The sequence below is a fragment of the Populus alba genome, chromosome 13 (assembly GCF_005239225.2).
Source record: "Populus alba chromosome 13, ASM523922v2, whole genome shotgun sequence".
Classification (NCBI taxonomy): Eukaryota; Viridiplantae; Streptophyta; class Magnoliopsida; order Malpighiales; family Salicaceae; genus Populus; species Populus alba.
Window position 1 is genome coordinate 813,795 of NC_133296.1, and position 68,456 is coordinate 882,250.

At 34.1% G+C, this 68,456-nt stretch overlaps 10 protein-coding genes, 1 long non-coding RNA gene and 1 other non-coding gene across 18 annotated transcripts in view; 6 read left to right on the forward strand and 6 right to left on the reverse strand.

The window, feature by feature from the left end:
• Positions 1-2,381: 2,381 nt before the first annotated feature.
• Positions 2,382-6,795, forward strand: LOC118060971 (uncharacterized). Of its 4 annotated transcripts, XM_035074306.2 has the most exons (8): positions 2,384-2,652; positions 2,736-2,850; positions 2,981-3,379; positions 3,618-3,890; positions 4,799-5,322; positions 5,426-5,550; positions 5,691-5,851; positions 5,951-6,795. In XM_035074306.2, exons 1-8 carry the CDS (start codon positions 2,453-2,455, stop codon positions 6,488-6,490), a joined length of 2,337 nt encoding a protein of 778 aa, XP_034930197.1. In that variant the 5' UTR covers positions 2,384-2,452; the 3' UTR covers positions 6,491-6,795. The 4 variants fall into 4 exon arrangements, with proteins under 4 accessions (XP_073260168.1, XP_034930197.1, XP_034930199.1 ...); XM_073404067.1 differs by lacking the exon at positions 5,951-6,795 and having other exon boundaries at positions 2,382-2,652; positions 5,686-5,833; XM_035074308.2 differs by lacking the exon at positions 3,618-3,890.
• Positions 6,796-16,780: 9,985 nt separating this feature from the next.
• Positions 16,781-20,763, forward strand: LOC118060972 (F-box/LRR-repeat protein 3). Of its 2 annotated transcripts, none has more exons than XM_035074310.2 (7): positions 16,781-18,063; positions 18,413-18,538; positions 18,643-18,747; positions 18,839-19,238; positions 19,396-19,525; positions 19,608-19,902; positions 20,308-20,479. In XM_035074310.2, the coding sequence occupies exons 1-7, from the start codon at positions 17,425-17,427 to the stop codon at positions 20,326-20,328; spliced, it is 1,716 nt and encodes a 571-aa protein (XP_034930201.1). In that variant the 5' UTR covers positions 16,781-17,424; the 3' UTR covers positions 20,329-20,479. The 2 variants fall into 2 exon arrangements, with proteins under 2 accessions (XP_034930201.1, XP_034930200.1); XM_035074309.2 differs by having other exon boundaries at positions 16,783-18,063; positions 20,280-20,763.
• Positions 20,764-22,426: 1,663 nt separating this feature from the next.
• On the forward strand, positions 22,427-24,378 carry LOC118060973 (putative pectinesterase/pectinesterase inhibitor 22). Its single transcript, XM_035074311.2, has 2 exons — positions 22,427-23,410; positions 23,510-24,378. The coding sequence occupies exons 1-2, from the start codon at positions 22,453-22,455 to the stop codon at positions 24,178-24,180; spliced, it is 1,629 nt and encodes a 542-aa protein (XP_034930202.1). The 5' UTR covers positions 22,427-22,452; the 3' UTR covers positions 24,181-24,378.
• An 882-nt stretch (positions 24,379-25,260) lies between these two features.
• On the reverse strand, positions 25,261-25,809 carry LOC118060833 (cell wall / vacuolar inhibitor of fructosidase 2). The gene has a single exon (XM_035074121.1). It carries the CDS (start codon positions 25,807-25,809, stop codon positions 25,261-25,263), a length of 549 nt encoding a protein of 182 aa, XP_034930012.1.
• Positions 25,810-27,566: 1,757 nt separating this feature from the next.
• LOC118060974 (uncharacterized) lies at positions 27,567-31,174 on the reverse strand. Its single transcript, XR_004689512.2, has 3 exons — positions 31,048-31,174; positions 29,069-29,960; positions 27,567-28,982 (listed from the first exon to the last, which is right to left on the reverse strand). It is a non-coding gene; the product is annotated as an uncharacterized lncRNA (long non-coding RNA).
• A 6,266-nt stretch (positions 31,175-37,440) lies between these two features.
• LOC118060975 (epoxide hydrolase 3) lies at positions 37,441-39,417 on the forward strand. The gene is made up of 3 exons (XM_035074312.2): positions 37,441-37,983; positions 38,429-38,670; positions 38,758-39,417. Exons 1-3 carry the CDS (start codon positions 37,519-37,521, stop codon positions 39,002-39,004), a joined length of 954 nt encoding a protein of 317 aa, XP_034930203.1. The 5' UTR covers positions 37,441-37,518; the 3' UTR covers positions 39,005-39,417.
• Positions 39,418-39,773: 356 nt separating this feature from the next.
• LOC118060976 (large ribosomal subunit protein eL18y) lies at positions 39,774-42,090 on the reverse strand. The gene is made up of 5 exons (XM_035074313.2): positions 41,945-42,090; positions 41,749-41,838; positions 41,339-41,467; positions 41,050-41,232; positions 39,774-40,139 (listed from the first exon to the last, which is right to left on the reverse strand). Exons 1-5 carry the CDS (start codon positions 41,945-41,947, stop codon positions 39,981-39,983), a joined length of 564 nt encoding a protein of 187 aa, XP_034930204.1. The 5' UTR covers positions 41,948-42,090; the 3' UTR covers positions 39,774-39,980.
• LOC118061000 (small nucleolar RNA SNORD25) lies at positions 40,732-40,815 on the reverse strand. Its single transcript, XR_004689518.1, has one exon. It is a non-coding gene; the product is annotated as a small nucleolar RNA SNORD25 (small nucleolar RNA).
• Positions 42,091-43,283: 1,193 nt separating the features above from the next.
• On the reverse strand, positions 43,284-45,914 carry LOC118060978 (uncharacterized). The gene is made up of 8 exons (XM_035074314.2): positions 45,761-45,914; positions 45,595-45,676; positions 45,440-45,507; positions 45,265-45,362; positions 44,477-44,613; positions 44,235-44,302; positions 43,906-43,969; positions 43,284-43,526 (listed from the first exon to the last, which is right to left on the reverse strand). Exons 1-8 carry the CDS (start codon positions 45,769-45,771, stop codon positions 43,509-43,511), a joined length of 546 nt encoding a protein of 181 aa, XP_034930205.1. The 5' UTR covers positions 45,772-45,914; the 3' UTR covers positions 43,284-43,508.
• A 2,983-nt stretch (positions 45,915-48,897) lies between these two features.
• On the forward strand, positions 48,898-51,687 carry LOC118060979 (bidirectional sugar transporter SWEET16-like). Its single transcript, XM_035074315.2, has 6 exons — positions 48,898-49,100; positions 49,190-49,226; positions 50,104-50,311; positions 50,748-50,909; positions 51,016-51,135; positions 51,231-51,687. Exons 1-6 carry the CDS (start codon positions 49,067-49,069, stop codon positions 51,555-51,557), a joined length of 888 nt encoding a protein of 295 aa, XP_034930206.1. The 5' UTR covers positions 48,898-49,066; the 3' UTR covers positions 51,558-51,687.
• A 6,440-nt stretch (positions 51,688-58,127) lies between these two features.
• LOC118060980 (bidirectional sugar transporter SWEET16-like) lies at positions 58,128-60,827 on the forward strand. Of its 2 annotated transcripts, none has more exons than XM_073403930.1 (6): positions 58,128-58,415; positions 58,503-58,539; positions 59,056-59,263; positions 59,578-59,739; positions 59,873-60,040; positions 60,161-60,827. In XM_073403930.1, the coding sequence occupies exons 1-6, from the start codon at positions 58,382-58,384 to the stop codon at positions 60,500-60,502; spliced, it is 951 nt and encodes a 316-aa protein (XP_073260031.1). In that variant the 5' UTR covers positions 58,128-58,381; the 3' UTR covers positions 60,503-60,827. The 2 variants fall into 2 exon arrangements, with proteins under 2 accessions (XP_073260031.1, XP_034930207.1); XM_035074316.2 differs by having other exon boundaries at positions 58,131-58,415; positions 59,921-60,040.
• Positions 60,828-64,911: 4,084 nt separating this feature from the next.
• Positions 64,912-68,456, reverse strand: part of LOC118060981 (uncharacterized) — a 3,981-nt gene continuing 436 nt past the window's right edge. The window contains exons 2-5 of one of the 2 annotated variants that reach the window (XM_035074319.2): positions 66,591-68,393; positions 66,198-66,499; positions 66,051-66,113; positions 64,912-65,675 (exon numbers count right to left, since the gene is read on the reverse strand). In XM_035074319.2, the coding sequence (XP_034930210.1) occupies positions 65,046-65,675; positions 66,051-66,113; positions 66,198-66,499; positions 66,591-68,247 (2,652 nt within the window). In that variant the 5' untranslated portion in view covers positions 68,248-68,393 and the 3' untranslated portion in view covers positions 64,912-65,045. Of the gene's footprint in view, positions 65,676-66,050; positions 66,114-66,197; positions 66,500-66,590 lie in introns of both variants that reach the window. The other variant, XM_035074318.2, reaches the window with a different exon arrangement.

Consider the following 68,456-nt stretch of genomic DNA (forward strand, 5'->3'; position numbering starts at 1 on the left):
AATTTTTAAAAAATAAAAAATATTATTTTGATATATTTTTTAATAAAACATTTTAAAAAATAATCACAACCATACTTCCAAACAATCAAATTAAAACCATTCATGATTTTTGATAGAGTCCTCCAACATTCTGACAAACCTCATATTAGTCCCTTTATTATATGTGGCTTTTTAATCGAGTCGTGAAACTATTGAATTTTATCAACTAGGTCTCACTTCCATCCACCTCACCTCAATAAATTCCTAAAACCATTCTTGCACACGATGAATGAGAAGGAAAACTGGGTGTTTTCATGCTTATGGTTATTTTAACATAACCATCCAATACGGATGAGGGACCCGATTGATAAAATCAATATTCAAGAGACTCGGTTGAGAAACTATTTAAGAGTGCAGTAAGATTTTTTTTTTTAAATACTTTTTACTTGAAAATACATTAAAAAAATATTAAAACAAAACAATTTATTTTTAACATCAGCATGTTAGTACAATAAAAAAAACACAAAAAAAATATTGATTTGAAGCATTTTTAAAAAATAAATTCTAAAATTCTAAAAACCCTGTTTGGACCACAACAACTCCAACCAGTGCTTAGTTGGGAGACTAGTATCATAGTTTTAACCACTCGGTTAGGCCTGACGAGTTGATCCGGCGGTTGTAATAGACCGGGTTGAATAAAAAATAAGAGAAGGAAAAACCCGGTGACCTAGTTGACCTAGTCAAAAACCCAGTTATAACTCGTTGATTTATTTTTTTACTAAAAATAACATTATTTTAATTTTTTTTTAAAAAAAATTGACCCCATAATCCAATTAAAACTTAAAATTAAAGTCTAGACTCGTATGCGAGTGAAATAAAATATCAGGCTGGATAATATTATAAATACAGTCAATATCATCATACGATGATTTTATATTTTTAGCATGAGCACTATCTCCTTCTTTCCAAATCATATTGTTATTTTTATGGCGACGCTCAAATCAAGTGTTAAATTAACAAATAAATCGAGCCCACCTCGACCTCCCTGCATTGTCCTCTACATGGCACATGCAATCCCACCAAAGAGAAGAGATTAATCTAAGTGCTTAATTAATCATTTCTTTAATACAAGTAACAATTAAAGTAATCGAATCATCTAAGTTTTTCGATGTCCCGACAAACCCACCAGAAAGCTTGTCTCAACTTGCCACATGGCTTCATAATCTCACGTTAACGATCTGTCTCTCTTGTATACCAAAATATTCTCTTTCACCCTCGGTCTGTTTTTATCCGAGATACTTTTAGTAAGTTTATTAGTTGTTATGTTATGATTTTTTTTTAATTAATAAAAATATTTTTTTATTTTATTTTTTATACCTGCATATAAAAAAAACATAAAAAAATTAATTTTAATAAAAAATTTCAAAAAATCACAAAACATCATTCCCGCAAAATCAAAGGGTCTTTTAGTTTTACAATATATTGTATTTTTTATGTTCTGTTAGTTATATGTAACTAATTACATGATTTATATTTTATCGTAATTATATATTTAAATGAGTTTAACTAATTAATTTACATTATAATTTTATATAAAATTTTTAAAATTTTTTTGGTTAAATAACTATAATTTATATATTTTTTTAAATTTATATTTTTAAAACAGCACATATGATGCTAAATTCTTTCAAATATGGATGGGTTTGAAAATATATTTTTTTCTAGAATGTTCTTGAAGAAAAATCTAGTAAATTGCTAATACTTGAAATTGTGGATTTTATGGTGTAAAAGAAATTAAATATAAATACAGACAATTTTTTATCTGGTACATAATTTTCAACAACTTTATATATATATAAAAACGTGATTTGTAAGTCAGTCCAATGTAACAGACAAGATCATAGATCAAGTGAATTGATAGGAGTTAACCTAAGATATTTTTTATAAAAAAAATAACTATGAAATAATATTATTTTTTTAATCTCAAAATAATGAAAACAATTAAATTTTTTTTTAAATATAAAAAAACCTAGTTTTATAACTACAATATATTCTATATAAATTATATATTTTATGTGTTTGAAAATACGGTTGTGGTTATTTTCTAAAATAATTTTTATATTAAAATATATTAAAATAATATTTTTTTATTTTTAAAAATTATTTTTGATATCAACGTATTAAAATAATTTAAAAATATTAATTTTTAAAAAAATATATTTTTTAATTTTTTTCAAAAACATTTTAAAAACTAAAAAAACAAACAGTAACTAAAACTCATCGCATCCCAAAATGAAATGAAATTAATTTTGATAGACAAAAGTTTTGACAAAAAGAATTACCCTCGAAATTGGGGGGCAATAAAAGCATCTCCTTATAAATTAGACGGCACCCATCATTAATAGCGAGCACACCATGTTTTGTTGTCTTGACTAGCTTCATTAAAAAACAACAACGTTGTCTAGTTCTCACCATGTCTGCGACTCGAAACGGAACTCACGATAGCTCAGATGTATTGTCAACGAGATCACTCAGTGAAATATCAGAGGTTGAAACAGTTCGTTTAAGTGTTGATCTTGTGTCAGCTTCAAGAAAAAATCTTGGGTTGTTGAGAACTGTTAGCGAGTCTCCCTGGCTTCATGAGAGAGCTACTATTCTTGAAGCTATAAGAAGGTGGTCAAACTTCATTACTGTACGAGGTTATACCAGTAATCTGACCGGATGGTGGATGTTTAAAGTTTGTTGGTTTTTTTCAGGTATGATGAGCTTTGGATGCCTTTGATTTCTGATATGATGGAGGGGTCTTCACCTCCTATGGTTCTTCCTCCTCTCGATGTTGAATGGGTTTGGTTTTGTCACACCTTGAATCCGGTATGATAGTTTAATTTCACTTGATTCTTTTACTTGAAGTTTCTCTGTTTGGTTGCTGAGAAAATGCATGAAAAAACACAAAATTTCTCCTAAAATGGTGACCGACAGTAGTTACTGATAATCGCTACAGGTGAGTTACAGGAAATACTGTGAGGAAAGGTTCTCAAAACTGATTGGAAAACCAGCAATTTTTTATAAAGAGAACGAAGAGTATTCATTGATGAGATGTGAAGAGCTTTGGATGAAAAGATATCCAAATGAGTCTTTTGAGAATGAAGTTGATATTAATTCATCAAATTTGCAAGACCTTCATGTTGCTCAAGATCACGAGGATCTACTGAATGAAGTTGAGAAGCAAAGACATGTTTATAGCAAATTTTCATGGCCATACATGAGTGAGATTGTTTACTTGATAGCAGCAAGGCAAAGATACAACGGATTCTTGTATGTGTTGCAGAGATTTGCAGATGGTTGTTCATCAAGATTATTGCCTAGCTTGGATATTTTGCTCATGTGGGTGACACATCAGGTGGGAATTCTTTCCCATTTTCCGTTTGTTCTTTTGTGTTGATTAGGTTCTTCCTTTAACGTTTATCTTTTAGGTCTATTTTGTCTGTAGGTGAGGCGAGAATTTCACTTTTCTTTTAGGTTATTGGCCATATTCTTTCACCTAGTTGCTTATTTGAAAAAAAAAAATTCTGCAGTGCAATCCATCTCATTTTATATATGTATATATATACACATTTTTGTGATGTGAAACATACCAGAGTTATCCAACAGTATATGCAGAGGATTTGAAAGAGATGGAGGGTGATATGGGGAAGATAGTGGGCTTATGGGAGACTGTAAAAAGTAAAGAGGTTTTGGAAGAGACAAAGAAGCTATGGGAAAGAACCTTTGACCAGCCTTATGTGAAAGCTGGTGGAACCATAGAATTTGGCGGGGTTGCTTCAATAGTCAAGCCACCAGTGTATTGGGAGGTCTCGGATACAGATGTCAACACCAAATACAAGTCCCTGCTGCCTAGGTTCCTACTGGAGGTACCTTTAGTACTCTCTCCTCTCACTTGTGATAATTTTTTCTCTTTTCTTTTCCTTTCTGAATACTCTTAATATAAAAGAATGCAGAGAGAGATTGTTTTCCCTCTATGCTGTGTTTCAGTCATGTCATGGAAAATGACATCTTACCGTGCATTGGAATATAGTATTAGTAAAGTAACTATCTATAGGTGGATTAGTGGTGAATCACACCATTTTATACTTTATTTGCTAATCAATCAACTAAGTGCATTTAAACATCTATTTTATTTGATGTTTTCTTCAAGGTTGAACAAACTTTATCAGGTTGCTAGATGCTATTTCAATGTTGTCATATGCTTGAATCATATGACATGGGGAAGTGGAGGTTCAACTTTTGAGCAAATTATCATGAGTTTAGTTTTGTTTCCTCAGTGGTCCAATGGCATGGCCTAGAGTTTCAAAGTGGCTGGTTGAGAGCATAAAGTGAAAAAAGGGAAGACCTTTAACGTGATGGCTTGTTTAATTCTGATGAGAAGTTTCTATTATCATCTTTGTTGCTGAATATATGCCTTTTCTTACAAGAAGCTAGCACAATGGAAGTCTCCTGAAACATGCCTGGATGATTTAGTCAAAGTGGTTTTCGGCTCATAGGATGCTTGAAGCTCAGAAACGATATGAAAGTATTAAAGGTTTCCTAGACCTCTGTAATAGAATCCTATAGAATGGATTTTTCAAGATTTTGTTTATTATAACGACAATTAGCTCATCCTCTTTTCAGCACATCCTGATGTTAGAAATATAGTTCTTGAGACCAGAAAGCCAGCCAATTTCTCATAAATTATCCAATATTCTGCATGTTCTAGCTAATGCACGTCATATGGAATTCTTTTCAGTGTTTTGCATGTTCAACCTGTGATTTTACAATGCAGGTATGTGTTTTCGTGAGGCTCAATTCTAGGATGAAGCCAGTGCAACAGGAAAGACAACATAATTTTCTTCGTCTGCAAATAGTAAGATGTCACAGGGAGCTGAAGATTGATAAACCAATTTCCAGCTTCTCCTCAGATACATGGAAAAAAGTTACACATCTCTACTGTGAGTTTGGAACCAAAGGACTAATGCTTGAGGTTCGGAAACATGGAGGTGGCTGTTTTAAAACAAGTAAATTGGAAGATTCTAAAACATTTCTTTGGAATGATTTATTAAGAGCACCCTCTCTTGCGTTGGAAACACATTTAGATGATAAACAAGCGAGGGCTGTTGCTTCAATAACCCCACCAGCCCAAGCACCATACTTGCTGAAATGTGTACCAGACAAAGTCACAGATGATTCAGGGGCCATGGTCTCGGATGTGATTCTGAGAATGAACAATTATAAGCCTCAAGAAGGTCGGTGGTTGTCTCGCACCATCCTTGATCATGCAGGGAGGGAGTGTTTCGTTGTCCGAATGAGGTAAATTCGAACAAATTTACCTTTTTCTTGATGTTTTAAATTATTAGGCTAGGCTAAGATATGTTGAGGTAAGTTTGAAGGAATTTCTTGGATTGCCATGTAGAGTGGCAGGAGGGTTTTGGAGGAGAGGAGGTGAAACCCCATCAGCAGTCAAATGGGAGGATAGGATTATAGAGATACGCGAAGGTTCTTGGTCTTATGTTGCTGGTTCGATTGGTAGAGCACCTGGTATGTGGTTCAAAGATGCCTTTGTTTTAGTTAATTTCCCATTTCTGAGAAATACTTTCAGTAATTTTAGAACTTCCTCTGATAATCTACGTGGGATCAAAGTTTAAACATTTTGATGTTCTTGTTGCCATCTAGTACAGAGAAAATAGTAGGAACCGCAACACCAAGAGAACCTCCAGAACATTGGCAAGCAGCATGGTGTTTTTCAACAGGGGAGGAATTGCTGATAAGTTGGGAACCATCAACATCAATGTCTGACCTGAATTTTTGTTTGAGAAACCAAAAATCTTCTGACTCATTGGTATGCTGGATATCTCATTCTTATTTTCATAACTTTTAAAAAATCGTACATTTTCAGATTAAAATGCATTTCAAAAACAAAACGTTCTTGACCTTGCAGGTGAAGTTGTTGAAGGGTAAGAAAATGCAATATCGAGCAAGGAAAATTAGTTCAAAGAGCAAAGAGCATGAAAAGCGAGAAAATACAGAAGAAATTGACGAGGAAGACGAAGACGAGGAAGGGTTTCTGACTCTTGTTCGGTTCACAGAAGATAATCCAATAGGAAGGCCAACAGCTCTTCTAAATTGGAAGTTATTGATAGTTGAACTATTGCCTGAAGAAGATGCAGTTTTTGTACTACTTCTCTGCATTTCAATACTTCGAAGTATATCAGAAATGAGAAAGGAAGATGTTGGCAGCTTGCTTATTAGGAGAAGATTAAAAGAAGCAAAACTTGGAGCTAGAGATTGGGGTTCTGTTATCCTTCATCCTTCCTCATTTTCATCTTCCATTTCTTCACCTTACCTTCAACCTTGGTACTGGAATGCAAAATCAGTGATCGCACCTGATGGAGGAGATAATGTAACTAAGCAACCGGCTATGAGTCATTCACCAGTTGAAGGTGGTGATAAGCTGTACAAAAAAGGGATTCTGGCATGAAGGGAGTTCGATGACCAATAACATTTCTGATCAGTCATTTTGTTTACAGAAATGAAGAGAGCACACAAGACCTGCTAAGATTCCCCATCTGTTCTGCAGACTTGTAAAGTTTTTTTAATTATCAATCCCATCTGCTAGCAAGGACGGACTCCATTTGGAGTCCTCCATGTCCACAAGGCCTAGGGGAAGGCTTCTTGCGCACAACCTCGTATTTCTGGTCATATGGCTTTCAGCTGAACACGATGTTTCTAACATCTGAACTTCCCTTGTGATTTTTGTGAGCAATATTTCAATTTTCGAAACAATCTCAAGTCATTTTGTTTTCCCTTCCCATAGAAGTATTTCAAGGCCAATGTCTTTGGATATATCCGAAGGTGCTTGAGAGAGTGATTGCAATTCCTTTAATTAGGATAATAATCTAGGCCTAGCAGAAAGAAGACACAGTGGAGAGATATTTGGGAGCTCTCAGAAGTGGAACCATGATCGGGATCACAAGCATCAGCATCCAATATGTCTCGCTCAAGGATGAGGTTGCGAGTCGGGAAAAGTTAATTTGGATGAATCTAGATTTTATTTTTTTAAAATAATCTTGAAATGATATTATTTGATAAAATACTAGATTTTTTTTTAAAAGATGGTCCAGACCATGTTCTTGGTTGTGAAATTACTGGGTTAGACCTAATCTTACAACTAGAATGTGTGCATTTTTTTTTTGTTTTGCGATGAAAATGTTTTTATATATTAATAGATTAAATTTTATATTCAGAGAATAAAGGAGGAAAAGGCTCTTTTGAGTTCATCCTCTCATATCTCATAGAAAGCAAAAAATTAAGTTATTATGGTGATATGTGTGTTTGATATCTTGATGTAAGACAATTAAAATATATTAAAATGATATATTTTTATTTTTATTATATTAAAATATTTTAAAAACACTTATAAATTAACATTTAGATTTGACTCACAACTAAAAGAAAACACTACCACAATTCATTATGCCTTTTCTTTTAGTAGTATCTAAAAAGATCTAAGAAAATTATTAATTTAATATTTTTTTAAATAAAAAATAATTTGAAAAACAAAAACACTCGTGAATCAACATCTATATTTGACTCATAAGATAATTAAAATGATAATTTTTTTATATCATTATATTAAAATCTTTCAAAAACACTCACAAATTAACATTAATGTTTGACTCACGAAAACACCACCATCCTCCGTTATGCCTCTTCTTTTTATAGTATTCAAAAAGATATAAGAAAATTATTAATTTAATATTTTTTAAATAAAAAAACAATTTAAAAAATACAAACACTCGTGAATTAATATATATATTTGATGACTTATAACTGAATAGGAAAAACACTATCATACTCAAAAGTATTAATTTGATATTTTTCAAATAAAAAATAATTTAAAAAACAAAAACACTCATGAATCAACATACGACTCACATGTGAATAGGAAAAACACCACCACCTTTCATTACGGCTCTCCTTTTTATAATAATAATAAAAAAGGTATTTGGTTTTGAAACCTGCCATGGATATTCTTCCACCTAGAAAATGCATTATATTATGATGATGTAGTATTCAAAAACCAATTTAAAAAACAAAAACAATCGTAAATCAATATCTATATTTGATGACTCACAACTGAATAAAAAAAACACTATCATCCTCAAAAATATTAATTTAATATTTTTTAAATAAAAAATAATTTAAAAAATAAAAAACACTCACAAGTCAACATATAACTCACAACTAAATAGGAAAAACTGTTGCAGATAGTAAGAGACTGACAAAGAAGATAATTTTATTAAGCTGTAGCCTTGGCTATTAATAGCCTTACACCGTGATAAAGAATGAATAACAAAACCCACGATTTTACAGGAAACCAAACGTGGTCAAACAAAGCAAATTACGTGTCCCTCAAACAGAGGAGGAATTATTCAACATGACTAAAAACAATCCTAAGACTTAGGAACAAGCTGGAATATTTCAACATTTTATCATCCTCCCTTAAACTGAATTCTATCAGTTTATACTTGGAGATTCGCACACACCCAGTAACTTTTGCATCTTCAGAAAAACATCAAGCTTCAATGGCTTTGTTAAGATATCAGCGACTTGTTCTGTTGTAGAACATGTAATTAGTTCTACTGAACCATCCTTAACCAGTTCGCGAAGAAAATGAAACCTGATATCTATATGTTTGCTGCGGCCATGCATTACAGGATTCTTTGAAAGTTTGATTGCTGAAATATTGTCACAATAAACTTTTGTTGGAGTGTGTTGTGTCTGATTTAGGCTCTTCAAAATTCTGTTTATCCATACGACTTGACATGCACTTGAGGCTGCTGCTATGAATTCTGCTTCGGTGGTGGATAAGGAGACAACTGGTTGTTTCTTTGATGACCAAGAAATAGCTCCTGAGCCCATAAAGAAAACATAACCCGAAGTGCTTCTTCTATCATCTTGGTCACCGGCATAGTCGCTGTCCGTGTATCCAAAAAACTCTGTATTTCCTCCCTTTTTGTAAAATATCCCAAAATTGGTTGTACCTTTGATATATCTCAAGATCCGTTTGGCTGCTAACAAGTGGCTTTCAGTAGGACTTTCCATATATCGACTGATCAAGCTAACAATAAACATCAAATCTGGACGCGTAGCAGTTAAATACATGAGGCTCCCCACTATTTGTTTATAGAGAGTACTGTCAACTTTAACGCCACCCTCATCTTTTGTAAGCTTAAAACCAGGAACTGCAGGATTGTGTACGGAGTTGCACTGATCCATTTTAAATCTCTCCAGAATTTCTTGTGCATATTTACGTTGACTAATAAATATGCCATCCGTTCGCTGTAGTACTTCAATACCAAGAAAAAATCTCATTCTACAACAAGAATCAGTTCATGTCGAAAGTAGTCATCATAGAATTCTTAAATTGTGCAAACAACATGTGATCGTTACCGGGTAAAAATGAGATCGTCAACGTAAAGGCACACAATAAGAATTTTACCTCCACCAGCAGTCTTAATAAACAAGGTGTGCTCGTATGGGCACTTTGTGAACCCTTCTTCCATGAAATAAGTCTCAATCCGACTGTACCAGGCTCGCGGTGCTTGTTTGAGTCCATATAACGCTTTCTTGAGTCGATAGACTTTGGATTCGTGTCCCTTTTGTTCATAGCCAGGGGGCTGATTAACAAAAACTTCCTCATTAATTTCCCCATGCAAGAAGGCGGACTTGACGTCAAGTTGGTAGATCACCCAATTATTCTGCGCGGCAAGTGCAATTACAATTCGGATAGTATCCATACGGGCAACCGGTGCAAAAACTTCAGCATAATCAATCCCATATTGCTGACAGTAACCTTTGGCAACTAGCCTTGCCTTTGTATTTGTCCACTTCCCCACTCTCATTGACTTTAGTCTTAAAAGATCCATTTGACGCCTATACTCTTTCCTCCGATTGGTAATTTCCGTGAGCTCCCATGTGTGTCATTTCCTTTCTATGGCCTGCATTTTCTTGATCCATGGCACTCCTCCATTTTTCTGACTTCACTGCTTCCTCATAGGTCATAGGGATCACTTCACCAAAGCATGGCCCAAAACATTGTGTTCCAGGCTTCCTCGTCAGAAAATTCTTGTCCCGTAGAGTAATCTTGTAACCAAGTCTGGTGGTTTTCTGATTCGTCCCTGTTTCTCCAAATTAATGCTGCCAGAAATATGTTGCTCGTTCATCATTTTGCAAAGCACACAAGTCCATCTCCCCTGCTTTTTGAAAAATCCAGCCCCTGCCCGTCTACAATTTCTCCCAGTACTGCACCTGTTCGCATGAGATGAGCTCGTGTCATTTGAAAAAATGCAGCCTTTTGCATCTGGGCTGATTGACGCGGAGCTGCGTCCAATTGGCAACTCCAAATTTCCTCTTCAGCGTCAATTTTCAAATTCAATGTCCCCACTGTCAGCAATTTCCACATTATCATCAACAACAATGTCCCCATCAGCGTGACCCTTTGCATGTAAAGCGGGCTGAGCAGCTGCAAGTTCCACACATTACCCAGTAACAAGTGGCTTCTCGTGTGTGTCCCATTCCAGAGGCAGTTCCCAAATCAGTGTTGGAACTGTTATCCCCAGCACCATTGTTGATCTTCCTCAAACACCACATCGCGACTAACAATGATTGTTTAGTGGCAGGATAAACAATCTATAAGCTTTAGATTCTTCACTTACCCCAAGCAAAATGCATTTTGAAACTTTTTGCATCAAGGCTTCACACGTCTGCTGTCTGGCACATGCACATGGGAAATGCAGCCAAAAATTCAAAAGTGATCAAACGAAGGTTTAAGCCCACTCCATGCTTCTTCGGGTGTTCCTAAGCATTTTTTTTACAGCAAGAGTTGGACACCGGATTTAACACATGCATGTGTACACACCAATTTGCAGGCCTCAGCCCAGAAATTGCTAGGAATTGATTTTGCGAACAACATGCTTCGCACCAATATCATAATTGTTGCGATTTTTCCTTTCCGCCAACTCCGTTTTTTGTGGGGAGTATGCAGGCAGTTAATTGTCTATGAAATCCCATGAATTTCACAAAAATGTGGTGAATTCTTGGGATGTAAAGATTCCCCCCACGGTCTGTCCTGACAGAACAGATATAAGCACCTGATTCACTTCTCAACCCTTGCTTTATAACACTTAAAAATTTCGAAAGCCTCTGATTTTTCAGCCAAAAAATAAATCCACACTTTTCTGCTAAAATCATCAATGAACGTAAGTAGATACCGTCTTCTTACTATTGGAGCATGGATTGATTGGGCCGCATATGTCTGAATGGATTAGTTGTAGGAGTTTAGAAGCTCTCCAGCTGCATTCCGTGGGGAAATGGGTCGCGATGCTGTCTTCCTTTCAAGCAGTCTTCACATACTGTTTGAGAGCAAACAAATTTTGGTAACCCCTTCACCATTCCCTTTTGTTGAAGAAGTTGCAGCCCATTCCAGCTAAGATGCCCATAAACGGCAGTGCCAAAGTTTTGATTGATCAATGGTGGCTGATTGAAGGCATTTCCTGTGAAGATGTCATGTATGCTCCAAGTCGTTGTTGTCCTTCTGATGTGCACCGAGCATGGACACAAAACATCCTGTTTTGTTTGTTAATCTTGCTTTCGATGATTAAGCCTTTGGAAGCATGAAAGATTTTTACATTTGCCATGCTTAATCAAACACTGTCATTGCCCTTTTTCTTGTTCAATTGACCAAGACTCAGCAAAATTGTTCTTTAAATCTGGCACATAAAAGACTTCTGGAATCACAAAAACAATGCCTCTTACCTCAACCGAATCCTTTCCCTTGCCCTGTACTCCAAGCTTGGAGTTGTTTCCCAGTTTTACTGATTCTATGAAGCTATTGTCTAGCTTAGAAAACAATGTTTTGTCTCCACACATATGATTGCTACACCCACTGTCAAGATACCAAGTGTGCTCAGTGTTGATCTCTTCATGATCTACAAGTGCCATCAATAACATCTCTTCCTTTGTTTCTGCATATTTAGCCATGTGATCGTGAGTTCTCTTAGGACACTCCCACTGAAAATGACCAAGGTCATGACAGTGGTAGCATTCTATGGCAGATTTGTCAAATCTGCCTTCAATTCCTCCTTCCTCCTTCAAATCGTCCCTCTGCCTCTTCCTCTCCCACAGTATACTGTTTCGTCCACCATTTCTTCCTCCTTGATGTAGCCCGTGACTCACTTGCAAGGCTTGTTCCTCCACAATGCTTCGACTGATCCTCTGTTCGTGCACTTAGAAGAGAGCTTTGGAAGTTCATCAATTGACAAAGCATCTAGATCATTAGACTCCTCAATGGAGCATACCACATAATCATACTTAGGAGTCATAGATCGTAGAATTTTTTCAATGATAATTACATCTTCCATTTTTTTTCCCCATGAATTCTCATTTTGTTGGCTATAATGAGAGTTCGGGAGAAATAATCATCCACTGATTCTCCAATTTTCATGTGCAGCACTTCAAATTCTTTGCGAAGTGCCTGCAATTGAGCTCTTTTTCACCCGAGATGTGCCTTGATTACTTTCTCTTTCAAAGAATCCCATATGTCCTTTGCAGTATCCTTCTTCAAAATAGTCTCCAGTATTGATCGATCAATAGCCTTGGAAGAGGTAGTTTTTTTGCTTTGAGGGTCCTTCAATGTGAGCTCATCAATGGTCTTCTCCCGTAGGTCTTTGGTCTTCTGCTGTGCAGCAGTAATTCCCGTTTCTATCAAAGCTCCAATATTCTTTGGAGCGGAGAGAAAATTCTCCATGAGCATACTCCAATGGTCGTAATAATGACCATCAAATCGCAGGAATAGCAGGTTGCACAAAGCTATTCTCGGGTATGTCATAATTGTTGTTTCTTCTTGCTGAAAAAATCTGGGAATGATGGGTTCCTCACAGTGTTTCCTACTCTCTGTGTTCACTCGATCCTCACTCCTTACAGTGTTTCTCTCCTCTCTATTTTTCCTTAACTGATTGCGTGTTTCCTCACTCTCTCAGTTTTCACTCCTCTCAGTGTTTAGTCTTCTTCTCTAGCCCTCACGTGTGCTCTGATACCATATGTTGCAGATAGTAAGAGACTGACAAAGAAGATGATTTTATTAAGCTGTAGCCTTGGCTATTAATAGCCTTACACCGTGATAAAGAATGAATAACAAAACCCACGATTTTACAGGAAACCAAACGTGGTCAAACAAAGCAAATTACGTGTCCCTCAAACAGAGGAGAAATTATTCAACATGACTAAAAACAATCCTAAGACTTAGGAACAAGCTGGAATATTTCAACATTTTATCAAAAACACCATCACCCTTCATTACGGCTCTTCTTTTTTTAGTAATAAAAAAGGTATCTGGTTTAAAAACCTGCCATGGATATTCTTCCACCTAGGAAATGCATTATATTATGATGATGGATTCCGATTCACATGCCTTGGCAATCAGCACAATATCAAGAGATTTCACAAGTCTTCAAAAAACATCGAATGTGGCCTTGGGTTCCTATCATGCCTTCTAATTGCCCACTATTGTGTACCCAGATTCTAATTGGCCAACAATATTAGGATTGCAATATTTTTGTATTCTACTTGTTTCCTTCCTCTTGGATATGAGACAAAAACACTCTACTATCATAGAAAAATGAATATACATGTTTTTTTTAAAATGCTTTTTACAAAAAAAAAAAATAATAATCACTTATTATAAATCAAAATATATATGCATATATTTAATTAAATAAATCAGAAACCATTTATGCTAATAAATACAAATAAAAAAGAAAAATATTTTTTTTTCCTAAAAAATCATAGATTTACCACTAGTAAAAATTTTGAAAAATTTATTATTATACTATTTCTATAAAGAAAAATATCATTTTTTTTTTTACATTTACTAACTATTTGACCCACACTTTCAAAATAAGGAGTTTCTTGAAAAGAAAAGGGAACATTTGGCTTTTATAATTTTTTTAAAATTACAATTGTTTTTCTACTATAGTAAAATTTTTTTGAAAAAAATCATAAATTTCCAATGCGTTATAGCATTTTATATTGTATAATAAAGATTTAGTTTAAATGAACAAAATAAAAAATAACAATTACTCCTGCAATTATTTTATAGTGAAGGTTGACTGGAAATATCATAAATTTCAATTAATTATCAATTAATCAAATATATAATAATAAAATAGATGTGATCCTAAGTGTTTTTTTTATAGTTAAGACACGTGGATTGTTTGTGTCAATTTTAATAAATAATATTTTGTCATGTATTATAAAATTCACACATACAATCCTTGCTCCTTATTGCCACGTATACATATAAAAAATAGAATTAAAAAATAATTTTAAAAAGGTTTACAAGTTATAAAGCTTGGAATTAATAGATTTATTTTTTTCTATAATTTTAGATTTGAATCCTATAATTACTAATATAATAATTAATAGAGACTTACATGATCGTTAATTTCAGGGTTCGTGAAATTAGTTGAAGTATGCGCAAATTAGCCCGAACATCCACGTTAATAAAAAAAAAAATTAAAACACCAATACCAATTTTTTTAAATATTTTTAATTAAAATTAAATATTTAAAAAATATAAAATATTTTTATTTTAATAAAGACATTTTAAAAACTAACGTAATTCTAAACAACATTTAACTAAAGAGGTTAAAAGACGTGGGGCCCGCACACGTCGCAACCTTCCAGATAGGTACGGTCTGTTGCACGTTGTCTGATTCCCCATGAATACTTACCGTACATAAATAAAGTAAGTAATCCTACGGCTTTCGTAGAAGCTGATCTAATCTCCTCTTCTTACCCACCTCATTAGGAAAATAACAAGAGACAAACTACATTTTGATCCCTAAAGCTCAACTATGTTTTCACTTCAGATCCTAAAGTTTAAGATTTATAACATCAGAATGTTTAAGCCTTTAGAGAGGAAAAAAAACAGATGGTTTGTTAAATATACGGTTTTGAGGCTGTATTTATATTAAAATAGTTAAGAATATATGTAATTAAATAATAGAAAATTATTTAGTATTTATACATTTTTCATATATTAACTCAAAAATAATATATAATGCATCCAGGAGCATTTTGATTTCAAACTATACAAGCAAGAAAGCTTTCTAGCTGTAGTCTTCTACAATAGTTTAATGTGAATCCTACATAAATCTTTTTTTTAATAGTGAAATCTGGTGTATTAGAATTTTAAACTATTTTTCAAAATGTGGTTTCAAATTATTAATAAAAAATTAATTAATGATATAATTTTTAAACCATTATTTAAAATATTTATATTTTATTACCCGAACTATATCATTATCATGTATATGAAGGTCTCGTATAAAAAAAAAGCTAGAAAAAATTAAAATTTCATTAAGTTGTTCATTGTACATGTTTATAATTATGGCTTAAGTTTATTTATATATATATTTTTTTAATTTTATTGGATTTTCAAATTGATAATCTTGGATGCAAACCTTGGTTCTTAAAAATCAATCCCAAGCACAGCTACTATTGGGATTTCTTGACAATTCCAAACTATAAGAGTTGAAATAGAATATGTTTTTATTTATAGGGGTCAAAGAGTAGTTTACAAAAAAGTCAAGTTTGCTTTTGTGTACTTTTTCCTGAATCAAATCTGCACCCAACAAGTGTCCCTGTAATCACTGATGCTCTCATCATGCGTCAATCGTACGGCACGAAACAGTGGGGACGCCTCTTACGTTAGTGCAGAAAACTTTGCCCACTTTCTGTACCTTTCAGTTACTAAAATACTCTTTTATCTTTCTTGTCTGGCTGAAAACATGTCTAAATACATTCAATTTAGAATTATTTTGCAAAATGACACAGTTTGGTGAAATTTATGTTAACAACATATTTATAATACAATCACCTTTTTTTATTATCAGTTTGTACATAACTTCGTTATTTTCAACAATAATTGTTTTATTGTATTTTAAAATATTTGTTTCTTTGCAATTAATGTTAATAAAAGTCAGTCTATTTTTTTTTATTGAGTATTTAATGGATAAAAAAAATAAAATTCAATAACAAATAACCAAAAGAAAAGAGTGATAAGATGATGTGATGGAAGAAAAAAATAAATAAAAATAATATATGGGTCATTAGGAACACACTATAGATTCCTTTTTGACATGTTTAATATTATTAAAAAATCTTAACGAGATAATTCTATCTATATATTGAAATATTATCCAATAAAATTATAATTAATTCTAAATTAACTCTTAATAAAATTCTTGACCAATTATGATTTTTTTGATAGTTTTATAAGGTGATAAGAATTATATTATCGATATGTTTTTTTAATAATATTAAATAAGTAAAAAAAAAGCTTCGATAACCCTTTTTTTTTTTTCCTCTCTCTTTCTCTTTTATGCCAAATCAACTCATCACTCATGCCATTGAATCACAAATCTAATCGCTAACTAATAATTAAATGTGTATTTGTTGATGCAACCAACTGCGATTGACGTACAAACAAACGTACCGCTAAGTAATATATATAGAAATATAAATTTATATAGATTTAATATGGGGGCATATTTAAATCAAAATCCAAAAGGATTAACTTATCAATTTCTCAAATTACAAGGAGTAAACTATAATTTGCTCAATTAAAAAATCCGATCATGAGGTGAGTCAAATGACTCAAATCTAGAAAATTCTACTTCTAGACCCCCCAAAATTTTCGTATTTGATACCCCAATCAAGGAAATATTTCGCAATTGTGGCCAGCCGTACACTTCTCCATCTCCTCCATCTTCTCCATCTCCTCCACTTCACTACAACACAAAACATTTTCCATTTTCCTCTGCAACTGTTACATCACCACCAACCTCATCAGTTTTCCTTTCCTTCCAGAAGCCCTGATCGGCCAGTCACCGGAAAAAGAAAATGATTTGGATCTTCAAGACTTGTCTCAGCCTTTCTCGAAGCCTCTCTAAACCCACCCATCACCCTCTCCTCCACCTCCGCCTCCTCTTCCTCTTTGTCCCTACCTAAACACCTCCACCACCTCTAAAATCCAAAACACCCCACAAACCTTATTTTCCTCAAAATTCCCAAGAAAACACAAACCTTAATTTCCTCAAATAAGCAAGCTTTCTTTAAAAAGAAAAAACTTGCTCGGAAACTGGATTTTTTCCCATAACTGAAGACAATCTCTTTCTTACGAGTTCTTCAGATCAATGTTATTTCAACCTCAACCTCTGCTCGTCATGGCAAGAATCTAAATTCTTGATCACTTACAATGTTCTGTTTGAAGAAAAAAACTCATTTTTTTTAAAAAGTTTTTTGTTTCGAAGAAATCAAATTCTTGGTTATTGCAAATCGTGCAAATCAATGTCAACTCAATCATCACCAATACTTTCCGTCTTAACAGAAGATTTACTCATTCGGGTCAATGAGAAACTCGTCCAAGATTCAGATCGCAAGATATGGAGGCTCATTTGCAAAGAATTCCATCGAGTTGACTCCATCACACGCAAAACTCTACGCGTCCTTCATGTCGAGTTCTTACCGACTCTCCTCAAGAACTACACCAATCTCCACACGCTAGACCTATCAGTCTGTCCATGTATCGAGGATGGGACCATAACATTGTTACTACATCGTGTTGATCACTCGATGTGGGCAAGGAACTTGAAGTTTTTGAACTTGAGGAGGGCTAATGGGCTGAAGTTTGCGGGATTGGAAATGTTGGTGGGTGCCTGTAAGGGTTTGGAGAGTCTTGATGTGTCTTATTGTTGTGGGTTTGGTGATAGGGAGGCAGCAGCGATATCAGGTTGTGGAGGACTGAAGGAGTTGAGGATGGATAAGTGTTTAGGAGTTAGTGATGTTGGATTGGCTAAGATTGTTGTTGGGTGTGGGAGATTGGTGAGGTTGAGTTTGAAGTGGTGTATGGAGATAAGTGATCTTGGTGTTGAGCTTTTGTGCAAGAAGTGCTTGGAGTTGAAGTTTCTAGATGTTTCTTATCTCAAGGTTTGTTTGATAATCACTTATTTGATGTTGCATTTTCGTTTGATCTACTTTAGCTTGCAAGGTTACTTGGAGATTTAAGATCACAGTTTGTTTCATGAGAAAATGTAAATGCTGGAAAATGTGGGTTTATAAGTAGATGAAAGCAGGGGAAATGCAGGGAAATGTGAATTTTTTTTATATATTGAATCTCTAACATTTTCCTTTCTGTGAGGCAAAATATAGTATACGATACATGTTGAGTGAATATGGACATTTTTTTCTTCTTCTTTTTGTGTTTTTTGCAATGCACTGGATCAATTCTGTGTTGATGCATGTAATTAAATTCGATAGCTGAGTGGGCTGGCTTCAGGTGACAAGCGACTCGCTTCGTTCTATTGCTGCTTTGCCAAAGCTGGAGGATTTGGCTATGGTGGGATGCCCGTTAGTGAATGTTGTTGGATTGCAATTTCTTGAAAATGGATGCCCTTTACTACAGGTACCATACTTTCAATGTGATGGGAATGATTTAGAATTTAAGCTTGTATAATTGAAGTAATGAATTCTTAATTTATCGAGATTCGTATGTTCTACTGGTTGCAGAAAATTGATGTTTCAAGGTGTGATTGTGTTAGTTCATCTGGGTTAAGTGCCTTAATTAGAGGACATAATGGTCTTCTACAGATTGATGCACGTTACACCATTTCAGTAAGTCAATGTTAACAATCTGTTGATTTTTTAGAATTGAATATCTTTTCAGGTAAAATGAACTAAATCTGATCCTTGGTCTTGCCTGCAGGAATTTTCTGCAAACTTTGTTGAGTGCATGCAGGAATTGAAGAATCTGAACGCCATCATAATTGATGGGGCTCGAGTTTCTGACACTGTTTTCCAGACAATCAGCTATAAATGCAGGTCTTTAATCGAAATTGGGTTGAGCAAATGCACAGGGGTCACCAATATGGGAATTATGCAGCTGGTATCTGGCTGTGTCAATTTGAAGACCATCAATTTAACATGTTGCCGTTCCATAACCGATGCTGCAATTTCTGCTATTGCAGACTCTTGTAGGAACCTTCTGTGCCTAAAGTTAGAGTCTTGTAATATGATCACTGAGAAGAGTCTTAAACAGCTTGGATCACATTGCACGCTACTTGAAGAGCTCGATCTCACTGACTGTTTTGGCATAAATGACAGAGGTAAGCTTTCAGGATATGAGTTCTGTCATGTAAATCTTTTGTTACACAGTTGATTTGATGACTTTGTTATTTGTAATTTGATTTGAATCTATTTCTAACAAATGTTCTATTGCTTCTGTAGTTAAATTTGATATTTTAGTGCACTTCTGATCTGCAGGGCTTGAACGCCTTTCTAGATGTTCCAGACTTCTATGTTTGAAATTAGGACTTTGCACCAACATATCAGACACAGGACTTTTTTATATTGCTTCCAATTGTTCACAGCTTCATGAACTTGATCTATACCGGTAATTTAAGCCATATAATTATTGTTATTTTCCTCCCTAATAGAAATGTGAGTTGACTGTTTTATTTATTTTTCGGACACAGCTGTATGGGCATCGGAGATGATGGTTTAGCAGCTTTATCAAGTGGCTGCAAGAAGTTAAGGAAGCTGAACTTGTCATACTGCATTGAGGTCACAGACAAAGGGATGGAGTCTCTTGGCTATCTGGAGGAGCTCTCTGACCTGGAGCTGAGAGGACTTGATAAAATTACGGGCGTGGGTTTGACAGCATTGGTGATCAGGTGTAAGAGACTGGCATATTTGGACCTAAAACATTGCGGGAAAGTTGATGATACTGGGTTTTGGGCACTTGCCTATCACTCACGGAACTTGCGACAGGTATTGAATCGGGACATCGAATCGGGACTGGTATCTATTGAAGTATTATTCTTTCATGTGTGAATAGGAGAAATAAAAATGCATAGAAGCAGTTCATCTAGGAGGTAACAGGACATATAAATGACAGTGGTTTTTATTTTACGGGGGTTTGGGGAATCAGGATATTGAAATGAATGAAAAGTGAAAGAATAACCATTTATCATGGAAACACAAGGTATTTGAACAAAAAATTGAAGAGAGCTGTCTGTTTATTATGCTAAATAATTTATAGTCTGGTTTTGTTTTCTTTTTGCCAATCAGTGGCACAATTTATTAAATTTCGGGTGTTAAGGTTGAGAATTCCATGCTAAAACACTGAAATATATTAATGGTGGCAGATAAATTTGAGCTACTGTTCTATCACAGACATGGCATTATGCATGGTGATGGGAAATTTGACACGCCTGCAAGACGCAGATCTGGTGCACCTCAGGAATGTCACTGTGGAGGGGTTCGACCTTGCACTTAGAGCCTGCTGTGTCCGAATCAAGAAGGTCAAGCTAGTTGCTGCTCTTGGTTTCTTACTCTCCTCTGAAGTACTGGGGATTTTGCACGCCAGAGGTTGCAGAATTAGATGGGATTAGAACAGTATTAGGAGAGCATTATACAGGCTTTATGCAGTCTTAGGGTTTATAACATCACATGATGTTTCTTTTTTCCTGCTGTCATGAAGCATTTCATGGCCTGTAGAACATGTCGGTTCATAATTGAAAGGGTTATGATCAATAATAAGTTGAAGTTGACTGGTGAGATCAACAATGGTAATATAGAAAGCATTTGGAAATGGACAAGTTTTTTCTGACTGAAAGCTCAATTCTGCTGTATAGCGCGTGTTGACACCCTCGACAAGCCATGAGAGTGATGTTTTTCATTTGCATGCTGAATGTTGTTTCCAAAATAGCCAAATGTTATGAATAGTCCTAACTGACCATGATGCCTGAAATTTACCTATCTAATTAAATAAATTAATATTTAATTAAAAAATAACTAAGATTAATATATATTTCATCTCATAAAAAATTAAATATAAAACAAAAAAATACACATGAAAATCAATTCTAGAAAAAAATAAGTATTAAAGGATGAAGTTAAGTTTTAGTTTAAAAAAAAATCTAAGAAAAAAGCTCAAATTAACTTATGTTAATCATCAAAACTCATGACCTTGAGGTCGGGACTCGTTATATAGAAGTAAACCTAAAAAAATAATGAAGTAAAATTCTTAATAAAAAAAATATTGAGTAAGGAAATTGAAAAAAATAAATTAAAAAAAAAAAGAAAAAAAAAGATTCGAAGCTAACTATTTTTTTAAAATAAAATATCGACTCGCGTTAATTTTTAAAACCTGTGACCTAAAAAAAACCATAAAGTCCAATCTAGATTATACAAAAAATATCAAAAATAAAAAAAAGGATAATTAACTAAAACACTAGATTTTGTTTATTGTTATGGAATTAATCAAAAACTAGTGTGAAAAAGATAAAAAAACCCGTGTATTTATGCTTTGTTTTTTCTTGACTTTAAGGAAAAATCATCTTTTAACTGTATTAAAAAAAAAAACAAAAAATTTAAAATACCTTGGAAAAAAATTAATTTTTTTGATTAAATCATTTTAATGTTTATAAAAAAATATGAAAATTATTTATATCCCTGGTCAAATATTTAATGACCAATAAGCAATGCAAAAGGATCAAACTATTCCTCTTGTATCCCTCTCATTTTTTCCTGGAAGAGACAAAAAAAAAAGATTGCGGCGTAACAAAGAATTGTGATTTTAGTCTGTGAGCGCAGTATTTTTAATAGTGTTTTTGCTGTGCCTTTTAGTTTTTGGGTGTTTACAATTATAATAATAATTATTTTTAAAAATTTATTTATTTATAAATATATCACACATCAAAATAATATAAAAACAGTAAAATATATTAATTTAAAATAAAAAAATAAAAACATTTTAATATTTTTTTAAATATTTTAAAACACAAAAACAACTATAAATGATTTGTGCTCCATTCGTGCGAGCGACATTTTGTTTTCTTTCTTTGTAGGGCAGCTCATACACACAGACATTGTTGGGGTTGCAGAGGCAAGATTTTGAAGTCAGAATCTTCTTTCTTTGGAACAAAGAGAAGTCGGAATCTTCATACAAACACGTGTAGCCCTCCTATTCTCATTATGCTTCCAATTCTAATCAGCGAGAGGGATCATCCCTGAGCTTGTTCACACTGCAAATTATGTAAAGTGCAGCAAACAGTCTGGGATTCCCACGAACAGAGAGGCAGTATACTTACCTAACAAGGGAAAAGTACCCATGGAATATCAAAACCGTGACCTCAGAAGTAAGCATAACTTGAACTTTGTCCAAGGAAAAGGCATGCAGGAAGGTATCTTTTGAAACTTAACAGATAAAGCTCTTCTCATGAAAGCAAACAATTCCCACATTCCCGCTGCTATAAAAGTTCTGTTAAAAAAATCACTCAAGCATCTCCTTTCTCCTTCTCATCTTTAATTGCCCGCATGATGGCCTTTGCTAATTTTCTTTTTATTGTGTTCCTTCTACCTTCTCTTGAAGCTTTGTCCAATGTAAACCCATCAGAATATCAACAAGAATTAAATACACAAGCTTTGATCTTGCAAGCTTGTAGTAATGTTGAAAACCTGAGTTCATGCCTGTCGAATTTTCAAGGTGAGCTTCAAAAGAGTGGTCCTCCTACTGCACAGTCAATCATCCATGCTGCCCTTAGGGCTACGCTCGATGAAGCGAGCCGAGCCATTGATACGATTACAAAGTTCAATTCTTTGTCTATCAGCTATCGCGAACAAGTTGCGATCGAGGACTGCAAAGAACTTCTTGATTTCTCTGTATCTGAGTTAGCATGGTCCTTAATGGAGATGAACAGAATCCGAGCAGGCATAAAGAATGTTCATTATGAAGGAAACTTGAAAGCTTGGCTTAGCGCTGCACTAAGTAACCCAGATACATGCCTTGAAGGATTTGAAGGCACAGATAGACATCTCGAGAACTTCATCAGTGGAAGCATAAAACAAGTCACACAACTAATTGGTAATGTCTTAGGTTTGTATACTCAGTTGCATAGCTTACCCTTTAAGCCTACACGACATGATCATAATGCAACTACTACAAAGTCAAGTTCAGATAAGTTCCCAGAATGGATGACAGAAGGTGATCAAGGGCTTCTGAAAGGTAGCTCTCTTGGTATGCACGTAGATGCAATTGTGGCCCTCGATGGTAGCGGTCATTACCGTACCATTACGGAGGCCATTAATGAAGCTCCAAGTTATAGTACTCGAAGATATATCATATATGTGAAGACGGGAGTTTATAGAGAAAACATTGACATGAAGAGGAAGAAATCTTATATCATGCTCGTTGGGGATGGTATAGGGAAGACCGTCGTCACAGGCAATCGCAATTTCATGCAAGGATGGACTACCTTTAGAACTGCTACTGTGGGTGAGTACTTGAATACTTGTGAATGCTGTTTATATTGATTGATTTTGCTCTACATACATACATACTGATGTTTGTTCTGTGGTGGTTTTTTGCTTGCAGCGGTCTCAGGGAAGGGATTCATAGCAAGAGACATGACATTTCGTAACACGGCCGGACCATTAAACCATCAAGCTGTGGCCCTTCGAGTTGATTCGGACCAATCCGCCTTCTACCGGTGCAGCATGGAAGGCTACCAAGACACCCTTTATGCCCACTCCCTCCGCCAGTTTTACCGCGAATGCGAAATTCACGGAACCATAGATTACATCTTTGGCAATGGTGCAGCTGTGTTCCAAGAATGCAAGATCTACACTAGAGTGCCACTACCACTACAGAAGGTTACAATCACCGCTCAGGGAAGGAAAAGCCCTCATCAAAGCACCGGATTCTCGATCCAAAATAGCTACATCTTTGCCTCGCAACCAACATACTTAGGGCGGCCATGGAAGCAATATTCCAGGACAGTTTTTATGAACACATACATGAGTGCTTTGGTCCAGCCTAGAGGGTGGCTTGAGTGGTATGGCAACTTTGCATTAGGCACGTTGTGGTATGGTGAGTATAGGAACCGTGGCCCTGGAGCATTGCTATCTGGCCGTGTCAAATGGCCTGGTTACCACATTATTAAGGATGCCCGCACGGCTAAGTTCTTTACCGTCGCGCAGTTCATCGATGGCATGTCATGGCTGCCATCCACGGGCATCAAGTTCACAGTAGGCTTGGGCAATTAAGCTAGCTTACATAGCACATGGTTTTGAAGCAATGTGTCTGATTTCTATCTATATTTAATTTGTATTTGATTGCAATTTAGGGGTCACACCTGGCCATGTCCAGCTAGTGGGGATCCAATAGGCCCGTATTAGTGTTTATGTTTGACTATGATTTAATTTTAATTTCAAGTAATATTACTTAGTGTTAAATTTGGTGTTTGTTCTTTACCAAAAGAAAAGAAAAAAGTGTTTACTCGACCATGCTTGCATAATTTGTCCAAGCCATGTAAAATAAACGCAAACTCGCTAATTAAGAAGTCTTGAAGAACCTTTGCATGATTTCTTTCCTCATGCTCTTTTCTTCACCCTTTCTTGCAATCTCGTTTTCATCCATCTTTAATACACCAGATACCATTTGCGACAACACACGCTTCCCTTATTTTTGCAAATCTCTTCTTTACCATATAATATGCCTGGAACCATACAGGACTATGCCAAGATTTCCCATCAACAATCTGTCATATGCTAAAAAATTTCTTGGTCTTGTTCAATATCACCCAAGGCTTCCCTCAGCAATGCACAAGTCCACCATTCTTTGCCTTGAAGATTGCCTGTGCTTAGCTCGAGAAAACATAGATTTAAATGTCGGAGATAATAGAAACTCTGACGTCTAGTACTGGTGATGCCCTTTAAGGTTGCCAAGCATTTACAAGCCTTGCTTAGTGCAATTTTGACCAACCAAGAAACTTGCTTGGATGGGCTTCAATTGCTCCACAATCAAGCTTTAAAATCTAAAAAAAAACGTTTATATCTAAAAGAAATGCAAAGAATAGATACTATCAATTGAAAAAACACAAAACAGAACACAGAATGGTGAAATATAAAAAAGTTTGATGAACAAAAAATATCACTACCTCGCAATCCACAGTCCATGGTGAAATATGAGACGTTCTTCACTGCGTGGGTGAACAATGTTTAACCCATGCCTTAAAGTTTATTGTCAACAACAACAACAATAACTAATGGAATTTGATCATATATCTTTATTCTTTGGAATTCGGATTGAACATCATGAATAATCATTTATGATCATACATGATGTTAAGATATTTGTGGCAGATGATTTGTGACAACAAATGCAATCGCACTATAAAGCTTTCCATAGTTGTTTCTGGTTATAATTCCAGGAATTTGAGCCTTGTTCCTCGCCATTTCATCCTCACATGCTTGGACATCATCACCGGCAACCAAGCTATCATAGTTGGCTGAAAGAGGATCTTCACCTAGCTCCGACAGTGCACTTTTGAATGAAGCAGTGGCTGCTACGTAAGAGGACAAACAAGTGTTGAGGGTTTCTTGTGATTCAGGTGTGGCATTCTTAAGTAGTTTCTTTATGTAATTTCGGGTATTAGCTGTATTAGAAATTCCTAACTGGAGACTGATTTTAGCGAGTTTGTTGATATCTGCAGAATCAGCTGTAGGATCCAATTCAAGAGCACTGACACAATCATCATACGAGCCATGGGATTTTGCGGTTTCCTTGCAAATGTCTTGCATTAATATGGAGGGAGCATTTGCTGCCTTTGAACGGGAAACAAAGGCCAAGAGAATGGTCAAGAACATGAACCTATGAGCTGCTAGGGAATACATTGGTCTGTTGCTGTGTGGTAAGGGCAGATTTATTTGCATGGGATTCAGCGATTGGACAAAAAAGTTTTGAATGCCTTCTTCTTATATGTTCTTATAGCTGTAATAAGGTTTCGCTTGTTAACGCAACAAATTAGGGTTAGTTTTACTCAGGTAATCTTTGCAGATTTTAAACTTCCTTATGCAGCTATTCTGATTTGTTAGTTTCCTTCTCTGTTAAAGATCTCATTTAAATCTTGATTAGGGTTCATGAGAAAATATAAAATTATATATAGAAATTATCTAAAAGTCTGAAAACTCGACCAAAACCTTCCTTCAATACCAGAATATCCTTATTTATTATTTAGAAAAACAATTACATAAAAAACTTTAAAAAATAAGAGAAAAGATGTTAAAATCATATTTTATGCATCAATTGGTTATATTCCTATATATACATTAATTGGATAATTGTAATTTATATATCCAACCAATAAGGCAGAACATGTTAAAAGAACTAAATAATAAAGTATTGCTTGCTGTGATATCATGTTAAAATTTAATGGTAGGATATATTAATTACAATTATCCAATTAATGTATATATAGGAATACAACCAAACAATTATAGAAATAAATTACAATAATCAATTATTCAAAATCATATAGTACTTGATAATCTCCCTCATGTATGATCCTACATGCAAGTCTAGTCAACCATCCCCTTCTTGCATTTCTAGTAGTGTTAGAAGCATGGCTTCCAAGCTAATAACCTAGCTATTAAAACTAAGATTTCATACATGCAAGGCGGAGTTGATCCTAACCGAAGCACTGGCACTTGGATACATGATTGTGTCGTTGAGGCAGCTGATGGCTAGGCCTCAGGTAATGGTACTACAAAAACATAACTGGGGAGGCCATGCAAGGAGTTTTCGAACTGTTTACGTGCAGTCGTTCATCTATAAGTTGATGGAACCGGCGGTCGGGCAGAATGGTCTGAAGATTTTGCTCCTCGGAACGCTTTATTATGCAAAATTCAATAACATCGGTCAAGGATCAGATACCACTGATAGAGTTACACGGCCTGGTTATCATGTTGTTAACGAGACCGACGCAGCTAACCTCACCATGCCCAGCCTCATATATACTAGAGGTTTCTGGTTGCCAGCAACAGGAGTGCCTTATGTTTGATGGTTTATCTAGATTTCTTTTTCATTTTTCAGACATAATTATTGATAGAATTGAAGTCCCTCTCTTTAAATTCGATCATTTAGCGCGGCATTATAGCTTCAGGGGAACCTATCAGGTATAAATTGTGTTTGGATGCAGTTTGTTCTGATAAAAAGAAATATTTTTCTGTAGAAATCACCTTTCAATTATTTTGCAAGCATGGGTTGAATTTGTATAATAAACTATTCGAGTTGAATTGAAATTAATTTCAGACATATTGTCCTGCTAAAAAAAGAATATTCTTGTGACAGGTGAAATGAATACCAGTTAATTCAATAACCTTTTTCATTGCTCTTCTGGCTATAAATTCTGCAAGAACATTCGACTGTGCATGTAAGGGTTTTCAATTCTTGTAATAGAAATGTTGAGTTTTCGGCTCATACAATGAAGTTCTTCTGGTACATTTATCCGCAATTCTTTGATCCTTCTGGGTTTACCTAGCGGAGAAATCTCCCTCCACCAAAAAAAAAAAAAAGAAAGAAAACTAAGTTCTGCATCATAACACCAACATATTCTTTCTGTCAGTTGCTACTGAGTTTCCATTTACTATAGAGCAATGCTAAAATACGACCTCAGAATTGACCACTGGAGCATATAGCAAACAGATAAGCTCAATGCGTGCATCCAAGTCTAAAAATAAAACAGACTAATTTTTCTTAAAATATGGATGGTAGAGTACGAGCATTTACCAACCATTTATCCATCATTAGAACAGCTACAGATAATTGGTCAATGGCCTAAAATTAAGACGAAACACCAATAAAAATGTTCCTGAAAACTTCAAGCGGTGAAGCTCCATATTTAGAAAACAACGACAATGTTCTAGCTTGTCTTTGGTTGTCTCTTTTCCTCTGTGCCTCAAATTTTGTAACAGACTTGACTAACTTTGGAAGCCTATATCTTTCTTCAAGTCTCTTATAAATATACATTCCTCTTTCTAAGATCACTTCAACTTGGTCTTTCAGGTTTCAAACTAAGGGGAAAGCTAATTAACTGAGCTTTACCCCTCTTTCTTGAGCCTTTAGCAGCTAAAAGAAAACAGAAGGAAGGAAAAGAGAGTGATCAGATTGAGCATTTTATTTTCCTTTCTTAATATTGAAAGTTATTGATCTATAAATATTACTTTTTTCCCGATAAAAATGTCTTACGGGGATGATTCAAAGAGAAAGAGGAGATTGGCCATTATCGGCGTCTCTTCTATGCTCTTGGTAGCTATGGTTGTAGCTGTGACCGTTGGCGTTGGCCTTAACAAAGACGGTAATGACGACCTCAATGGCAGCAGTCATAAAAGCACCAGTCAGGTTTCTGCCTCGGTGAAAGCCGTCAAAGCCATTTGCCAGCCCACCGATTACAGAAAAACATGTGAAGAAAGCCTCCAAAAAGCTGCTGGAAACACCACCGATCCTAAGGAGTTGATCAAAATAGCATTCAAGATTGCAGAGAAGCAAATTAATGAGGCTTCCGAGAAATCAAAGCTTTTGGAGGAACTCTCAAAGGATCCAAGAACCCGAGGGGCTCTTCAGAGCTGCAAAGAGCTAATGAACATGTCTGTTGGGGAGCTCAAGCAATCTCTTGACAAAGTAACGGATTTTGATCTTAGCGAGTTAGAGAAAATGATGGCAGATGTTAAGACCTGGCTTAGTGCTTCCATCACATATCAAGAGACTTGCTTGGACGGGTTTGAAAACACAACCACTGATGCTGGAAAGAAAACGAAGAAGGGAATGAAGCTGGGCATGGAGCTTAGCGCCAATCTCCTTGACATCGTTTCCGGGATCTCTTCCGCAATCCCTTCATTGGAAAGTTTCACCCACCGCCGCCTTCTTCAAGACGATCTACCTGTTCTTGGCCATGGTGATCAATTCCCCACGTGGACTGACTTTGGAACCCGCAGACTCCTGGCTGCACCCGTTTCGAAGATTAAGGCTGACATTGTTGTGGCCAAGGATGGAAGTGGAGATTTCTCAACTATCAGAGAAGCATTGAAAAAAGTTCCCATCAAGAGCAAAAAGGCCTTTGTGTTATACATTAAGGCAGGAGTTTATCAAGAGTACCTTGAGATCAGCAAGGGCATGATTAATTTGGTGGTGATTGGAGATGGCAGGGAGAATACTCGCATCATCGGAAACAAGAACTTTGTTGATGGAATCAACACTTTCCACACCGCAACAGTCGGTATGTAAGCCTGATCTATTTTGAGAACTCTCTATGTTCTTCCCAAATCTAACACATTTCCACTGTTATATATGTCCTGGAATTTCATGAATTGCCTGCAGCTGTCCTCGGAGATAACTTTGTGGCCAAGAATATTGGTTTCGAGAACAATGCTGGTGCCATCAAACATCAGGCTGTGGCGTTGAGAGTTTCGGCTGATTACGCTATCTTCTACAACTGCTCAATGGACGGACACCAGGATACATTGTACACACATGCCAAACGCCAGTTCTACCGTGACTGCAGCATCTCCGGCACCATTGACTTCGTCTTCGGTGATGCTTCTGCAGTCTTCCAAAACTGCAAATTCTTGGTCCGCAAGCCATTGGAAAACCAGCAGTGCATTGTGACTGCTCAAGGCAGGAAAATGAGGAGGCAGCCATCAGCTCTTGTCATCCAAAACAGCACTATCACAGCTCACCCTGACCTGTTCCCTGAAAGGAAACAATTCAAGTCATACCTCGGCCGTCCATGGAAGGAATACTCAAGAACAATCATCATGGAGTCATTTATCGACGATCTCATCCAGCCCGAAGGATGGTTGCCTTGGCTCGGAACTTTCGGACTCAAGACTTGTTGGTACACAGAGTTCAACAACTATGGTCCTGGTTCTAGCAAGAATCTTCGTGTGAAGTGGAATGGAATCAAGACCATCAACCGTCAACATGCCATGGATTTCACACCAGGAAGGTTCCTAAAGGGTGATTCCTGGATCAAGGCCACCGGGATCCCCTACACACCTTTCTTGGTCAGAAAATAAGCTTGAAAAAGGGATTGATTTGAGAGAGTTTTTCTTTTTCTTCTTCTTCTTCTTTCAAATTTTAACAATCTGTTTGTGTTTAATGCCAATTAATACTCCCCGTGAATAGACGTAAACCAAATTCTACCATTGATCATTATTGACAAAAATCATTGATTTAGATTAATTAATCCTCTCCCTCTCCATTGATCTTTTATCAAGTATTGTAGATGAAAAAAAAAAACATCAATTTCACTGTTCTTTTCAGATTTACAGAGATTTATTTATTTTGTGTCATATTAAAACTATCACATTGTACCAAGCAAGCTTATATAATAATCATCCGACAAGGTAATCCATTGACTCGTAACTTTAGGCGGAGTTAGGATTCAGCAACTTTTATTACTCTGATGAATGCAGCAAAAATCAAAATGGAGAATCCTAGCATATTGAAAAATCCCATTATTTTTTCTTCTTCTCATTTACATGCAAGTGATGCTTTAGCTAAAACATTGATTAAACTGATTAAGTACCGTTAATTAATTATCATTTAATTGCTTAAGAAGAAAAATCGTGCCATTAATGCATTTTGTCAAGTGATTATTGGTTTATTTCCTGCATTATTATTTCATGTTCAAATTAAGGAGAAGCTGCGAAGATCACATTGAAAAAAAAAAAAAAAAAACCCTAGTCCTAAGGAGAGGAAATTGGTTTGAAAATACCAAAACATTAAACTGTATAACTTAATTTTTTTTTTTATTGAAAAATATAATTGGTGACTTCAAGAAATATAAATGTATGTATGTATATATGATTTCTATATTTTTAAAGATATTTATAATTTAATTCTTTAGTTAATTTCATGATTCCAAATGAGAATTAGGTGAGACATGGAGATTTGATAAATAAAGAAATCATATTCTAAATAGAAAATTATTTTTTATTATAACAAGGAGTATTTTTAAATCAATTTATATTAATAAGAATTAGACTTTATTTTTAAATAATATGATACATTTATAATATTATTAAATAATTATTTCTGAATACTATAATTAACTCAAAATAGAAAAATCTCACCACTTATCAGTTTTCACAGGGAAGCACACGACGACGTCAATAACTGACTTCCCCTTTTCAAATCTCCCAATCACCAAACTATAATCAATCCATCAATCAATGGCAGCCTTGTCATCTTCTCTGCCCTCCGATTCCTGCTCTCCTTCCTCTCCTAACCGTCGCCGTTGCCGCAATCGCTGGGACAGAGAAGCTCTCAAGGTCCGGAAAAAGAGTAGTAACAACATTAAGTCTCACTCGTAACGCCGCCGTAAACACCATCACTCATCTTCCTCAGATTCTTACTCTTCCAAGTTCTTTACAGCAAACCCATATGTCAAGTTTCTTTCTTTTTTCGATTATGTGTCTTCGTCATTCAGGGGAGTCTTGAGATTATTATTGTAGTCAATTGGATTATTTTGTTTGGATCGATTTCTCTGTTTGGTCATGTAAATTATGAATCTTTTGGGGGGTTCTGTGATGATTTAGATTCTTGTTGGTTTAAATTTGCTTTACTTTATATAATTTTTTAAAAGAAAATGGTTGGATTTTGTGTTTGTAATCCGTAGGATTTAGAGCTTCGGGTAGTGATTTTTGCTAAAGTTTGGTCCTTTTTTTATTGTTATGATTGATTAATGTTAATGATGTTGATTAAGGGTGTGTTGGGGAAGGAAATGCGATCCAACTCATCCTTTATTTTTTTTTAATATTATTTCAAATTTTTAGTTTTGTAGAATTTATTGAGTATTTCTATTTTTTTAATATATCTTATTTGTTTCACAAGGTTTTCATTTTAATTTTTTATTTGATGTCTCATCCGTTTCACTTCCCTATTACACTATTTTAATTAAATTCAGATCGTAATTCTAGAAAAATAAATTTAGTTTTTTAATGGAAAATCTAAAAAAAAAAGAAGCATTTGAATGGGTGAATTTGGTTTATCAAGATTTTGGATTAAATAACAGAGATAGTTATTTTACTAATTAATTACAGTGAGAATCCTTCTTATAAAATAATAATAAAATAAGATAAATATATAAATAAACACAAAATAAAGGAAGGGTAGTATAGTCATTCTGCTATCCTGCCTACTCTCTCTCTATATAACCTCTTCTAGGAGAAGGCCTAAGTAGGGTTTTACCATTAAAAAGCAGTTCCTCCTGCCCCCCCCCTCTCTCTCTCCCAATCCCTCCGTCCCTCTCTAAAATAACTAGTAAAAGCAGTCTAGATCTTCATCTGATTTCTCTGCCCTTTCTCTCCAAACAAAAAGATTTCGTTTTCTAATGTATTATGATAAGCTTTGATGTTTTCTCATCCTTTTCTGTTTAATGACTCGCACATAGTTCTTCTTGGGAATCCATTTTGCAGTTTCCAGGATTTTATTTGTGCGTAAAGCAAACTGAGTACTATCCTCTCTGCTTGAGCCTTCTCCTTAATATTTTTGATGGAGATGTGCTCCAATGTTATTGGATTACATTCTTTTTACTGTAATTTTTCAGCCCTTCTAAGCTTTTAAAGCTTTTTATCATAATCTTATTGCTAATATAGCATTTACATAAAGATCTTGAAACATGCTGCTAGCTCTCTACGCATATCAGCAAGAAGAAGTTATAAAGTTTAATATTAATGAATCCCCTTATCCAGTTTTAATTCCAGAAAAAAGGCAACGACCAATTTGTTAAGTTCAATTTAAGTGTTTCTCATATTTTGATCTGCAGAAATTTGACTGATTTTTCATGAATGTCCCCGGATTGGAATGACGAGCTGTTCTAAACACTTAATCTAAGAATCCCGCTCCCATCTGAGATTAGAATGTTTAAGAGAGAAGCATGGTAATGTTGGCCAGTTGCCTGACAAAGGGCCTTGTGAACTTCATAATGAAAGGGAAATTTTCTGAATTGAAGACAGATAGGTTCCAGGAACTAGTACACCAATATTCTCCAATTGCTGATATGAAAACAGATATGTCTTAGTGGTTTGAAGCTCATTAATTCCTTGGATGAAAAGGGATGTTTGATAAGTGAAGGTTATGACCAAACCATAGACAAGGACCTGTGCAAATATACTGTTGAATTCTTCTGGGAAAACCATGGGCTTGGTCTCCAAGGCATGGCTTAACTTGCAGTAGAGAAAGCTTTGAAAGGCAGTGCTAAAGTCCACAACAACATCAACCTTCTGTTAAAAACAACTTCAGATAAATACATCTACCACGCTACAATTGACATTTGACAAAGATTAAGGACTCGCTGCCAGCGTTGAATTCTAAATATTACACTGATGCTAGTACCTGGGTTGGAGCTGCTGCAGACTGGGCGCAGACACCCGGGGATACTTTCGCTGGAAAAGCAAACAAGAAATCTCCTTTGATAGCTATGAAACCAGAGTTTGAGAAGCTAGTTGCTATTGCTTTAGCCTTCATAAAAAAAATAGCCGGAAATTATCCTCTAGTGGCTCATGCACCCAAATCTACAGGTGTTTGCATTGTGCATTGAGTCTGAAAACAAGAAATGTACTTCAAAATCATAGAAAGATAATTATCACTGAAAATTTCATGGGAATGGAACAGAAACTATATTCAATAGCAAATTTAAAGCTTTGCTATGCCTATTGCATTTCTGTTTACTTTCTTTCTCCTGCCTAGCTAATCTTGGAGCTTTACAATAAACATGACATGCAAACATTTGTCTTTCGTTCTGTTTCATTCCTGTCATCTCTTTGCTGCAAAGTGAGAAATAGTAGCCGTCCTGACAAAAGAATGATTGATCAATTGAGTAGCACAAACACAAATATATGGTTAAAAACTAAGGAAGATCTAAGGTTGGTTAAATTTGTAGCAAGGATTTTTCAGGTCAGGAACATGTCATTCTGACACCCTTTTCTTTCTCTTAATCCTTCCAATCTCTGATGCGAGTATAGTTTTATCTTACATTTTTAGGGGAACCTATAGTTCTAATAGCACAAGAAAGATCTGTCGAAATTTACAGGATCAAGATACAAAGTATTTTTCTATATTACAACATAAATTGAAACAATTATTTCTCACTGACTGTTGGAAGCCAAATTGTACAAGGGAATTCATTGAAATTGAATTTCTCCACTTGTATAAATTATTCAGCCTTGTATAAATTATTCGTATTGGCAGAGCTGCAACCTGCTAACATACATATCCAAAGCTCTGTAGTAGTTCTACCCTCAAGTGAGTCCTTAAAAGAACCTGAGCTCAGCCCAAAGAAATCCCCAAAGTTGAAAATATATGTGACATATCCAGATTTCAGTTTCAAATTCAAAAGTGGAACTGCATCGAAGCAGAGCAAATTACCACGCAAGCCATTGTCCCTGGAAATGCGTGTCTAGTTTCCAACGCATCAAAAACATTGGCATTAGTTGGAGATTCCTATCGAGACTTATGGCCATTTTACTGATAAGTGCGCAGGCTGCTGAAATAAGAATTCACCACAGAACTCAGAATCCTTCTGCCAGTGTTTTGCAATCGGCAACCTTTGTTGACAGGAATTCAAAGGAGCTTTAACAATCTACCTTATGAGCTGTCCCCTATGTAAAAATAGTAAGATAACAGCAAACTACTGTCAAACATTAAGGCTGTATAATCTTCTAATCTGCGTGTCCTTTTCAGTGAACCATTCCTTTCTTCAACACATATAATCCTGCACAAGCCCGGTTGAACCTATTGAAGAGAAAGGAGTACATTGCAATTTACATTGTCCTAATCCTTATCCTCTCTTCTCATCAAATCCTTTCTAAACCCTGCAAGGAATTCAGAACTGGAAGCTGTGACCAAGCTTAAACAAGGACCTGTCCAAATCTACATTAAATCTGTACCGGAAAGCAAAGCAGCTGAATTAAAAGTCCAGGCCAAACTTGCAGGAAGGATGGCTTAACAAATGCCACTGCAACATGTTAGGACCGTTTATCTTTGCCCGAAGGCTGAACACATCATTTTTATCACAACATTTTTATTTTGATTCAGCAACTTGCCTACATTCACAGAGCAGCCAATACTATTAGATAGGAGAAAGCCACAATTTACACTACTGGAGGAGGACAAACCTCTCTCTCACACCCTCTTGTAATTGTCTCACCTCTTTCTCTATCACTCTCATTTTACAGCCTACACAAGCTGCCCATGGCAGCTCCTGCTGCTGCCACAAAGGCAGCAGCGCCTCTCTCTGCTGCCTATAAAATAATAATAAAAAAAACAGAGAAAGACAACACATTGCCCCCTTTAATATTTTTTAAGAGTTTCATAATAATCATTGATAATTTGAGTTTTAATTTACCCCTTTGTTTTATACATTTGCCCCAAAAACTTTCTCATTACCCCCATGACATATCTACTAAAGAGTGATTTATTTAGAATAATTGTATGAGATTATTAATTAAACAAATTATTTTCTATTTAATTTTAATACGATAATCATGTTTAAATCTAATATTACATAATAAAGTATTAACACCTATCGAAATAGAATCTTTACTTTTAAGTCCTTTGTTTGGAACCGATTCTCTAATATAATTGAGTTCAATTATAATATTTAATTTGAATTCAATTAATAAATAAGCTGAATTTACATGTTTGAAAAAGATAAAATTCAATTTATTTTATTTTTTGTATTACCTTCATTTTATTTCTTCAAAGGTCTTTAAGAAAAAGGCTAGATGGATATTTTTTTAAGGAAAAGTTAGTTTTCATAGTAATATTCTTCTATCTGGAATTTTAAATAAGAGGAATTGACTTCTAATTTATTTTTTTAGCATTTTTAAAGATTGAATCTCATTTAAAATTTAATTCTTGACACTTGAGAAGATTTCAAATATAAAATTTTGTTAAAACCTCTAAATTAAATTCAACTCAGAAGACTCCAAACATAAGATTTCATTAACTACAAATCCTATCTCCACCCCATGTTGACATTTAACACCTAACCTTCCTGGTTCATATTTTTAATGGATTTTTATAAAGAAGCGCCTTACATGCCAAGTATGGGCTGCTATTAGACGGGTGAAAGAAAAGAAAAATAATTAAGAGAAATGGCTGGTAATGCATCAAGCATTAACAATGAAGTGGGGCATATATATGTAGTTCCCCCACTTTGATTTCATATTTAATGCAAACCCTTTTCCATTCCATTAAAAATCTCCAAAGGTTACAAGAAAAAAATAAAGCCGATGAAGTCATAGTCGATGATGGTAGATTACAATTTCCAAGTATATTTATTGTTTTAAGCTACTAGAGGTTCCTTCTTGGCTACTTGATTGATTAATGGAGATTGTCTGTCTGTTTTTATCTTCGTGTCGTTTGTTTTAGCAAACATGTTTTGTTAATATTCTATTATTAGGGTCTCTAATCAGTGCGTCAACTAAGAACATGGCTCCATTTGTACCTGCGTTTTGTCTTCATTAGCAGTGTTTTGAAAGTATTTGATTAATTAATTTACGTCATAGTTTTACATAAATCCCACTAAAAACTTTCTTTAAATCTTAATTACAAAAAGATTATAATTTATAATTTATAGTTTTTCTTAGAACTGCTGTGAATTGTGATTACGACCTTCAGTTATCAAGCATTCTCTATTTGTGTAACCGTTTGATGAGTTTTAGAGCACTCTAGCATTGCTGCCAGAGATTCGTTTTCATGTCAGGAAATGATAATGTTATGTCTGCTGGCCTTTCTCCAAACTGATCATCACATGTCTCTGCGCTGCTAATGGCAGAGGAGAGGTCTGTTTGAACAAGAAAGCAACCTAACGAATTCAGACATAATTTTAAATTCCATAGCTTTGTGCAAAGTTTGAATTCTAGACTCTAGAGAAACGGGCTTTCCTTGTGCTGCTTAAGTGGTGGAGAGAGCATGCCATTCATGTCTAAATGTTCTTCTGGCCCCTTCATTACATGAGATTCCTAAATATTTTCTATAAACTTGAAACTCAGCCTTGATTGTGTGTGAAGTCTTTGATCCATACATGTCTTCAAAGTTGTCTTCTATATTCTTACATTTTTTATTTTATCTTTTATATCCTGAAACAGTATTAGAACGATATTTTAATGAATAGTATACGAGTTAGGTTTAATTTGATGAATGAAAAGTGACCAGTAACCTACCAAAATGAGATCATCCATGCTGGTGTGTATTTACAATGTACAATCCAAGACATTAATGACAACTGAATAACTATCCCATCTCTTATCTGAAAAAAAGGTGAAAACAACAAAGCTCATTTGTTGTCAGCATTTATGTCGAACTCTAGAATGGACAAAAATCAGTATCTTGGAATGCCTAACGCTTAAACTAAAATTTAAAATCTGGTCCCATCACCCGGCCTCTCATTTACTTCCATTTATTATTCTGTGATGCTCCCCAGCCCTCTTAAATTTGACAGCATTCTATTTATGAACCAGGCCATGCCACAAAGAGATCTCAGCTAGAGTTTAGAAAAGAAAAGAAAAAAGATCTGTAGAGGTTAGAGAAGTATAGAGATGGAGGGGATAAGCCATAGAATGGTGAAAGTGAATGGCATTGACATGCACATAGCTGAGAAAGGCCAAGGTCCTGTTGTGCTACTCCTCCATGGATTTCCAGAGCTTTGGTACTCCTGGCGCCATCAGATTATTGCATTAAGTTCCCTGGGCTACCATGCTGTTGCACCAGATCTTAGGGGCTATGGTGACACTGAAGCTCCAGCATCAATCTCTAGCTATTCTTGTCTTCATATTGTTGGTGACCTTATTGCACTCATTGACTATCTTGGGGTGGAGCAAGTGTTTCTTGTTGCACATGACTGGGGTGCTTTTATTGGATGGTACTTGTGCTTGTTCAGGCCTGATAGAGTGAAGGCATATGTCTGCCTTAGTGTTCCATACAGGCCAAGAAATCCCAAGATGAAGCCAGTGGAGAGCATGAAACTTGTATTTGGAGAAGACTATTACATGTGCAGATTCCAGGTTTGTGTTTTCTTTAGCATATAAAGCATGCTATAGCCTTGAATGATCATATCTTTGGAGCATACTTCTAAATTTCTTATGTTTATGGATCTAACAGCTCCAAAGCAAGCTGCTTATTTAAATTTTTGGATTCTAACATCTCGATTTTGGAAACTGTTTATTTAAATCTGGTGTATGAAAGCTCAAAGTTCTCATACTATTGACATTTAAAAAGGATCAATGGTAAACTTTCAAAATATTCTCACCGACTGCACTTTCTGGAAAATCTCATGCATTGAATGAATTAAGAGGATTTCACTAGCGATTCTCATAAGTCCGATGGTTGATATTTCTCTGCAAGTCAATTCGGTAAGAATGCTACGTAATATTAGAGGATTAGTCAAGAAAAAACGTGTTGATCTTTGGTATGAACTGAAGCAAAAGGACTGGCTATTTAATGTGGTAGGAACCAGGAGTGATTGAAGCTGAGATTGCACGTGCTGGAACTGAAAAAGTGCTAAAGAAAATCTTGACTGATCGCAAACCAGGTCCCCCTTGCTTGCCGAAAGAAAATCCATTCGGAATCTATCCAGAGGAACCAGTTACCATGCCATCTTGGCTCACAGAAGCAGACCTTTCTTTCTATGCCACGAAACATAGCCAGAAAGGGTTCACTGGAGGGTTGAACTACTACAGAGCTCTAGATTTGTATGTTCTTTTCATTTCCTTATTGGAAAATGAACCAAATATAAGCCTCAAAATCCTTCCCTAATAGTTACAATCTGATTATTGCAGGAACTGGGAGCTCACAGCATCGTGGACTGGGGCAGCAGTGAAAGTGCCCGTAAAGTTTGTGGTCGGAGATCTTGACATGGTCTATACTACTCCGGGGATGAAGGAATTTGTCAATAGTGGTGCCTTCAAGCACTATGTGCCATTATTGGAGGAAGTAGTTGTGATGGAAGGAGCTGGTCATTTCATTAACCAAGAGAAGGCAGAGGAGATCAGCAATCACATTTCTGACTACATTAGCAAATACTGATCTGTTTTATTACCTCTCAAGAATGTGTCCAGAACCATAATCTACAACCCTGGAAGCTTTGTAGTTTGCCTTTAATATGAGAATTTGGTTCCAAAGCTGTGGTTTATCAAACTAGACAAACCTTGTTCTGTTGCAACTTGCAACTTGTTTGTTTGGATTTGACTGGTAGCTGTAATTGCAATATAATTTCAATATGTCAAGCATATAAACGCTGCATAAAATTAATATGATGCATAATTACTGTAACGATAGATTAGGTGCTGAAGTAATTGTTCAGAAATCTTTGTGCTTTCAATAATAAAAAGTCTTTAATCTTTGCTAAAATACTATGAATCCTTTATATTATCACTTAATTTAAAGCCTGTGTGATATATAGATCACTTTAAATATTTTTTCGAACAAACCAGACTTGCCATTAAATTTATATGCTGGTTTCAGTAATTAAATTGAAAATTTTCTTTCATCTGGTCTGAGAGTAGAAATCTGTGAAAGCTTTGATTTGAAGCCAACACCCGTCCATTACTGTCTTCGGCCACTTTTCAACACAAGATGAAAGAAAAATGAAGCCTGCATTCCTCTTCCCTACTGATAGATGACTTAGAAATACCAAAGCTTGAACAACAAACCTTTGCAACAAGATGCAGATGAAACTCAAACACTTGTTACAGGCAGCTATGAGTAGCTCCATCAGAGGTTTTTGTTCAACTTTTAGCTGACAGATGTAGTAAAAAAATGTAACTTCGGGATTCCATAAGTTTCTACTTGAATATTTGAGGGAGAAAATTGAGATCTTCAATAATTCATTACGCATAACCAAGTTTGATATCTGAGCATTAAACAATCCATGCGGATTAACCAATAACCCAAATGGAAATAAAATGAACAAGATCTTTAAAATCCTAAAGTTTAACAAAAATTGGAACACGGAGAGTCAAAATCAAAACAAACTGCCTCACAATTTATCACTACAACAAAATTAAACCCTGAAGCCCTTGCTGTTCCTCTTTCCTCTAGCTTTCTCAAACTTCCTTCCCTTTGCACGCACATATGGTTTGGTATGGCTGTGTGGCACACCAGGAGCTGGGCCAAAATGTTTGACAGCTTCGCGAGCATTCTTTGGGCCTCTGAGGAGAACCTGCAAAAAAAAAAAAAAAAGAATAAGCAAACATCCAAAACAAGAATAATATTAGGTAATTCATACAAGTTGCATGAATTCTGAAAATGGCTGCCATTTTCGATACCAAGAAGTTGGAGAAGATACAGCATGTGGAACTATGCATATCGTGTTAAGAGAAAGATAAAACTCCAAACCAAAGAAACCAGAAAGAACCATACAGAACTAAATTGAATTTTGCATTTCATGATAAAGTACACTACAACATTTATCATATTGAACAAATAAAACATTTTGAAATTTCTAAAAAGAAAAAACATGCACCTAAAAGAGATAGATAAAATGTGGGAATAACACCAATGCCAAAGGATTCTAGAGTCCCTAGATCTAGTAGAGTAATAAATCTATGGTGATTAACAAAATCAAAAGCAGAGAAAACAATAACATGACCAACAACTTGTGTGTTCTCTAGACCTTTTCTTTTTCATATATCATGATTGTATTGCTGTATAAAATCAAGTACATCAATAAATAATCAATCAAGAAAGAATGACAATGATTTTATTACTAATTTACCAAGATTCATGCATCAAGACAAATATGAGTCCTATTACAAAGCTCAGTCCCTTAGATGTTCTTGGAAATTTGCCATCATTTGCGCAAATCAATACAGGCCTGTAGGCTCATCACAAACATTCAATAGAATCCCATTAATATCTTACAAGCAAAGAAACCTATACTGAAGGTAGTATTACAACATTAAAAGCATACTTAGTATGAACCCAAAAACAGTAATAAATTTCAGATAGCATTCAAGAAAATCAGAACCATAGAATCAGCAAGATCAATCCATCAACAAACATAGTGAAAAAGCTGAAGTTCTGCGACAGGAAAAAAAAAAAAAACCCAACAAACTAAATGGAGTACATACTGTGTTCTGTCCCAATGGAGCTCTCAATGCAAGCTGATCGAATGTCAAGCACTCTCCTCCTGCCTTCTCAATCCTGGCCCTAGCTGTCTCTGTAAACCTCAAAGCAGTGACCTTCAATGTGGGCACCTCATAAACTCGAATATCATCAGTTACTGTCCCCACAACCACAGCAATCTTGCCCTCCTGCAGATGAAACAAACAGTTTAAGAAAAAAACACCACAAAAACAACCACCATATAAAACCACACGATTGAGATCCAAACTTTACAAGCAAAAATTCTAATCTAACCTTTCCCTTTGTGTACGTAATAAGCCTTGAAAGAGAGAGTGGGGCCTTGTTAATCTTGCTCATGAAAAGCCTCTTCAGTATCACAGCATTGAACTTGCTCTGAGTTCTTCTCACAAGAAACCGGTACAACTAATAAAAAAACCAGTCTCAAATCAATCAACAACACAGCACATTATACATAACAACGCACACTTTAAAATTATAACTTCGAAAAAAAGTGCGTGGTCAGAAAAATAAAAGGGGGCCTCAAAGCCTAATCATAACCAATATGACCAAAAACACATAAAAGACTCAAAACTTTATAGAAATACAAACATGGATTTTATATGTATATCCGTAACAAAAACAACTACATACACAAAAAGATCCAAACATTATAGAAAAATAAACACGGGTTTCTCAAAACTAACCTTAACAAGAAGCTTAAGATAGATATCATCCGACTTCGGAGCTGTACGTTTGGTTTTCTTGGACTTACCTCCTGCTTTCAAATCTAACCCCTGAGAAATGAAAAAATATATATATCAGTAACTGAAACATAGGCATGTAAACACGTGTAGATAAGCATATTCGTGAGGAGAAAGAAGTAAGGGGGAAGAGAGGCACCATTGTTGAAGCTTCGACGCTACCCGCCGCTACTGCTAGTGGTGCTGCTGATGGGAGTTGGAGAGGAAAACGAAAAATGAAGCTAGGGTTTTTAATGAGCTATATAGTTAGGTTTATGTGTGTGGGTGAGGTCTATTGTTTTTTATGCAGATGCATCACAAACCGTACACGTGGTACCAAAGTTTGTGATCTTAAGTCTTAACAGGGTTTTGATTTAACTGGGCCCAACCCAAGTTGACAAATAATGCTAATTTTATTATAATGTTTACAAAAATTAAAATTCTCTAATAAAAGAAAAATCACATGTATAATGTAATGTTGGGAATTTTTTTTAATTTTTTTTAGTATTGGGTTTTTTTTGTATAGAAAATATTGTATATAGATAAGCTGATAACATATTCGTTAAGAAATATTTTTAGGAAGAAATATTTACTGTAATTATATACCAATTGAATATAAATATATGATGTTGGAATTCAAATTTATATATAGTAATTATTTTATTTGTTTGTGTAAAAATAAAATTGTATTGCCTTGAGATATAAAATTTTTGGGTAGGTAATAAATATATGGTAATGCCAAATTAATCATTGTTATTAATATATTGCAAGGCCTCAATAAAACACTTAAATTTAAACTAATCTTTAAGTGAATTAAATTGAAAAAATATTCAAAATTAAATAAAAAGGTAGAGTTTCAACTATATATTTACCTTGATGTGTATTTCCACTCTATAAATTGTTCATCCCACACCATATTTTTTTAATTAAAAAAAATCATTAATAGACTACCTTATTCTTTGTCTTTGGTATAATTATGGAATATATTATTTTGACAGAACCAAAATTTATTTTTGTAATCATTAAATTCAAATAAAAATTATAAGGAATACCATGTGCTAAACCATCACCTCTTCCACATATTCCTCTTCTAGCGAAGAGCAGAAATTATGTTAAAACTATGGCTCGTAAATATTACAGCCTTCCCTCCTTTTTCTTTGGCTTTCCAGGGTGCGCTGGCCACTCCCCGAACTCGAAATCGCTTCCCTTACCGTCGCCAACTTCAACATGTCTCCATTATATCACACATAGTTACAAGACTTAGCCTGGCTTGATGAATCAATCTGTAATTCTGACCTACTGGCTTGAAGCAAATTCATGATTTGTTACAAGTCGAAAATGTCATCATCTCGAGTGCTGATCTTCCCGTTCAAACAAAATTATGACAAGCATGTCACTTCAAGGTTGTAAATGGCTTCCATCTGGTTGGTGTTTAACATGCAAACTAATCACACAGGAGAAAGTCGGATTTAGCCACCAATATTCTAAAGATATCCCCGAAAAGTAATATCCTTGATCGACTCATTAAACGGTAGATCTATATGGTAAAATCAATTTCTGTTGTGTACAGGGAAAAAAGGTGAGAACGAGCAGAGAAAACTTCACACAAACTACTTCAGCAACATCAGGAGACAGGAAATCAGAGTAGCATTGTAGTGGCAAATAATACATGCTCTTTCTGTCTTGTTTAAACGACACCACTGCATATTTTCTCGGAGAAAACCTCAATCCAAACGCTCCATCTGCATAATGCAAATAGTAAAAATGATTACAGTTGTTACCATTATCAACTACATCATGCTAATTTGAAAATCACAAGATAATATCACTCCATTTGAAAAGGTGATGCTACCTATATATCATAAACTGCACGAGGTTCATTTATTTGTTCATAACATCTAATTACAAGCCCAAAAAGTGATGCAGGAATCCAAGTTTTGTTCCATGACATTACTTTTTTGTAGCTTACACATCAAGTTCAAAAGGATGAAATACTCCCAGCAATATTGACCATCTTAATGGCACTTCTTAAAAAAAAAAATCCTACTATTTTATTAACATAAAACCAAATCAACAAGGCACATAGCTGAACAAGGAGTCAAAGATTTTTTGATGACGTACCTTCCAAAGACCATCATTGAGATAATGCATGTTGTCCACACCAATTCCCTTGTTGATTGTCTTTCTGTAAATCAAAGAAATGCTTCTGGTTATAACATAAACCAATCCCACAGACAATAGAATCAGCGCTGATTTACCAATCTCTTGTGCACATGTTTTATTTTATTGATGATGGAAACTATAAAATTATGCTATGGTAGTATGGTGCGAATTGCTTCATCAGTCTACTAGAGCTGGGAAAAATGCTCTGCCACCATCTGAGCCCCTCTCCCATTTCACTGCCCACAAAATTGAAATACCAAGTTTCATTGAGGTAGAGAATAACTCACATGTCTTTTGCTGACATTTTTGTAAAGCCAATAGCAAGAGCATGTTGCTTTCCTTCAGCCATTATAGCCTGGAAGCATTCAGTTTAGGAATGTATAAAAACATTTTAATCAAGGAAAAGCAGAGAATAAACCAAACTCCTGTGCAGCGTATCAGAACAGAAAAGGAAACCATAAATGCCATGATGTATGAAAAGAATTGATCAGGAATAGACATTCTAAGTACAATACAATTCAATCCATACCACAGGAGTTTCTGCATCTACTTCATCATCTAATGCACCGCCGGGAGATGTAAGTCCAGGACACATTATGTTAGCACCAGAAAGTACGAATTTTATGGCACCCCTGTCAACTTGCAATTTTTTCATTATGTTTGGATCTGTGGAAGCAGTAACACATCCAAACTAAGTAAATCGAGATTTCAACTTCCAAAGGAACAAGTAAGAAGCATTTGACAGGTCTTCCTATTAGAAAAATTAGATGAAATACAATTGAGAAGTAAGCATCATAAAACCTATATCCAAAAGCCCAGTTTTTCTTTTCCTACTGACAATCCAAAGATCCTCTACCACAAGCAAAGCGACAAATAGATAAAACTCCATTCTGATTCGAAACAACACAACTACTTGTCTCCTATAAACATTTAAAACTGATGCATGAATAAAACTATCCAGTTCTTCCCAAATAAATCTCACAATAAAACCGGTGGTTGTTAAGAGCAGAACTGAACCAAATTTATGTTTACTGATAAATTCAAATCAGCAACGGCAAAGGAAATCAAAACATACCAAGAAAGCACACATGCACCACTATCCATATTCAAAAACAACACCACCTTGTGTTTTAAATAATCGCATTTTTCATCCTATACATTACAACAACTGCATGCAACAATTCCTGTTCATCATTTCCACATAACTATAGCATTGACTACGTTACTCAATCAATTCCAAACCTAAAAACAAAAGGCACACGCTAACAACACCGTTACAATGCCATTTCAGACAAAGAAACAAACACATTTACTTACATTGATGAAGAAGTCGTAGAGTAGGCATGTAAGGTCCATCCCTTATGTTAAAAAACAATGGCACGTTATTCACCACCACCAGATTCAAATGATTCTGACTGCATCCCAATCACAATAAAAATCAGAAACAACAAAAACCCATCAATCATTTCACAAAATTTAACAATAATATTACCATTTAACAACAATTAAAGGGGATTTCTTTGGCAGCAAATCATCCAATACTGGTTCAAGTCCAGGGTACTGCCAAAAAAAATCAAACTTTTAAGAAAATTCTAAACAAAACCGAAAAATAAAAAAAAAGGGTTTTCTTCTTGTTTAATTTAGAACCTCATCAGCAATGCTTTGTCGAATTTTTCGTTGAACTGATGCTTTCACTTGGTTTTGTGACGATACTTCATCACTTGAAAACCTAACAAAATATAAGAAAAAAATCAAAACAAAATCCAGGAAATGAAAAAACATGAGTGAGAGATACAAAGAAATGAAAGGTTACTTTTTGAACATTTTTTTTAAAGAGAATAAAGAGTAAGAGATTGATTAAATTTAGCGTTTTTATAGGTTTTGGATCGATCTAATCTAATAATAATGATTTTTCTTTTTCGGTTTTGTATTTGTTTCTTTTAGCGGTTAATTAAATTAAAATTTAGTGAAGGTGCAGCTAACTCCATGGCGCATGTTAGACTAGCGTGCTTATTAAGCGAGTGACTGTGCGCGGGGTCGGGGTGTGGGCTGATAATGGATTGAGCATTGATGGGCCATATAAGAACGGTTACTAGGTTTTCACCGTAATCATTTTTAGTATAGTTATTAAACCGGTCCAAACCGGCAAAATACTTAGAAAAACCTGTTATTCAAAGCATGATTCAACCTGAGTTTTAAATTAAACAAAAAAACATTGATTTTATCGATTTTTTAATAATTCAAGTCATTTAACCAAACTTATCTAAGTTAACATCAAGATAAGTTTTTTTAAAAAAATACACAATGTTGTTATAATAAAAATAACTAATCCAAATTGACTCAATAATAAAAGAAGTTTTAGTGTATTGTTCTCGTTTCACATGAGATAATTATGCAATGTAATTGTTGCTTTGAATGCATCTTTATAAGAGACATACTCTAGTGCAAAACTATTATTTTTAACTTCATTTTTTTGTTATTTCCCATAATGTTCTTGATAATTTGCTTATTACTCAATAATTTTAAAATTGCCTCATTTTCTTCTAAATAGTTAGAAATGCATTCCACGTCCATTATATCATGATATTTCACTCTTTAATTAAAACATTAAATTGATAGATCTAGTTTTGAAAACTCGAAAAAAGATTTGAAATATTGGTGGACTTACGGGTCATCATCATTAATTCACGACAATTAGTTTTATTAAAACTTTAAAATGGTTAGAGATAATTTAATTGATTTTAGATCAAGTTTTATCGGATCAATTAAATCATTATAGATATAATAAAATCAAAATCTTTTCTAATTCAACTTGAAATTCACCATAAATCAAGTTATTAATAATAGGTTTTTGGAATAAATACACCAAGTCAGCCCAAGTTTAATACTAATAATTATAAACCATCTATTTTTCTTGTGTGTTTTTTTAGAGTTAGGAAAAATATTTTAAACATCCTATAATTTCGTTAAAATTATACTTGTTTAGCTGAATTTTTAAAAAATTATAGTTTATATTTATGGATTCATATAAATCTTTAAATTTAACCCAAAAAAAATCAAACTATCATTATATATAATATATCAAGGAAAAAAAACGTATTATAAATTTATTATCATTCAAACATAATCTCTCTCTCTTCAATTATTATTTTCCAAGAAAATTTCTCAATCATTTATTTAATTGTCCATAAATCCATCTCTTATCCTACATCTAAAGAAATTCATAAAATCTCAACAGCCGATCGAAGCACCATCACCAATCTGACGAGCAACCCAAGAAAAAAGCCAATAATTACAGAGGCAGGAGATTATCTGTGTTGATTGTTGTCATGAGAGAGAGTAAAAACTAAAAGAGAAGGTTGTCCTTTTAAGCTCATAGAGACAAAACACTGGTGTGACTTTGGTTTGGACCGCAGACAATTGCGTAAAGCTACTACAGAGACGTGAGGTGGGTGGGCACTGTAATTAAACGGGCAAATTTTAATATTTATGGTGGCCGGTAAGGGATCATATGGTAAATTTATAACATTTAATATAATTGTCTTTAGTTTTTTTTTTTTTTTTAATTTCGTGGATATATTTTGGGATGTGATTTAGGGATCAACAACCATTTTTAAAACTAAATTACAAAATAATTATCAACTCGAGGTTTATATCCTTGTGTGTGAGTTAGGATGCACAATAATTCTTAAAAAAACATATATTATGATACTGCTCTAACCCAAACACGTTTATCTTTATAGCTTTTATGAGATTCAATGCATGAGATTAGATGTACAAATGCAAGGCTCATTAGTTATTAAATGAATAATAATAATAAACTAATAAATAATTAGATGATTTTTATTGATTTTTTTTTGGTACATCAAGTATATAATATAAGTTATAATATGCACATCAAAATTTATGGTTCAAACTATAAGTTTTCAAAACTCCATTAACAAGTGTAATTTCCACAAAACTCGATGATGATCGATTTGAAAAATTCAATAAAGAAATCTTGTTGAATTGGAAACGTTCACGGCTACTTTCCCATGATTATAATATTGTAAAAATCAACCATCAAAATATTCCTCCGGTAATTAATTAATTGACTGATTTGCAAAAACAAGACAAGAGACCAACACTCTTTCCCTTGTAAAAGGACACCTCATGGCATGTTTAGCGTGAGAAAACAGCAGAGAAAAAGGGAATGGCTTCATGAAAGAGACTCACTGTACAGTGGCGTATATCACTTTGTTTACTTTTTTCTATCAATAATGCTCTTAGGCAGGAGTAGACAATCTCTCAGGTTGATCTCAAGCGAGAATCGAAAATTTATTGCACAGAATTACACGAATTCCCAAGCTCAACATGCATATCGATCTGCCTGTCTTTGATTTTATAAAATGTGATGAAAAATATTAATAAACAGTTCTACAGGACGCCAGCTAGCTAGGATGGCAAAGGCTGTCTCCGATCTATCCAAGCATGACGGAGACCTCCGCTCTTCTATCGCCTGGATCTTTTCTTTTCGTGCTGTCAAAGAGATGAACTATGAAAATAGATGATCGATCGGTAATTGACCGTCCCTCTTTTACAGAGACGTCACTCTTACGTGGAGCAATATTTATTGGTAATTATCCGATAAGTTAATTAAGCTTATGAATTGAAACCCGGTCGACATGTTTTTTCTAGAAGGATTAGGTAATATTACCAAAGCACTAAACAATCTCATTTTCGCATAAGATATTCGACTTAAAGATTACGACAAAAGCATCCACTTTAGGTCACAAATCGCAAAAAAACATGTAAATCATGTTCGAGAAAAGAGAAGAAGAAGGGCGGGGTTGGTCCCCATGCATTATTGTCACAAACGTGTACTGCAACTCGCGCGCATTGCCCTTGTCTTCTTATATATCTTGAAAGATTAATTTATTTGTCCTTTATTTCCAAAAACTAAAGAGAAAAATCACATTGGGTGAAAACGTGGCAAGATTCTTGAGATTAACAATTAAAGGCAGGATAGTGCAGTTAATCAAAGTTGAAATATATCCACCTTATATTCATCAGCCACATTTTCTCCTTGTCTCTCTAATTCATTCCTTCAGCAACCTTTCTAGCTTACACTGCCCTAGTCATGGCTAAAATAAGCTTCTTTATCGGCATCGTTGGTTAGTTTCCTCTCCTCTCCTCTCCTCTGTAATGGTTTATTTTCTACTTCAGCTTCATGGGTTTTCAGCCATTTACTTTCTCTCTGCAGGTAATATCATTTCTCTACTGGTTTTCACTTCTCCCATGTAAGTATCTTTAAACCATGAAAAACAATGGTGGCTTCACTGTTTATAAAAACATGGAATATGTTGAAGTAAGCAGGTAGCTTGATGTGTGTAGAATTTGGTTTTACTGTATGGATTTTCTTAACCACGTACACTAAATTTATGCATCTGATAAGTGAAAATTACATTGCCCCAGTTGTTGAGTTGATTAATGCAAGTTTTGCCTTCATTCTTCAAAAAAAAGATTTTGCAATTAAAGCCTTTGTTCGTATGCTAGAACTTATTAGGTTAATTTGGTGTGGTTTAGTACTTCTGTCAATTGCCTGCTTTCATCTTTCAACAGTACTCTTGCTAGCGCATATCTTCAGATTTGCAGAGAAAATTAATTAAGCTTTCTTTAATTTTCCATGTAAACAGGAGTACTGCTTACAAGAGAGTTAATTACCATCTATAGCCTAAACCCATTAATTATGGATGAAGGTGCCGATATTGGAGTCATGTAGTCATTGGCTATATAGTTTTAAATATCATTTAGCAAAGATTAATAATGGCCTCACCTTTAATCATGAATTAGCTATGTGTCTGATCCTCACATTCTAAATATCTACGGGTTTCTTAATTATTAGAAAATGGAATCTAACGTGGACCGCCTGGTGTCAAATATAGTCAAATACCGACTCGGAAAATCTTGTATATGATGCTTTGAAGTAAATAAATTTTACTTCGAAAAAGAAGAAGATAGATAGATCATAAAAAAAATCAAATTTGAGACCAATCGAAGCTGAAAACCATGAGCTCATCACCCACTACACGATTAAGATGGAGTAGGTAGCCATCTAATTTGACTAGAAAAAGTAACATAAATCCAGAGTATATATGGATTAATTTCCCTTTGCAGAAAGACTTTTTGGAAGGTGGTGAAAAGGAAATCAACAGAGAATTACAAGGGGGCTCCGTACATAACTACACTGCTGAGCACAAGTCTGTGGACATTCTATGGAATTCTGAAGCCAGATATTCTTGTTGTCACCGTGAACGGTGCTGGCGCCATCTTTCAACTCACCTATGTCACTCTCTTTCTCATGTACGCTCCCAAGGACAAGAAGGTGACGTTGTCTCTATGATCTTTCTTTTTTGTCTTCAACTCACCAGTATTGTTCTTCTGTTTTTGTTTCTCGTATACGTTAAATATTTATACTGCTCTATTTTTTCTTGCATGTAATTTCACAAAGCAGCATATATCAATACATAGAGAGAGATTAATTGAATACTTTTATCTGTTGAGATGTAATAAATTATGAAATTAATTTGAAAAGAATACCTGCATATCAAAATCACAATGGTTTTGCTAGATAACGTGTACTCTTGTTACAATTAATTAAAAAGAAAAAATCATCGTTTTTAAATATTCAAAGGCTGAATTCTCAATTTGATATTCCACAACAATAAGGTTACTAATTTTTGCATATATAGCTTAGAAAGCTTAATTAGATTAGAGATTCTTGCAAGTGTGCTGAGTCGAAATTCCTGGCGATCATTCAGATTAAGACGGCAAAGCTGGTGGCCATATTGAATGCTGGTTTTCTTGGAGTGGTAATTGCAATAACTCTTCTAGCAATGCATGGAAGCTTGCAAACTACGTTTGTTGGGGTTTTATGTGCTGCGTTAACCATTGGCATGTACGCAGCACCCCTTTCAGCTATGGTAGGTCTAAATCTCTAGTCCTTTCTGGTTTTTGAAATCAAGCTTTGAATAGACCTGAGAGTTTCATTTCCGATGAAAAATGTTGCTCTAATGTTATGCATCGCAGAAAAGAGTGATAAGGACCAGGAGTGTGCAGTACATGCCCTTTTTTCTCTCCTTTTTCCTCTTCCTAAACGGAGGTGTTTGGTCTGTTTATGCCGTGCTTGTCAAAGACTACTACATCGGAGTAAGTTACCTTGTTTTCCATTGATCTAGTCCCAGGATTGCCTAATGGTCAGATGTCTTAAACTAACCTCTGGTACGTACTGTGTCCGATTTCAGGTGCCGAATGTTGTTGGTTTTGTACTGGGGTCAGCCCAGTTGATCCTTTACATGATCTACAGGAATAAGCCAGCAGCTATGATCGAAGAAAAAGGACCAGTCCACACCGAGGCGAAGGGAGGCGCCGTCGAGATGCCGGCGAGGGGTGATAATGATGAGGAAGCTGCTGGCAATCTGAAGAGCAGAAGCCTAGCTGAGGGAAAGACAAAGAGCCTGCCAAAGCCATCGGTTGAAAGGCAACACAGCTTGCAAAAGCTCACCAAGACACTCTCTATAGGTGCTTATGAGTTATTGCAACATTCAAGCTGGGCTAACGATGCCGTTTGATATCTATCTATCGAGAATGAGAGAATTGAAGGTCACTCCTGGTGATGATGGCATGTAGCATCATCCAACATTTTCATAAAACAACACCGTTTGGAAAACTATTTTTAATTCCATGTGCAGTTTGTGCTTCGCTCTAATTCCATTTACTTTAATGCTTTTTTTAATGTACTACTAATTTATATAGATTTTATTAGAAACTCTCTTTTAATTTTTTAAATTTATTTTTTCAAACCACAACTATAAAAAATAAAAAACTAACCATAGTAAATTTTGATATTCTTAACTGCGTATACGTTAAGATAATGTAACGATTGAGACAGTGGACGGTAGGGTTGATTCTGGTCAAATCGTTATCCAAATCACAAGTTGATAAAAAGAATGGTTAGCCTCCACATCACACCCAAATCTCCCCCAGCAATCTTTATAAATGCACCTCCTTGCCTAAAAAGCATAGGAGAAAGGGACGTCAATTGCATTTTTTACGAGTAGAATATTGAAAGAGATTTTAAATAGAAATTTTATAGCAATTTAGGGTCATATATAGACAACTATATATGTGTGTGTGTATAATCATTTATTTGATGATTTAAGTATGTTAATATAATTTTGTTTCAGTGTTATGGTCGTTATTATAATTATGATTATTTGTATTGTTCCTGTTAATATATTTTTTATAGCATTTTTTTAAAAATTAGAAAAACTGTAGCTTTTAGCTGTAGCTATGACTTTTGATTGTAGCTTTAAAAATAGCTATACTTATTTTGAAAAGGTGTTTGGTAATATTCATCAGGATAAAGTGTTTTTTTAATTGAAAACATTTTATATAGTGTTTGGTAGATATAATTGTGAAAAAAAGGCTTTTATTATCAAAATCACTAAAAAAATATATGAAAAAAGGTATATCTGTGACTTTTATTATCAAAATTAATAAAAAAAAATATTAAAATTATTAGTTTGAGCCTTACAAATCTTCAAGTTACTGAAGACTTACATATACGTTAATTTCAAGACTCATGAGATTAATCATAAACTTATAAATAATACTTTTTATATTAACACATAAAAATAATTTAAAATATATATATATTTTTTAAAATAAATAAAATTAAAATTTTTAAAAACACAATTTATACGGCATTCCTCAAATACACTCTTTATTTTTTTTTTAATGAAAAGCCACTTAATATTAAAAAGAGCCAATAGCTGTGATTTCTCGAAGGGCACTTAATGTTGTTTGATTTTTATTTGTTGATTGAAATTGAATTTAAAAAAATAACAAAAAAAAATGTTAAAATATATATATATATATGTATATTTAATAAGAATTTATATCCTAAAACTATATAACACAGAATTCTTGTTCAGGACAGTAAATACTGGTCCCCATGCCATTATTATCGCAACATCAGTACAAATACCTCGTGATTGATATTTAAAGATCAAAATGTCCAAATCAATATATCAAACACATTTTTGACATATGAGGCCCACCCCAGCAACCTTTGTAAATGCACCTCATTGCCTAAAAAGCATAGGAGGAATTAAAGGGACGTCAATTGCATTTTTGACGAGTAGAATATTGAAAGAGATTTTCAATAGAATTTTATAGCAATTTAGGGTCATATATAGACAAGTATATATGTGTGTGTAATCATTTATTTGATGATCTAAGTATATTAATATAATTTTGTTTCAGTGTTATGGTAGTTATTATAATTATGATTATTTGTAATGTTCCTGTAAATATAATTTTCATAGCATTTTTTTTTTTAATTTAGAAAAACTGTAGCTTTTAGCTGTAGGTACGTAGCTGTAAAAATGGGTGTACTTATTTGAAAAGGTGTTAATTTGGTAATATTCATGATAAGTGCTTTTTGATTGAAAAGATTTTATATAGTGTTTGGTAAACATAATTGTGAAAAAAGGCTTTTATTATCAAAATTACTAAAAAAACAGATGAAAAAAAGGGTATATCTGTGACTTTTATATGTTAATATACACACACACACTGCAGTGTAAAATTAAAAGTAAATATGAAATTAAAATTTCATTTAAAATCAATCTTAAAAAAATATATTTTTGCTAGCATATCATTAATTCAATACATTGCATAGTCAAATTGAAATAATAAGTGCTACATATTTAATTAACATTTTTCATTAAAATAGAAGAAATGTTGGTTGCCCATTTTTCTCATATAATCGAGAAATATCATTTTTATCAAGAAACGTCAATAACATTCAGAAATATTTCAATTGGTATGAAATCAGGAGATGATTTGTTTCTTTTATTAGGTGAGAAAGAAAAATAATGGGGCAAACTTTGATGAGAAAAAGATTTGATTATAGTAATTTTGAGGAGAGTTGTTTAACTAGTTAGATTTCAAATTTATTTTTTAAAAATTATTAGCTCGAGTTATATAAATTTTAAGATTACTGAATGCTTATATCATCATTAATTTTAAAAATTATAAAATTAATTAAAATATATGTAAATTAGTCTAAATATCTATATTAATAATAATAATAATAATTTGTTTCTAGCATTAAAACAAACCGCAGGTGTGAATGAAATAAATTTGTAATGGATGACATACTTATAGAGTTTAAAGAGGTACAAATGTCTTCGACAATTTCTCAACCAATTTTATTTTATTTTAATAAAGTATTTAAAACAATTAATAAAAGTAAATAACAGCTGTATTAAAAACTACAGTTTGTAGCTTTTAAAGGTAGCTATAAAACCATGTGTGGAGGAATGAGATGTGATGTTGACTTTTAATTGATACCAATCACTTTCAATATTTTAGATTTGTTTAAAATTATAATAACAGTGATAATTTAAAATATTTTTTATTTAAAATATATTAAAATAATTTTTTTATTTTTTAAAAATAATTTTTTATAATAATGCATAAAACAATCTAAAAACATATTTTTTTTATTTTAAATAAAAAAATTAAAATTTTTAAAACATAGTTTGCACAACATTTTTAAACATATTCTTTGTTTTTGAATAAAAAGCCACTTAATATTAAAACTATATAACACAGAATTCTTGTTCAGGACAATAAATACTGGTCCCCGCGCCATTATTATCGCAACATCAGTACAAATATCTAGTGATTGATATTAAAAGATCAAAATGTCCAAATCAATATACCAAACACATTTCTTTTCTTGATGGGTTTTCGGCCTTTCACTTTGCTTTTGCATGTAATATCATTTATACGATGGTTTTTGCTTTTCAATGTAAGTATTTTAAAACCATGAAAAATGTGCTAGAGAATAAAAAAAATAATATTCTATCACTTAACATAACTATTTAAATTTTTGGGTTAAATTAATTTTTGACAAAGTGTTGTTTGCACTATTCTTACACGTACCACACAGTCATCCTTTCTGCATCAACAGACATCAAATGCCATGACATAGAAAATCCTTCATACTCGAATAGTTGCAATAATTCATGAAGCCCTGCACCGCAAGCCTCAACAGACAATACACAAATGGTGGTGGGTCTCTGTAATCAAAACAAGAAACTAAATTAACAGAGCATCGTAACAGATCAATAAATTAAGGCCAGCAACAGCAGTTTTTATGTCATTTGTGATAATTTTTAAATTTTAATTTTTTTTTTGTTGATTTCGCCTCATTTATTATTATTATTACTTTTATTTTTTTTTTGTTTTTTTACTCAATTTTATTTTTTAATATTGAATTAATTTAAATTTAAAGTTTTTAGTTAAACTCATGTTTAGAATTTTACCGGTTATAATTTGAAAAATTAATCTAGTGATTCATTAAAGATAGCTTTTGTTTATTCTTTAATATTTATTTTTTTTAGGGATTGAGCTTTGTTTATATATATATATATATATATATATATGCTTTCTACTTCCTTAATTTTTTCTTTATTTGATTGGGTTATTTAGGATAATATTTTTCTTGCTTATTTAAAAATAATAATATTATTTAATTATTATTTTATATTAAAAAAATTGAATCTACTTAAAATGTAGTGCGAGTTCTATTCTATGTACTACACTATTGAGCACAAGTTTATGGAAATTCTATGAAATACTCGAGACAAATATTTATTATTATTATTATTATTATTATTATTATTAACGCGAGTATTTGAATTAATTTGAGTATACCTCAATTAATTTCATGGATTCTGAAATTAATGATCATATAAATTTTTAATAATTATTATATTAGCAATTATATGACTCGAATCTAAAATCATAACGAAAAAAAATATGTTAATCCCAAACTTTTATTATTACCACCCACTAAATAGTTTCTAGAAAGATATTCTTGTCCTGATGTTGTTGTTGGCCTTCAGTTCATCTATGTTACGTACACTCTTTCTCATTTATTCTCAAAGGAGAAAAAAAAAAAAAAGGTGATTATTTATGATCTTTCTCTTTCTTTTGTTTATCAACAAACTTTCATTCAGATTATTCACAAGAAAACTTTTGTTGGTAGTTAATACGAAGAAGCTTTCTTTCATAATTAAGTGCCGATTTTTAAGTGTTATGACCTCTCTGCTTAATGTCACGATGCAGATATATTTATATATTTAGAAAGGATGTAATATAAAATTATTAATATTGAGATTTCATTTGATATAATTTGAGTGTTTGAGTTAATATAGTTATTTGAAATAATATAAAAATTTTAATGATTAAATGATTATAAATTTAAATTTTATTATTATATGTTAATTAGTAAATTAATCCATTGATATGAATCTACTTATATATTTCTATAGTATCAAGGTTGATGATCTTTTAAAATTCAGGATATATAAACAATAAGATATTTAGTATTTGAGATAGTGGTTAATTAATATATTCAAATAATTGAATTTCCTCTCTTTAGATTAAGAAAAATCAAACTAATAGTAAAAGTTTAATTACCTATAAAAAAAAGTCTCAATCAGGGGGATGTAAAAATTATCTGATAATAAAGTTAGTATTTTTATGGGAAAAATAATAAATGATTTAAAAGAGCTTTAAATTCAAGAAATAAAAATATTTATTTTTTAGTTTTAAGATTATTAATGCTTTTTTAATTTATATAAGTTTATTTTAAGAGATGAAAAATTATGAATCTTTACCTGGATGGTTCATGGGGTATCTATACCCCTTTAAGAGACATTTTATACACCTATTAGTGTAAGGGAATCATTACATTGAATATGAATTCATTACTTGTATCATTGGTCTAGATGGAGAGGCATGACAATTCATCATTATGCTTACAATACTTATAATCTAAGAGATTATCTTGGGTTCGACACATAGCCATAAAACCCCATAGCATTTGAATCCAAATGTTTTGGGCCTAATACGTTTATCATATCCATATTTATCCTGGGTTCGGCCGATGACTAATTAATTCTAGTATTTTACTTTTCAGTCTTTTAACTTGTAATTTAATATTATCTCCATAATTTGAAGCTTAATTCCATTTAATTATGCTATAAAAGGGTTAAATTGATGGGGAAAAAAATAAAAGATGAAAAAAAAAAAATCAAGTGGAATTCAAACTAGAGATGATAATAATCCAAAGATGTAGTGGACAGTATATTTGATTTTACTCATCATTATCCACAACAGAAGTTCGAAAGAGAAGGCTTAATTAATGTCCATCGCATAAAAATTTCCACGCCTTGGTTTCCTAATTTACATCAACAAGATGCATGCACATTCACGACCTTGCAAACCAAAAGAAAATAAAAAACAGAAAGGACATAAAGTGTTTGGTGAGTGGAATTTATGGAGGAAAGTTTTAATTCATAGTCAATATATATAGGCTCATATATTATCCAGCAATCATTCAAAAACTAGTTCTCTAAAATAACTTTCATGTACCTACACTTATATAGATATACTTTCAACCTAAAATACTTTGCAAAAAAAAAAAAAATTCGTATACCAAAGCCACTTCTTATCATTAATATTGCAATAAATTGTTTGGTCGTTGATTAATGTTACAATTTTAGTATATAAACACTAATTTAAACTATAAGAAAAAAGCAGGATTTTAATAAATAAATAAAAAAACCCTTAAAAAAGAGTGGTTTAAAGAGATTTATATGTTATATGAAGGAACAAGGTAATGGGAAAGAGAAGAAGAGAAATATTTATAAAGAATACAAGCAAAATTAGAAATAAAAAAAGGTTAAATTAACTAATTAGTTGTGTTTAGTTAATGTTTATCAATAAAAACAACAAATATAAAAGAGATATAAATATATTTGATTGAAAAGATAAAGATTTAAATAGATTTGTCTATGAAGTAATTTTAAAATAATTTTTTATATTTTCAAAATAAATTTATTGTTTTTATCTTTCATTCCAAAACAGTAATTACATTATTTTCATGTCGGCAAGTTTTCTTGTCAAATAATGGAGGAAGGTATGGGATGATATACATAAAACCGAACAATTTTTCCAGAATAATTAGGCACCACCCCCAAACTATACCATCACGCACACGGATTACCAAATCAAGCTCCTTTTAAAAAGCAGAAATCATCCAAGATTAGGACAAAAGCATTCCAGTTTCGAACACAAAAAAACATGTAAAGACACGAAATGATGTTGTCTAAATTAAGTTGCGGGTGCACATGATATTATTATTGATTTATTGTTATCATCAAGATTTACGTGCAACTAATCACATTGAGTGAAGACGTGGCAAAAATCTAGAGCCTGATTTGCTAAAGAAAGTGCATATAAAAAAGCTTAATTACTTCTGTGTGTCTTCATCCCTTCTTCAAGAACCTCTCTTCGATCCATTGCATTATTCATGGCTAGCTTGAGCTTCTTTGTTGGCATCACTGGTTAGTTTCCTTTCTTCTCTTAATTATGAGATTTATTCCCTCTTAATTAGATTCATGGGTTTTCGTTCCTTTTTTTTTTTTTTGCAGGTAATATAATTTCCTTACTGCTTTTTGTTTCTCCAGTGTAAGTTTATTTAATTCAAAATAATTTCTCTTTGTTTTGCTGTTTAAAATATGGAATGTGCTAATAAGATGATGCATGCTTATTGTCTCGATCTTTCGTTCTCGAGGATAGATTTTCATTAATTAATTACAATATGTTTATAAAAAAATAAAAAAAATAAAAAGATGATGTGATTATGAATCTAGATTTTGAAGTAATCTTTTGGTCATGGAATATATTTACTTAAAGTAACCTTTGCACCACTCAGCAGGAATATATATAAAAAATAAATGGGAAACTTCAAATAAGTCCTCCAATTATACATGGATTCTAAATCAATCCCCAAAAATTTCAAAAAACTCTCATTCAATGTTACTGAATTCCATCCAGAACTTCACGTTTCTTGAGGGAGTTAAGAGTGGGGGAAATGGCGATTTATAGAAAATCTGCGAAGAATAATTCGGATGAAAAACTTAACGGGGAAACGACTTTAGGTATGGCTCATCTAATTTATAGATGGGTTTTGCATAATTGCAGAAAGACCTTCTGGGGAGTGGTGAAGAAGAAATCAACAGAGAATTACAAAGGGGTTCCATACACAACCACACTGCTGAGCACAAGTTTATGGACATTCTATGGACTTATCAAGCCAGATATTCTTGTTGTATCAGTGAATGGAGTTGGAGCCATCTTCCAATTCATTTATGTCACACTCTTTCTCATTTATGCTCCCAAGGATACGAAGGTGACATTCATTGATGTTTCATTGTCCCTTTTGTTTTCTTATTTTGCAAAGTAATCCATGCACACAGACCATAAATTGCTTTATCAAGAAACCTTTGTTTGCTTGCTTAATATGAACAAGCTCGCTTTTATAATATGTGAAATTAAAAAAAAAAAAAAACTAAAATCAAGATGGTATGGCATTAATTAAAAAATCCCTAGTTAATTATTCCTAGTTAAACTGGGTTTTTTGTTTTTCTTAATCTGTTTTGTCTTCAGCCAGGCCGGGTTCAATAATAATGACTCAAACACATGATTTATTATTTATTTTTTCAGGTTACGATGGCAAAGTTAGTGGCCATTTTGAATGTTGGTTTTCTTGGAGTAGTAATTGCGGTTGCTCTTCTAGCAATTCATGAAAATCTGCGAATTACCTTCGTTGGAATTTTGTGTGCTGCATTAACAATTGGCATGTATGCAGCTCCATTATCAGCCATGGTAAGCTTCACTAACTAGAGCTTGTAGCTAGAATTTCCTTTGAAGTAGACATGTGTAATGACATTAATTGATACCTTCAAGGTTCTTGAAACTCCTTGGATTTAAAGTTCTATTGATCTTCAGAATCATATAGCATGTTCTTGATGGACCATTAATTTGGCTTGAATGCTATGCATCACAGAGAAGAGTAATAAAGACGAAGAGCGTGGAGTACATGCCATTTTTGCTCTCTTTTTTCCTGTTCCTCAATGGAGGTGTTTGGTCAACTTATTCAGTACTTGTCAAAGACTTCTACATTGGAGTAAGTTCTGTAACATTTTTGTCATTTGCCGACTCTCTGCATCTCAAAAGTAGATGAAGAAAACAACTCTTGAAATGAAATCTGAGGTAAAGTACGTAATTAATGCATGTCCAACTTCAGGTGCCTAATGCAGTTGGTTTTGTATTGGGGTCAGCTCAATTGATCCTATATTTAATGTACAAGAACAAGAACAAGTCAGCATCAGCCAAAACAATGATAGAAGAAGATGGCTCGGTACAAATGGTGAAAGGAAGTGTCGATATTCTTGTACACAGAAATAAGGACGGTGAAGATGACGGTGGTGTTGAAGAGGGCAGCTTGAAGAACAGAAGTATCAGTAAGGGAAAGAGCCTGCCAAAGCCATCGGTTAATGGAGAATACAGCTTACAAAAGATCACGAAGACACTCTCTTTTAGTGCTAACGAGGCTGGTATTGAGAATGGGAAACTTGATAGCCCTTGATTGATACTTGGATTAGGTCTAACAAGATCAATGAAGACTACATACATATACCTAGTTACCCTAGCACTTACTGTTTTTGGTCCTTAATTACTTTACAAAACGGGAAGGGAAGTTTACTGCATGTGTTATCAATAATCAAGGAAAAGCAGATGCCTTCCGATGGTTCCTGCGGTGTAATAATCGGCATGCTTTCCGATGGTTTTCGACGGTGCCATAAGCGGTGCCTCCAGGGCCTCTTTCAATGGATGCGTATAATGTTGACTATGAGCTATCGTTATGGCCTGCACAATGCTTTTTCCTGATATATCTTCACTTATTGAGACCATTTTAACTCTTCAATTTCTAAGATGACATGGAAAAGACTTGTAAATCACTCGTATAAAGCAACTCAGAACAAATTAAATGCCAATGTGTCACGTACTCTTCCAAATTGAGAAACGAAAAGTGAAGGGCTATGTCTGGCCTTCAACGTACCAGTAAAAAATATTTTAAATTTCTATTTAGAGGAGAGAAATTGCTATGTTTAGATTTCAAGATTTAATTATATGTTTTTATAGTTTTTCGTGTTTAACATATAATAACTAAAAAAATAAAAAATATAGCTTATTATTTATAAAAAAAAATCTGAAGAAAAAAAAAAACCCTATAAATTAGTAAAAATATCAATTTGCTTCCTAAATAATATTCATATATTAATTCAAGATAATTTTAAAAATTAACTTCATCAAGTCTTTACTTGATTTTTCTAGGTCTAGAAATATAATCATTATATTGATTATATTCTAGTTCTTAATTTCTAAAATATATTTTAATCAAGTTATACTAATTAAATCATCTTAGTTTAATTTATAATTAATGGTTATTAATGAATATGACTCGTTGGATTCTTAATATGTTAACCCAAATATAAATTCTAATTCTAATTAAATAGAATTAAATAAATCAAATAATTTAATTTATTATCAATTAAACAATTGATTAATTTATATTTAAAGATCAAGGGTATCTAGCAATGTGTCATGATTCCTCAAATATTAGAAAAAACATTAGTGGTTTGACTAACTTTTCAATGACTGGTTTAGTTTCTTAGTATAATTAATATATTTTCATCAATAATGTTCTAATTAATTTAACATTAAAGCATGACGTATTTCTGTTATGTTAAATCATGTTTGCTCTCTACATAATAATAATTGATCGTCAGATTTGAAACTCTTTTCAAATTTTATTCCACCTTGACCAAGGATTTCTCAGTTAATACTATTTGAGAACAAATGAAATATTTTTTTTCTAATTCACTCAGGGTGATAAATCTTTTCTTAATTACTTAAGTACCTATTTATATAATTCATGTTATATCTAATGTTTGTCATTTCATTACCTCGATTAAGATAACATGTAATGGAATTAAAACATAATATTTTCTATATAAGATGACTTAATAATCTCAAGTTTAAGAATCACTTATACAACCATTACGTAAGTCTTTTCATAGACATTATCTCTTAATATAGAATTCTCATGCGAGTTAATTCAATATACATGTCTTATGACAAACACATACATATTAGTTCTAGATATTTTTTATACCCCAACTTATGAGAGTAATTGCTTCATTTCATAAGGGAAAGAACATAATATATACAAGTCTTTACAGCTCTAATGAATGTTCAGTATTTAAGAGAGCATCGATCATGAATATTTTAGAAACAATGCTTTGATGTAATAAAAATCTCATAATTATAATAATTTTATAATTTTTTTTATAGAGCATTTCTTGTCTCATGGATTGTATCTTTACTTTAGATTCATTAATCTAATATTATAGGAATATTAAAAATAAATAATTTTTTTATTAATAATAAAAGTATATTTACATGAATATAATAATACCAATACATATTAAATTAATAGTTTTGGAAGCAAGGAAATCAAACAATTCAATGGAACAAAACTTGTCTGGCATCCCTCAAAGTTGCAATGGTGGTTACATTGAATTTACATATTTTACCCTGCCATTTGAAACAGTTATACTCAAATTTCTTTATTTTTTTTTATGTTTGCTCTTCAAATCATCCATTTTCTGCTTTCCCTCTTCAATAATTTCTGCAGCCGAAGATTTCTGAGAAACCAATGATTCCTTCATTTCCATTAACTTTTGGACGGCCGCTTCAATTCTAGCTTCTTCAAATGTGAACTGTGACAGCTTTGATTCCTCTACTTGTAATTCTACTTTCTCTCTCTCAAGTATTGCCAGGAAATCAGGATTTTCTTTGTGAAAATTTTCGAGTTCAGATTGAGCAGATTCTTTTGAAGACCCCATAAAAGAAATCCTGTCGTTGAGTTCAGCGAGAAGTTGCTTCATATCTCACAGAATCAGGGTTTTTGTGTCATCCCCCGAATAATGACAGATCAGAATGTCGACAGTTCTCTCCATGTCACTCAGTTGAGTAATATTGTCTAAATTGGACGTTATTAATTATTCATCTATCTTCAAAGCTTCTTCCATTGCTGTTCAGTATTTACAGCTCGGTTACAGCTCTGTTCACAAGTGGTGTCCCTTTCTGTAATGGAACCCTGCAAAAGAACTACATAAGATTCTAACAGCGAAAAGGGATCCCAAGGAAAGAGAGTATATGATGCTCAGAAAGAAGATGATATTGTGTAGAGTTCATCTCAGAGTGGCAATAGCATGGATTGAAGAAATAACGGACAACATTCAACACTGTTCACAAATCCAGCAAACCTTGCTATGAAATAGACTGAACTTCACGGTATGAAGTGAAATGGAAGGTAATATAGCCAAAGATCTACAGTGCCTCCTCGGACGGTCCTGAGGATATTTATAGGATCTCGCCAGGTGACAAACAATAAATCTTCTTTTCAACTCATTAATCTTCAGCTTTTGGGTCTCAAATTTCTTCAGCTTTCTATTGTTAGTTTCGGTCTCCTTGTAATTCTAGGAGTTGCTTTTTAAGTCCTGCCACTGTTGTATATGTTTGTTTGATTCTTCATTTATGCTGGAGTACCCATTACTTATCACGCAAGACATGGATTTGATGCTTGGGCACTTGAAATCTGGTGGGAAAAATGCAGGAATTTTTTACAAGATATCCAATTCCAAGCTGCATGCTTGTATTTTGAAATGATCCCAAATTCCTAAAGATTTTGACGCTTTGCTGATTATGAAATTCATTCATTTTCAAAAAGAAACTGATTGAAAAATGGAGCTTCAAAGGATGGTTGCTCTCCCATTATTGCATCATCTATCGAACGTGAAGCATTATCACAAGGTAATGGAGTTCTATGGACCATATCAGGACTGGGTTCTTGAGCCCCCCCCCCCCCCCAACACTAATGGATAGCGCATACGAGGAGGAATCACTCTATATCTCTGAAGGAATGGGGCTGCATTGGGATCATTCTCATGACAGCGTAGCAAATTAATTTTGTTAATCTTCCACCAACCATCCTTTTTCAAGGAAGAAGTTACTGAAACATTACATCCCTCCTTCAGTGATGGCCTACGTAATTTGTTTTTCTTTCCTCTTGACTTGTTGGCTCCCTCTTTACTACATACCATGCTGACAGTACATATTCCACCCTTGTTCTTATCCTTTCTTGAAGTTCTGGTTCTCCATTGAAACCCAACAGTCTTCGCATAAGATTTCAGATGCGGCACCAGTGCTTGCAAACTACGAAAAACCTGCCCATCATACGGTGATTGTGTTAAAGGATTTCAGTTCCATTAGGCAAAGATGAGTGGCCACAATCCTCCTCCTCCTCCACACCCGACCCATCATTTGACGTTGATAGATGCTGTCGCTCAAGGAATGGGGTAGCATTCAGAGCAATCTCATGACAGTGTTGCAAAAAAAAAATTTGATCCTCCACAATCATCCTTGTGCAAGCTAGAAGTAATCCCCACCTCCGAGAATTTGACCTTTTTCCCCGAGACTTGGCAGTGCCCTCTTTACTACATGCTACGCGGACATCGCATATTAACCATTCTTATCCTTCCTTGAAGTTCTGGTTCTCCATTGAAATCCAGCAACCTTCGCATAAGAACGCAAATTCTTAAGCAGTACATGTAAATTGTAAACTACCAAAAGCCTGTCCATCAAAAGGTGGTTCCATTAGAGGACAGTCTCCTTCCTTTTCTTTCTCCTCCTCCTCATTACCTGATCTCTGCTTCTGAAGAAATGGGATTAGAACGACATCATATTGGATTGACCATGTTTAATAAGTTTGTTTATGATCCTGGCATGGAACAACTAGCATTCTCAAGAATAATGTGATCAAAACAGCACACCAATTACTATTACCAAAGATGCTGAAAAAACGAAAAAACAAAAAGCACATGAATAAAACAAATATCAAGAGAGAGAAAAGTAGAGAAGCAAAAGGGCAAGTAAAAACCTACATTACATGTCATTCCAATTTGAGAAATATAGCGTTGAATGTTGTTTTGTTTGATCAGAAGGCAAGAAGTACTACAAGGTTCACAATTACATGTATTTGCTAAACGAAAAGAAAAAATAAATCATTTGAACAAAACCCTTTTGGCGTCCATCAAAGTCGCGTTAATGGTTGCATTTACTTTACTCATTTCATTTCTCTTTTGGAAACAGCTGTACTCTGCCTTCTTGATGCTTTCCTCTATGTTCTTGAGCTCTTCCATTTTCTGCTTTCTCCTCTCAGACCTCTCAGCTGCTGAGGTTTTCTGAGAAAGAACTGATTCTTTCTTTGCCATTAGTTTTTGGATTTCCAGTTCCAGTATAGCTTCTTCACTTGTGAGCTCTGAAAGACGTGATTCGTCAGCTTGTAATGCCAGTTTCTCTTGGTTTAGCTTAGCTGGCAGATCAGGATTTTGTTTGTGAAGAGACTCGCAATCAGATTCGGCAGATTTTATTGAAGACAAGAGAGATGGGATCTTATTTTTGAGGCCAGTCAGTTGTTTCCTTAGATCTCCTAGAATGGGGGTCTCTAACGCATCACCTGAATGATGATAGATTGCGTCAACAGTTCTCTCCATGTTGTTCAATTGATCAGTTTCGTAGATGGACTCTATTGACATGTCCATGTATTGTTTAAGCTTCTTTCTCTGTAGTTCAACATTCACAGCTGGGCCATGGTTCTGTTGAGGAGTGAAGTCACCTTCTCCAATGGCATCCTGCAAAAGAAATACATAAGATTCCAACAGTAAAGCAAAGTGCTTTGGATCAAGACAGTAGGGACTATGAGTTCTGGATAATCTTGGGCCACAAATGAATCAGGAGTAGAAAATGCCCATCCGTTTGTCTTTGATCACCATGGTGCCCTTACATTTATTAGGTGCAGATGGAAAGAAATAACAGATAGAATTCAATTTCAACGGTGGTCAGGCACCAGATGATCTTGCTGAACAAATTGCTACATAGTGAAGTGCTGCCTACGATGGAAAGCTAAGGCTTTCTCAGTTAATATTCAAGATAGTATGTATCTCAAATTGTTCTCCAAAGCTTATGCTGTTTCTTTTATTCATTCTTTTGAAAAAAATAAAGAATACCTGATCATGCTCATTGTTTACAGGATCTTCAGAGGATGGATACTCTTCTAATGTCATGTCATTCTATCAAGGCAAAATAAAATTCAAGTTCAGTTTCCAAATCACTTCATCATGGACTTAAATGGCTAAGTTGAAAGAAATGTTTACTTCATCAGCAGAGGGCTTCTGATGTCGCAACTTTGTCAAAGGCAGATCAACATCATCATCATCGTCTTCTTCTTCTTCTTCTTCTTCTTCTTCTTCTTCATCATCATCTTTTGATGATGATGATTCTTCACCATCTTCTACTTCTTTTCCTTTTCCTTCTTTATTAGAAGGCAGATCTTCTGATGACGACGATGACGATTCTTCCTCTTCTACTTCTACTTCCACTTCTACTTTTCCTCCACCTCTTCCTCCGGGGGATGGTTCTAAAAGAGCTGAAACCATTCTTGCCCTACGCTTTGGAGCTGTCCACATAAATTATCATACCAACAGTAACAGTTGAGTAACAGAACTCTAAAATGTACTTGAAAAGAGGGGAGGGGAGCTGTAAGATACCTCTTTGCAACTTCTGAGTACGTGTTGCACGGCGTTTCTTATGCATCTTCCTGGGACCATTTCCAAACTTGGAAACAAAATGTTTCTTTGCCTCAGAGACATATGAAGCAACATTTGCCCAGCACCATAACCACCAAAAATCAAAGGCATGATCTGAAGATGGGAACCAATGAATCTGATTTACCTGTGACATTGCAGACTTTCTGATGAAATAGTCCTTCTCTGCATGCTTAAGAACATGAGCAGCCACAGTGTTCCTAGAATGCCAAGGCTGGTTGATAGTTTGGTAGAAAGGGACAGGAACTGATTGGAGGTGTCCAAGTTGCCTAGCAAACTGATTCGGGGAGTAAGGTTCAAGGAAAAATGAAGGAGGGCTAAAATATGCTGGCAAATCTCGAGCAATGAGAACTGCTTTCCAGGCATCCTTTTCATCTCTAGTGTGTTTCTGATGAAGCGTGAAAGTACGGAACCAGTCAGCACCAAATTCCCTTTTAAGAAATGGGTTCCATTCCTCTCCTTGGCGTTTCCTTTTGTTGTCAGTCAAATAGTTGAAACATTCCCCGAAAGTTTTCTCGCTATGAACCTGGCTGTAAATTATGTAATCCCCATATGAGTATATGCTATTAAATTTTTGTTGCCTTGGGTTTTGAAGATGTGTAGAAATACTACTAGCTGCAATAGGATTAAAATAAGCCTGCGCCCACAGCACCACCAGCCATAGAGGCCCACTCACATGTTCACTGAAATCTGATCTGAGAATGTTGCCTAGGCAATTATAGGCAAGGCCAAGTAAGAAGGGGGCAAGCGCTATTGGACCCTTTGCATGAAAGATGGTCTCGGCCACACATTGAAAGCCCTTCAGAACCATGACTGAGCGATTGCAAACAACAAACTTGCATATCCAGTACAAGTAGAAAGCCATTTCCTCTTGTTCTTTATCTCTGAGCGCCATAGCTCTAGTCACAAAATTGCCGTAACTAGATACACCAATCCCTAGATAAGTGTTCTTTACATCTGGCGGGTCAGTCCCTAATGTAGATAACTCAATGCCAACTGGGGAACAACTGGTGATTGCGACCACATCCTCCATTGTTATGCCCATCAGACCTTCAGGGAGGAGGAAAGCATTGCAACTTTTGTCCCAAAAACACATGAGTGCAGACATGAGAGGACTGTCAAAGGAAATGAGACGTGTGGACAGCATAATCGCTTCATAAATTCGGAGGTCACGCCATTTCTGTTCAAGTCTCTTTTCCAACTTCTTAACCCAATTACAGTAAGTTTCATCTGGTAGATGCCATCCAACAATTGGGCTGGAATTTTTGCACCAACTATGCCACGAAACCAAACTTGAGAAATTCTGCACCAGAATTTTGGCTTTCTCGGAAGGGTAATATTTAGACAACCTTGCAGCCACAGGTTTGTTATCTTCTTCAACAGATGATGGCAAATCAAAACACGGACCAAGCTTGTAACACCGAGCCGAACCCGAACCCGAACCCGAACTCAATGAAGTTGCTGTGTCATGTGCTTCATAAGCCTGCTGAACCTCAAGATTAGCAGCACCTGAAACCAGGGCCAATTCCTGAATTTCACCGCAATCACCTACTAGGCTAGGTACCGTACAAATCCTTGAAATCTTTGAATTATTAACCATAATTCAGTTCGCACCCTTTTCCCCCCTTTGTACGGCAAGAAAAGAATCCGCTAAAATCACATCAAAATACGCTTCACTTGGAGTTACTAACACTATTCTGATTCCGATCCAGTCCAAACTGGCATTTAATTTACATGAAATCAAGGCTGCTGTAATAAATAATTGGTGTTACCAAAACAAAATCCCCATTTCATCTATGATTCCAATTC

Bases quoted from the DNA above. Each gene is read 5' to 3' on its own strand.
- LOC118060971 (XM_035074306.2), top strand. From the start codon at position 2,453: ATGTCTGCGACTCGAAACGGAACTCACGATAGCTCAGATGTATTGTCA. The intron at 3,380-3,617 runs GTGGGAATTCTT...GAAACATACCAG, and splicing joins TCATGTGGGTGACACATCAG to AGTTATCCAACAGTATATGC. The intron at 3,891-4,798 runs GTACCTTTAGTA...TTTACAATGCAG, and splicing joins TGCCTAGGTTCCTACTGGAG to GTATGTGTTTTCGTGAGGCT.
- LOC118060972 (XM_035074309.2), top strand. From the start codon at position 17,425: ATGTCAACTCAATCATCACCAATACTTTCCGTCTTAACAGAAGATTTA. The intron at 18,064-18,412 runs GTTTGTTTGATA...GGCTGGCTTCAG, and splicing joins TAGATGTTTCTTATCTCAAG to GTGACAAGCGACTCGCTTCG. The intron at 19,903-20,279 runs GTATTGAATCGG...TAATGGTGGCAG, and splicing joins ACTCACGGAACTTGCGACAG to ATAAATTTGAGCTACTGTTC.
- LOC118060973 (XM_035074311.2), top strand. From the start codon at position 22,453: ATGATGGCCTTTGCTAATTTTCTTTTTATTGTGTTCCTTCTACCTTCT. The intron at 23,411-23,509 runs GTGAGTACTTGA...TTTTGCTTGCAG, and splicing joins CTTTAGAACTGCTACTGTGG to CGGTCTCAGGGAAGGGATTC.
- LOC118060833 (XM_035074121.1), bottom strand. From the start codon at position 25,809: ATGTATTCCCTAGCAGCTCATAGGTTCATGTTCTTGACCATTCTCTTG.
- LOC118060975 (XM_035074312.2), top strand. From the start codon at position 37,519: ATGGAGGGGATAAGCCATAGAATGGTGAAAGTGAATGGCATTGACATG. The intron at 37,984-38,428 runs GTTTGTGTTTTC...TTAATGTGGTAG, and splicing joins ATTACATGTGCAGATTCCAG to GAACCAGGAGTGATTGAAGC. The intron at 38,671-38,757 runs GTATGTTCTTTT...TGATTATTGCAG, and splicing joins TACTACAGAGCTCTAGATTT to GAACTGGGAGCTCACAGCAT.
- LOC118060976 (XM_035074313.2), bottom strand. The intron at 41,468-41,748 runs GTTAGTTTTGAG...TTTTTTTATTAG, and splicing joins ATCTTAAGCTTCTTGTTAAG to TTGTACCGGTTTCTTGTGAG. The intron at 41,233-41,338 runs GTTAGATTAGAA...TTTCATCTGCAG, and splicing joins TTACGTACACAAAGGGAAAG to GAGGGCAAGATTGCTGTGGT.
- LOC118060978 (XM_035074314.2), bottom strand. The intron at 45,363-45,439 runs GTAATATTATTG...ATTGGGATGCAG, and splicing joins CCTTTAATTGTTGTTAAATG to TCAGAATCATTTGAATCTGG. The intron at 43,970-44,234 runs GTGAGTTATTCT...TTTGATTTACAG, and splicing joins AAAATGTCAGCAAAAGACAT to AAAGACAATCAACAAGGGAA.
- LOC118060979 (XM_035074315.2), top strand. From the start codon at position 49,067: ATGGCTAAAATAAGCTTCTTTATCGGCATCGTTG. The intron at 49,227-50,103 runs GTAAGTATCTTT...TTCCCTTTGCAG, and splicing joins CTGGTTTTCACTTCTCCCAT to AAAGACTTTTTGGAAGGTGG. The intron at 50,312-50,747 runs GTGACGTTGTCT...GCGATCATTCAG, and splicing joins ACGCTCCCAAGGACAAGAAG to ATTAAGACGGCAAAGCTGGT.
- LOC118060980 (XM_073403930.1), top strand. From the start codon at position 58,382: ATGGCTAGCTTGAGCTTCTTTGTTGGCATCACTG. The intron at 58,540-59,055 runs GTAAGTTTATTT...GCATAATTGCAG, and splicing joins CTGCTTTTTGTTTCTCCAGT to AAAGACCTTCTGGGGAGTGG. The intron at 59,740-59,872 runs GTAAGCTTCACT...AGAATCATATAG, and splicing joins CAGCTCCATTATCAGCCATG to CATGTTCTTGATGGACCATT.